A 72,089-nucleotide genomic window follows, 5' to 3' on the forward strand; every position below is an offset into this window, starting at 1 on the left:
AAGCAAATCACCCTTGACATCCACATCCCACTCCCACCCCCCAGTAAGGAAACCTCCTTAAAAACGTCTCCAAAGCCAACTTCATGCTACTCAAATCAGAAGTGACAAACTTCATGACACCCATGCAGACGGGAGCTGAAAGTTCGACTGCTGAATCCTACACTAAGGCACTGTACGAGCACATCCACTCGTGCATGAATTGTGCCATCCCAAATAGAACCAAGATGCTCTCCTCCAAAAAAAGGAAGCCAATCTGGTGGTCCCCTGCCATAAACAAACTATTCAACAGAAGGAAGAAACTGTTGCAGAAAAGAGGAAAATCCCAGGATGGAAAAAAATCCCTTACCAGCCTCAGTAAGAAGCTGACATCCCTCATAAAATCCTCCAAAGCTAGTTATGAAAATAAAATTGCCAAAGATTCCAAAGGCAACCACAAGGCATTCTATAGTTATGTCAAGAATCTAAATGGCAATGCTCAGATCTGCTCTGAGCTACAAGAGAATGGCATTAAATATACTGATCCCAAGGATATTGCCAATATCCTGGCAGATTGATTTAGTGCAAACTTCAACCCCCCTCACCCCCTAAAGGGCCCATCTCAATACCAAAAGATTTTCAAATTCCAGTAATCATGGCCACACAGTTAGAAACCACACTCTCCAAAGCTAAGAATACAGCATCCATGGGACCAGATGACATCCCAGACTGTGTACTACATGAACTACAAAATGAACTGGCACCTCACCTAAGTGTCATGTTAAATCATAGTCTCACCTCAGGCTTCTTACCCACTGAGTGGTGCACAGCTACAGTTATCCCACTCCACAAGGGGGAGATCCACCTTGGATCCTGGGAACTACCATCCCATCAGTCTGATGAGCCTGATCTGCAAGGGCATGGAACGCATTATCATGGAACTTATAAACAAAGACATTGGCAACCTTCAAACACTGGACCCCACCCAGTTTGGGTTCGTGAAGGGCTAAGCCTGTCTCCTGAACCTGGTTGACTTCTTTGAATCAGTCTCCAGAGCTGTGGATGAGGGTAATGTGGTCCACACAGCCTATCTGGACCTCGCCAAGGTCTTTGACACCATCCCCCACTCTGGAATCATAGATAAACTTACTAAGCTGCGCATAAATCCCTACATCACTCGATGGGTTGCCAACTGGCTTACTGACAGAACCCAGACTGTAAAAGTAGCCGACTCCAAATCCATCTTCAGACAAGTGACAAGTGCAGTACCTCAGGGTTTAGTCCTGGAACAGCTCTTATTTGGCATCTACTTCTCTGAAGTACAGGCCAACACTAAGGGACTATGGTTAACAAAGTTTGTAGATGACTGCAAACTGGTAGCCATTATTGAATCCCCAAATATTGTGGATATTCTACAAAAGGGCCTTACAGAAACATATGCTTGTTGCCAGAGCCATGGGCTCAAGCTTAATGCCAAGAAATGTATAGTTATCCCCTTTGGGAAAAACCATGTACCCATGAATTACCACATGGGTGGCAGTAAACACTGAAAGTGTGGTGAGAGACTTAGGGACACAGGTGGACAGTGGTCTCACCTTCAATAACCACATTGCCACAACAGTCAGGAAATACTTCTATGTGGCACACCTCATCACTAAGGGCTTTTCATCCAGAAAAAAGGAGGTCATTGTCCCACTGTACACATCCCTCATTAGACCCATTATAGAATACAATGCCCCGTTTGGTATGTACCTCTCAAGACATCTGCAACAGCTGGAAAGGCCGCAGAAATACCTCACTAAAAGAATCACAGGCCCTATGCTGACCGTCTAAAAAACTCCAGCTATCCTCTGTGGCATATTGTCTACTCAGAGGTGATCTCTGCTTAACAAACAAGGCCATGTCAAACCCTGAGCTGTTAGACATGCTCCACTTAAAGAAATACCAATCCCTCAGAGCCATATGCTCCAGGGATCTAAATCTTGTTATCACAATGAACAAAACATGCTGGAGGGATAGGTTCCTGACCCAGAGACTCCCCATACTCTGGAATAGACTGTCTATACATGTCAAGCAGAGTGCCTTCTTGGTCCTCTTCTAAAGGAACCTTGACGATTGGATGAGAGATAGGAAATTCACCCCGGGATCACGTCAGCCACCCTGTTAGACAGGGGTCCAGGGAAATAAATAATGTAGGAAGAAATATCCAGGGAATTGTTATTGCTAGGCTTATATAGGCCCTAGGGCCGATAGCCTAGTATCAACCTATGAACCTATGAACCTATAATACCACCACTAATCTCATGCCTCTGACATAACATATGTGATGTAGAGTGATAAGAGAAGAGTCTGCACACAGGCACTTGAACAACTATTATGATGCGTCCACACTCTATGAGGGTAACCATGCGCACTGTCCTGGCACTATAACGTCTGCCAGAGGTGTTAGGAGGGACACTGCTATACCTGTATGTGACAATATGGACAATACAAGCTAGTTGCCTTGTGTACATGGCATATATATATATATATATATATATATATATATATATATATATATATATAGGCTCCATTTAAGTGATCAAAATTTCAGAACTTCGTATTTCATATGGCCAAAACCATATGATTGACGTTTTAAAACTTCAAACACTTAAACGGAGATCTCTGTACAGGGTGGAACAGGAATATTCCATTTTCCTCACTGTGGTGCGATCTTGGAGTTGGTATATTTTAATAGCGGAGGGTGTGGGAGTGCAGGGGGGCTTGCCCCCTCATAAATGTGTCTTAACTTCGATCATATGGTCCCGGCCATATGAGATTCGAAGTTTTGAAATTTTGATCATTCAAAGTAGACCATATATATATATATATATATATATATATATATATATATATATACACACACACATATGGGTCCTAGTTAAGTGATCGAAGTTCAGAACTTCGAATTTCATATGGCCGAAACCATATGATCGAAGTTTTAGAACTTCGAAAACTTAAACAGAGATCACCATACAGTGTGAAACAGCAATATTCCCACTTCCTCACTGTAGTGTGATCTCGGAGTTGGTATATTTTAATAGCGGTGGGGTGGGGGTGCAGGGGGGCTTGCCCCCCCCTGCATACGTGTTTTAATTTGTTTTTTTTTTCTTTTTCTTTAATGGTCGAGATTACAAAACTTCGATTATATGGTCCCAACCATGATTTCAAAGTTTTGTAATTTCAATCATTCAACGTATACCCATATATATATATATATATATATATATATATATATATATATATATATATATAAAATATAATAATAATATAATAATGAAGTCCAACATATTAAAGTGGATGAAGCGCATTGGATTGGCTCTCTTTACTAGCATTTTGTTTAGTTTCTAGTTCAGAAGTTTTTTATTATATATATATATATATATATATATATATATGTGTGTATGTATATATGTATTTTTATATATATATATATATATATATATATATATATATATATATATATATATATATATATATATATATATATATATATATATATACATATATGGGTCCTAGTCAGAACCTCGAAAGTACAGTTCATCGAACTGCACTTTGTCGAACTGACTTTAGCGAAAGTGCATAACATCGAATATGCACTTTCACTAAAGGAGACTTAAAAGAGAGAAAACATGCTGTTTGCATGTTTTGTTAGTTGTACGTCAACATATACTGTTGTTGTGCAGCTAACAAACTTGTTGTGGAGATCACGGTGCAGTGGGGATGAGGGAATATTCCCTTTTCCCCATTGTAGTGTGATCTCAGAGTTAGAATATTAAATTAGGGGGTGTGGGGGGTGCAGGGGGGCTTGCCCCCCTGCAAAATACTGTTTAGAGGTTATTATTTTGTTTTTTGCCGGTTATGAAAACCAGCTTTTGCGAAAGTGCACTTTCGATATAGTGCACTTTCGCTTTTATGGGGTTAGATGTTGTTAGATCGATGTTGTGTGCTTTCGATCTAACAACATAGACCCATATATATATATATATATATATATATATATATATATATATATATATATATATATTGTCAAACAGCTATATATGCAGTGTGTGCATAAGCAGAACAGGTAGCATGCATGCAACTGGTGTAACAACTTGATTGGTGTTCCGCACCATCAGATAGTCTTGTATATGCCACAGAATAAGTTGTGTGACAGCTCAATGTGACAAAGGTAAAACACTTCAGCTGCACATTACTGGAAGATGTGTAGAGATGTACATGAAGAAGGGTGCATTGTCAGTTATTGGTGTGATGAAGTCTGGAAACCATAAAGTTATTATGGCCTCTGATGTGCATGTCCTTCACATACCCAGTACTTGTGTTACATTCAAGGGAATAGTCAGCATTGTCACCACATGCTGGTGGATGTACCACTTACCCTCTACCCCAGGACACAAGTCACATACCTATTGGTCTGATTATAGGGTGTGATGTCCACATTATACTTGGATGGTGTGTCTGTTTCCTGGTTCAACAAATCACTTCATGTTTCTTGTCAATGTAGGTGTTGTCATGGCTGTGGCAGCAGTTTTTGGTATGTGTTGATATTGTCTGTATTATACTAATATCACAGCTGGAGTCAATGATTGCCTACAGGCTGTGGTCCTTCAGGCAGCTGTTTGGACACAGCGTGTGTATGTCATCTGTGATGTCCATCAGTTAACTATTGGGCAGAAAAGGGTCTAGCAGACACACCTGACGTGCCACCCTGATCACTGGACATGAGATATATGTTATGCCACACATTTGAACATAGTGAGATGCCACATATGTCATAGACTGGTCTACCCATTTGGTGATATAGCTGTTTATGGTCACATATGAGTGTTGATTGAATACCTCAGTGTGGATTTGTGTCAAATGCCTTGATCTGTTCAAGTTACACAAGATGATACGGTTGTCAACATGCATGCCCTCAATGACATCTTTGAGGATGTCTTTGAGGACATCTACCAGATATAATAGATCTGATGTATCATTAAGAACTTGCACAGGTCTGTTACGCACACCTGGAATATTACTAGTGTGCAAGTAAAAGAGATTCCTGATGACATGTTGGTCTACCTCACAGTCGAGGAGATTCTGGATATCTATATACATGCATGCATCTTGTGCTATCCCCCTAACTCAGGTGGATGCATGTTGATGTACACCCTTGTATGGGAACATAGGCCATGTGGATGGTGTGTTGACCTGTGTATTCAACCGTATGAGGAAGGTATATGTGATGAGTCATGCCATAGGTGATCGGTAATGTTATCACAGCCCATTGATTCCATGTGATAGGCCTGGATGAAGGTAAGACAGTGCATACTGCCTATTCTGATCTGGCCTAGAGTTTTGACACAATCACACACACAGGTATCATTGAGAAAATCTAAGCTGGGGATTAAACCTTATTTCAGTTAATGGGTAACCAGCTAACTCACATCATGTGAAATTCAGTGAATCAACCTATACAAGTACAGCTGTCACCACTGGCAAACCCCAGGGATCTGTGCTTGGCCCTTTATTGTTTGAACTGTATTTATTGACAGTTCAGGCTAAAGTATATGTTCTTTGGGTTAACACATTTGCTGACTTTTGCATATTGTGTGTGATCATTGTGTCCACCAGTGGTGACAACATGGTACATTAGGGGCTAACACACACAACTGAATGGTGACAAAGGCACACATTATACAAATAAATGCAGAAATGTGTATTTGTAATGTGGTCCATCTGAAAAGTGGAGTTCCATGTTAACAACAGCATTAACAACAGTCCTGCTGTGTAGGAACCCAGTGATGCAGGCACTGGGAACACATATAGATATCAATCTGAATGTCGACCACCAAGAGTCCACACTGCTGCTGAAAGCCTATGTTGCGTGTGTCATAGATCACGCCAGCACATAGATATCTCAGGACTGTGTGGCAGCACTGTAGTCAAACCTCATTACAGCACTAATAGAGTATAATGCTCTTTTTTACATGTACTTCACCAGACACATGTAGCAGCAGGAGAAAACACAGGGCTTTCTCAGCAAAATAACAAAAGGCCTACTAACCATGCCATCATGTATGTGGATAGATTAAAAGTCATGTCACTGTAATCTTTATTGTATAGGATGAAGTTACTTCTGCCTGGCTTCCAGGCCAGTCATTGACTCTGCCCTGGTGGGAGTACTGCATATCCACAAATGTGATATAGTTGATGACATCAGCAGTGTCTGTTGAGAAGAATATAATAGCATCCCACATGCTGGTGTAAAATGCTCTATATAATGTTGAACAACAGTTCACATACACACCCAGTATACATTAAGTGAGAATAGAACCCCTACCTATTTAACTACACAAACTACAGAAGCCAATACTTTACACAAGTGCACAGCTGAAGTCCAACTTGGAGTGGGTCAGACAACACTTTATAGCTGACGACATCAGCAGTGTCTGTTGAGGAGAAGATAATAGTGTCCCACATGCTGGTGTAAAATGCTTTCTGTAATGTCAAGCATATGTTCACACACACACACACACACACACACGCACACACACACACACACACACACACACACACACACACACACACACACACACACACACACACACACACACACACACACACACACACACACACACAACTGCAATGAGAACAGAACCCCTACCTAAGTACACAGACTACAGAACTCAATATTTTATGCAAGTGCCACAGCACAAATCGGGTTTATAGAGGAGTAAAGGTGAACTTATCGTAGATGACATCAGCAGCCATGTGGGAGACAAGGGGATGGGAGGCCTGCATGAAATGAATATGTAGGCATGAGCAAATATCAAAATACAGGTAATCCATGTTACTGGAGAAGACACTGTAGGATACCCACTTCTACTCTGCTATCTAGACACACACACCCACACACACCAAGTTGACCTTACTGAGAATAGAACCCCTACCTATCTAAGTACATAGACTACAAAAGCAATTATTTTACACAAGTACCACAGCACAAGTCTGACTTCTGCAGGAGTGCAGGTGAACTTATTCAAGTGGTTGGGAGGCCTACATGAAATGGATGAGTAGGCACTTGCATGTACCAAAATACTGGCAATCCATATCATTGGAGAGATAACTGTAAGATACACACTTCTGCTTTGCTGTCTAGACTCACACACACACTCACACACACAAACAAGTCAACTACAGTGAGAACAGAACCCCTACCTAAGTACACAGACTACAGGACCCAGTACTTTACACAAGTGCCACGGCAAAAGTCTGATTTATACAAGGTTGCAGGTGAACTTATAGTAGGTGACATCAGCAGGCCATGTGGGAGACAACAGTTTGGGAGGTCTGCATAGGCACATAGCTTCATAAGTTCATATGAGGCCACTAGCCTAATAACACTAGGGTGTTTAGAATCCTAGCTGTGTAAAACACAAGTACCCTTCTTGAACACAGCTGGATGGTCGTGTTTAGCAGAGTGACTTTGTGAGCAGCACTAACTGGCCCTGTCCATGCGGGACATAGGTACCAGCCCAGAGGTGACTTTATAATCACTCAACCAGTACTCAAGATTGTGCATGAACAGGGTCATGTAAGAGCACTGCGTCACACACAGTGGGGAGCCTATTACAGAGGAGTGTAAATTGTTGTATGATATATCTGTCTCCCCAGCATGCTCTGTTTATGTCACAGGCTAGATTGAGAACCCTGGTGCAAATTATTCTTGTCTCACTTAAATTGAAGATGTTCATCATTTCCAGAAGGGTAGTGTCTGAGACTGCTCTGCAGGGTTGGCATAGATCACCTCTCCGCAGCCTGCTTGATGCCAATTACAGTGACAGTTATGTCAGTCTTTCCATTTATGTCATGTTTGGAGGCCTGGGATTCTCCCAGGCACAACCCTGTGTTTTCTCCAATTGCTGTAGGTGTCTGGTGAGGTACAGACAGATGTCAGCATTGTAATACATTATTGGTGTGATAAGGATACTGTACAGCAGAGGTATGACTGCCCTGGACTTGGATGTTGGGTTGCCAACTTTTCATGTCAAGAATTCTGGACATGTACGTGAAAGCAAAATCTGTGAAGAATAGATGTGTACATTTAACCTCCCCTCAAGGGGATTGCTGTAAAATATTACTGTGCACAGTCAAACATAGTCTTGCGTTCTTCAATGTCAGTGACAGTGTCCCTTAATTCCAAACTGTCCAGAAAAATGCTGGACAGTTGGCAACATTACTTGGATGTGATGTCCATATATATAATATATATATATATATATATATATATATATATATATATATATATATATATATATATATATATATATATATATATATATATATATATGAAAACTCACCAAGCTAGAACTTTCAAAGAGTGACCTCCCAAACCTCCTGTAACAGAGGCCTATGGGATATATGCAAATGACCCTTATGAACATCAGGTGTTTCAGCTATATGGCGATTCTGAATGCCCATGGGCATTCAGAATCGCCATATAGCTGAAACACCTAATGTTCATAAGTGTCACTTGCATATATCCCATAGGCCTCTGTTACAGGAGGTTTGGGAGGTCACTTTGAAAGTTCTAGCTGGAGTTCATTAGTTTTTTTTCTCATTAGTTTTTCAGTGTGACCTTTTAACTCTTTGTTTATATATATATATATATATATATATATATATATATATATATATATATATATATATATGATGTGCCGAATGCAGATTGTGTGTGTCACCATTATGGCACATAGTGATGAAAGTGTAGATTGCTATCAAGATGTGTTCTCAAGTCTCAAAACACTGTGTTTCTGCTTAGGGGGTGTGCTATGTATATCATAATTATCAGGGGTACATCATTGACAAAGGGGACAGTGAGTCATTGTATGCTTTAAGGTTACATCTGTGAGTTTGGCATTGATCATTAGTCTGTGTCAGTCCCTTCTGTAATATGTTACCATCACTGAGGGACCCTATATGAGTGCATTCAGTTAACAGTCATCAGCAAATGTGGTAAACCACAGGCCACCTACTGTTGACTGTGCTTCAGGGAAGTATTTTCCAAACAGTTGAAAGCCTAGCAGAGATGTGTGTGGTATTCCAGTGGTGAGTGGGCTAGTGGGGGAAGTGCAGTCCCAGACTTTGAGACTGTGTGTTTTGTCATTGAGCTAGTTAGCTATCCATCTAGTACTGTATGACATAATTCCCAGATGGGAGATCTTCACTATGACATGAATGGGAGATAGTGTCAAAGGCCTTGGATAACTTAGCATACAGTAGGCTTTATGTCCTGTTGTCCCTCATCCAGGTTTTTGGGGTCAGTATCCAATAAGTTCACAAGGGTCAATAAACAAGATCTACCCTTGACAAAATCAAATGGGTAGGGTCAAGTGTGTTGAAGGTCGCCTATGCCCCTGTGGATATTATCCATTGTGATTCCTGCATTAGCCTTGCAGATAGGTCTTTTTAAGTGTATAGGTCAATAGCTGTAGTTCTGCGTGTTACCAGATTGATGTGCATTGCATAGCATACAAGATTTGATATTAGATTTTGTAGTGTGGTTAATATATGTGTGAAAAATACTGAGACCCCAGTGTTGCAGTGCTTGGGGGGGTGCAAACACATGGTTGTATTGTAAATATGTGACATACAGCTAGATAGGGCACTCATTTTGTAATGTTTCCACATGTAATTTCATGCCCTACACAGGAAATGATCAATAAACAGCAGTAAAACAGCATCATATGTGCATTTCCATAGCTTATTAGTGCATATGCATATGATGTACACATGTTTGCGCATAGCTAAGCAGTGTGCAAATGTGAGCTGCATTGCTAAAGCCTGACAGTTAGTATTGAGTCTATGAAATGCACCTCCTGCTTAAATGACTCTGTGGCAGCATGTGCTAATGCACTGAACATTCCTTTTTTGGGCCAGATGGTACTGGGTTTGAATACAGGTGTATCTAATACTTTAAAATACTTTTCATTACAGAGTGATAATGCAATGGCATGAATTGTTTATATGACATGTGTTGCTGTGTGTTGGCATAGCACTGCAGGGTTAAGTGACATTGTGAGGAGATAACCACAGCATTTTGCCACCACTCATCATTGTTGCGCATTGGTGCTCAGTGCACACCTCTTTGCAAACATGGATACCAAAAGGTGAAGGGATCCATTTCTTTTTCTGCTACTTATGTGTATGTGTGATTCTATTTTTGACCAGATTAAAGGTGTTGAAATGGGGTAGATAGGAAAGTGGTGAAATGGGGAACAAGCAAGAGGAAGGATAAAGTCTGACAGTTAGTACTGAGTCTCCGGAATGCACCTGCTACTTAACTGACTGTGTTGCAGCATGTGTTAAAGCAGTGATAAATTCCTTTTTGGGACCAGATGGTACTGGGTTTGAATACAGCTGTATGTAATACTTTTAATTACTTCCCCATTACTGTTGTTGCACATTGGTGAACAATGCACACCATCACACAATAATACATTAAAGAAAAGAACTGGGGAAGATAGGACAGTGGTGAAATGGGGAGCAAGCAGGAGAAGAACAAAGGGAAAGCATGGCAGGAATGTGTAAAGTGAACACATATGCAAAATATTAACTGAATTTGGACTATCACCTCCAGAGAGAAGGGTGACCACAACACAAGCATGTTGTATAGCCAATTGGACCAAATCAAGTGTGTCAAGAAGACACATGTGTGAAATGAAGTGCTATGTATGGGTTGATTTTTTTTTGTGGGACAGTTGCTCATTCTTTTTTCTTGAGAGAGAGAGAAATGTTAGTGAAGTGATGTAGGTATGTCTGGGTCAGGTAAGTTGGTCAGGTGAGGAAGCAATTGCAGACAGAAAAGACAAACAAGACAAGAGACAGACTGGTTGGTGATGGACACAAATAGTTGGAGAGCGACATGATTGGGTGGAGGGTGGGGACAGCCAGAACCCATGATCGTCAAGCTGGGTGACAGTGAGAATCGAGTCCTCACTCACCGAACTGTCATCTCTGTCACCTCACTCAGCTGCTGGCTGGAATACTTGATGTCTCCTTCTCCTCCTACCACTGCATAAAGTGAGGGAGAGCAGCCTCTCCAGCTGGCATAGGCATGCACCAACAGTGCGACACACAACCCTACACATCATCCCTGGTCTTGTTGTAGGTGATAAAATCACCATCTCCTCTACTGCTTCCAGAAGGTACTACAGGACTGGCCTCAGGGGCAGGATTACCTGAGGGGGCAGGTAATGCAGAGGCAGCAGAGTTGGTGCTGCCAGGTTGGCTCCCAGATGTGCTGGGCAATCTTGCTGGAGCCGGTGGATAGGGCAGGCAGAATCTTTGGGGCAGGGCTACCCCACTGTCCTGTGGGACATTTAGTGATGTGCTACATGTGGAAGACATGTACACATTTTGACAACATGTAATAAAATACAAAGAAAACATAAAATAAAAATAAAATAAAAAAAAAAGAGATAAGGGCTGGGGTGAGAGAAAAAAAAAGATAAGATTAGTACTTTCATATGTGACATACAATACATTAATACAATTATTTGACTTTGTTATCTTAGCCTTTACTTTTAAGTCTACCACCTCCTAACAGAGAACTTTTACTTTTAAGACTACAAGCTCCTAACACATGCACACTATACTACAGATTGCAGCAAGTACTCCTTCACATGTGCATATATTGCACATCTGTGTGTTCCACTTATACAGATTACAGTTTACAGTTGGACATCTGTGCCACTGGTATAGAGATTTTACTTTAAACCTTTAAGTTACACATAATTGAAGAATTAACAGTATTGTATAGCTGGGTAGTATTGTATGTGAACCCACAACTTCTGACTAAAGTCTAATATTGTATTATTGGTTTGTGCTACAGATATGCACAATCAGTTTGATACAACTCTGTAAAATACCTAAAAAGTTATTTTTAACTTTTAATTCTACAATAACACTACTCTTCTCCTGCATACATACCACATGCTTCCCTCCTCACCAGTCTGGCCCCATGGGTTCTTACATTGACCTCCCGATCCATGGCAGCTGTGAAAAAAACAGAACAGAACAGAATACCATTATGAATACCAGTCTTGCCTATATTCAGCTTTAAGTCTTACAAATACTCTCCTTAGTTGATACTTACACAGTTGTGGGATGTCTGCAGTCCTAAATTCCTCATTCCAAGCATCAAGGGTATCCCTCTTCCTCTGCCATAGGTCATTATATTTATGCCTTCATTGGTCCCCCTGCAGAAGCCTGGCACTGTGGTGTTTAACTAGGATTCCAATAAAAATTTTGGACTCCTGGACACCCCATCTGTGTGCCCTAAATCTAACACCTTCTCTAGAAATGCCTGCCATGTCTACCATGTATCAAGAAAAATGGAAAGTGATGTTTTCTCATCAATTCCAGTTATCTCATTTACTGGGAGTGTGAACACTGTTTGGAAATGTTGCGCTTCTCTTACCATCATGCAAACACAGTGCTCGCCAGTGTGCACCTCTGAGCACTGTTTGTGCATGATGGTAACTGGAATGCAACAGTAGCAAGCAAAGCAAATTCAAGTTTATTAGATGTACAGACAGTTGTGTATATGTGTTAGACAAATGTGAAGGCCATGGCGGTCCACATACCCACAGTCATACACTTGAGAATAAATGTGATAATACAAAGATAAATACATAAATGACACAATACTAGTGCCTCAGCCCTCATACATATAATATCAGCTGCACCATGTCAAGTGGTATAATAGAGAATGTCTATAATGGGAAGTGGAACAACAGTAAAAGTGTATGGAATATGCTGTATTTGAACCCAGGGCCATGTGTATGGCAGTCTTACACTTACATCTGTTGCCACAAGAAGGTTGTTCATTGCTATAAACTGCAATATCACAACATTAAAACAAAGGTTTCATACCCTGTACTAGAACCTAGGGCCATCTGTTCTCCAATCATATACTTAGCTGCTGCCACAGGACTAGTTACATAATGTTCCTTATTTTACTAATCATTCTTAAGGTCTTGCTGTTAACTGCAGCAAAACATTGCTTATTGGGCTTGTGTGATGCCCAATAGTATTAATTGAATGCACCTGGTTTCTATTTTTGGCTGAGTCCTGTCTGCTTCCTGGGTTGCCCAGTTGTCCAGTTTGCACACTGCTTTGCACAAATGAGATAAGCACAGCCAAACCTGACATTCATTTTTCTCCATCTCCCATGCTTGAGCTAAGCAGTGCATTACACAAAAAACAAAAAAAAAAAAAAAAAAAAAAAAAAACTGGCCAATAAAAAAAAGAAAGAAAAGGGAGAGGTAGTTGAAATGAGGAAATGCAACATTTGACATACACACTAGAAAATGCTAATACACTTGAGATATTACTACATAGGTCTGAATTTGAACTCTTAATTCAATGCACCTTCAGAACACAGGATGGGTGCCTTACCCCTCTTTGCCACACAAACAGATTTGCAGCAAGGAACGTAACTCAATATGCACACAGCCAACTGTAGCAGCATCTAGTGATATCAAACCATACAAGTATTATTTGTACATTTAGTAGTTTTGGATGTAGTGTACCTAGTGATCACACAACCTGTCATAATAATTGCTTGCAAATATGCAGCTCTGTCTAACATTTCTGTGTTTGTTGGCCATTCTTCATTTATCTGAGCAGTAATCTGAGACATGTAGTATGCAAGCCATTCTATATCACTGGCCTTAAAATGTGTGAGGATATTAAGTGGAAATAATATCATATGTAGTCACCAAAAAATGAAGGGCAGGTTGGATGTGGAGGGTCACAACCTGTGTCTTGTGTGCTGCTTACTTACATTTCCAGCCTTACATATAACACTTTATAGATGTTACCTGACAAACCCACTGGAAGTAAGGAAGTCTGTAGTGCTGTTGTGTTTTCCTTCTCCCAAACACTAATCAGTCAAAGTTGCAATCCTTATAAACCAAACACTGAGGGAGTGGCTGCACTATGTTTATATCCTTACATGGATCCATTTTTTGGGATTCAGCAATTCTATGAATTCACACCTCATTTGCATCTTCACCATTCTGACAACCCTGAATCTACACAATATAAAATGGCAACCATGTATTTATGCAAACTGATGGTGAGGAGACTTGTTTATGTGGAGAAGACTGAAGATATGCTATTACTTTGGGATATATCTGCACAGAGGAGTATTGAACTTCAGAAGGTATGCTTCTGTTTGTTCAGCTGAATCTGGGTCTATATTAAATCAGCAAATGCTTAAAAAAGCGAATGCTGATTTATCAACCCCATGTAAGTGAATGGTTACAATCCTTAACACTCGGAACATTGATTTTTTTTCCAGGGAAAAAAAAAAAATCACTGTTCTACAAAAAAAATAAATTAATTAAAACTTCAAAACATTACATAAAGTGGGGGGCTTTGCCCCCCATACCCCCAATGTGGGGGGCTGTACCCCCCACACCCCTCCCTACTTAAATATACTAACTCAAAGATCACACTACAGTGAGGAAAATGGCAAAGTAACGGAGGTGGCCAAGCGATTTCTTTCCCAGGGAAAGAAATCGCTTATATGCCATTTCACTATTTTACTGTTTCATGCTTTCAAGTTCGATCAAGACGCATTTGAAGGATTACGTCTTTGATTATATAATAGGAACCTCTATATACTGCATATGCTGGAATGTATTTAAGAAAATTCTGAAGCAAAGGATTTTACACTTTTTATCTGTATCCATTACTTAGAAGTGTACTGATGGCATGGGCATGTTTGTGAAGCCATTTCAGAGGTATACATGATTGACAATACATGAAAATGGAAAGTGTTTTGATAAATATGTATAAATGTTTCAGGCGCAGTTCCTTTGTTAGAACTTTAAGTATTGCAGAGATGGTTTGTTAGCAAAATGTGTCATTTTCCTGTTCTTTTGTGGGTGGGGAGCAAAGGTGAGTTACTGGTATGGCACAAACAAGGATTTGTTGCTCCTGTTTTTCTCCCTGTTTTGCATCCCTGCCTATTGTTCATATTCAACATCTGTAGACTGTTGCATGTTTCTACAGGGGGAAATACTGACAGGCTACCTTTTCTGTTTTATCTCTAAACAAGTAATCCTTATGTGATAATTCTCTTTGTTACTCATACACACTCTATGACCTTTCGTGTCAGCCTAGGCCTCTTGCTCCCCCACACAACACCCCGTGAAAGTTATGATAACTATGCCATATCCCTGTTTTCTCTCCATCTTTTGGATTCAGGAATACATAGGCTTTGTGTCTAATACTCAGGGTGTGTATCTGACTTAAAGTGTTTACTATATCTGCAGTTGTGGTGTTGAACTGGTAATTTCCTCTCCCTGGTAATTTCACCTCTATACATTTCTAGTACTGCCACTTCCTCCCCTCTCTCTGCCTATTCACTGCCTTCCTGTCTCTTTAGCCCCACTTTTCTCTACTTACCCATCTATCTCATCCTTCCCTTACTCTGTACTTATTCCTTCTGCTATGAACCTTGTAGACTTATTTAATATTGTGTTACTTGAATATATGCCTATTATTTCTATTTTTTTTTACTTTATTTTCACTCAAGATAAATGTATTAATCATTATTCCTTGTTATATGTTATGCTTTTATAGATCTTTGTATGTAATTATTGTGGAGCTTTTCTCCTCGGGTCTTCACTGAAAATGGACTCATTCTAAGCCCAGTAGACTTTCCTGGTCAACAAATGCAATAAATAAATAAATAATAAATGTTACCTTTGACATATATTGGCCTTTGATAGCATCAAGATTTCCCAACTTTATTGTAAGTGATCTTGTGAGGGTTGTGAATTCAGAAACTGCAATGTGTATCATTACTTTATAACTTCTCTCTTTAATGAATTTCCATTACAAATGTATGGTACTAAACTGGGCCATGCAGTGACCATCACTACTTTTCAGGGGTATGACTGTGTGAATCTTTGATTCCTGAGGCTTACTACTTAATAATTAACACATATAAGTCAAACAAATCTCTGCTGTCACATTATAAGATAATTTCAGTACCAATCTCCCACCTCTTACTTGCTTACAGTACCAATTAGTGTGATACAAGGATATGCCGCTCAGTCATATTATTGCACAATACACTCCAGGTTAGAAACTTACCTTGTAAATTCAGCAGTTGACATGGTTGTAGTTCAGGGCTGACTCTGTCTAACACAAGCAGTACACAGCCAATACATGGGGAGATAAAGGTTATGTGAGTTGCCAAGCATCAATGTTACTATACTATATGTATGCGTGTAGGAGGATGGTTTTAGGCCCCCTAGGTGGTTAGTGAGTGTGCTATGTGCTGTCCCTTAGCCAATACAAGGGTATACAGAGCATGCCTACATCTGCCTACACTCACAACATTTGATGGTTCCCTCTCTGACTCCTCATCTGCCTGTGGCTGTGGTGACTTTGGCATTGGTGCTGGGATATATGCCCCGTTCTTCTTGCTGATCCTGCTGAAGCTGTTTAGTCATGATTATGTTGTGTAGCATACTGTGAGTATTTCTGTACATGCCCATGAATTGTACTGCAGGGCTCCACCAGATATATCTAGGCACTGGAACTGTGACTTCAGCAGCCCAAACACACATTCTATAATATTTCTGGTTCGAGCGTGTGCCTCATTCTGGCTTTCTTCCATGGATGTGTGTGTGCATTTCTGATGGGTGTCATCAGCCATGGTTCCAGTGCATAACCCAGTAGATGACCTTGAAGGATATCTTCCCTAGCATACATCTGGTACATTTGGGAGGTGTGCCAAATTTGTGAGTCATAGCAACTGCCAGGGTTGCCAGCACCCACATTCAAGATGATTCCCATGGCATTACACACAACTTGGCAGTGGATAGAGTGGTAGCCCTTCCTGTTAATGTAGAGCATACACTGCTCCCCAGGTGGTGCCTTCATTTTTATATTTGTGTAATCTATGGCACCCAGTATTTTAGGGTAGTGTGTTACATGGTAGAACTCCTGCATATTTCTGGCCTTCTCCTCAAAACTAAGGGGAAAATATATCTGGTTACTGGTATGTGCATTCATAGGTTCATAGGTTGGTACTAGGCTATCGGCCCTAGGGCCTATGCAAGCCTAGCCATAACAATTCCCTGGATATTTCTTCCCACAATATTTACTTTTCCAGGCCCCTGTCTAGCAGGGCGACTGACATGATCCCCGGAGTGAATTTCCTATCTCTCATCCAATCATCAAGGTTTTTTTTGAAGAGGGCCAATGAGGCACTCTGCTTGATATGTATGGGCAGTCTATTCCAGAGTATGGGGAGTCTCTGGGTCAGGAACCTATCCCTCCAGCATGTTTTGTTCATTGTGATGACAAGGTTTAGATCCCTGGAGTGTGTGACTCTGAGAGATTGGGATTTCTTTAAGCGGAGCATGTCCAACAGCTCAGGGTTTGACATGGCCTTGTATGTTAAGCAGAGATTGCCTCTGAGTAGACGATATGCCGCAGAGTATAGCTGGAGTTTTTTTTAGATGGTCAGTATATGGCATCTGCTTTAGGCCTGTGACTCTTTTAGTGAGGTATTTCTGTGGCCTTTCCAGCTGTTGCAGATGTCTTGTGAGATACATACCAAACGGGACATTATACTTTAAAATGGGTCTAATGAGGGATGAGTACAGTGGGGCAATAACCTCCTTTTTTCTGGATGAAAAGCCCTTAGTGATGAGGTGTGCCACATAGAAGGATTTTCTGACTGTTGTGGCAATGTGGTTATCAAAAGTGAGACCACTGTCCACCTGTGTCCCTAAGTCTCTCATCACACTTTCAATGTTTAGTGTCCTGCCACATATGTGGTAATTCATGGGTACATGTTTTTTTCCAAAGGGGTTAACTATACATTTCTTGGCATTAAGCTTGAGCCCATGGCTCTGGCACCAGGCATCTGTTTCTGTAAGGCCCTTTTGTAGAATATCCACATCATTTGGGGATTCAGTAATGGCTCCCAGTTTGCAGTCATCTGCAAACTTTGTTAGCCAGAGTCCCTTAGTGTTGGCCTGTACTTCAGAGAAGTAGATGCCAAACAAGAGTGGTCCCAGGATTGAACCCTGAGGTACTCCACTTGTCACTTGTCTGGAGCTGGATTTGGAGTCGGCTACTTTTACTGTCTGGGTTCTGTTAGTAAGCCAGTTAGCAACCCATCGAGTGACGTAGGGATTTATGCCCAGATTAGTAAGTTTATCTATGATTCCAGAGTGGGGGATGGTGTCAAAGGCCTTGGCAAGGTCCAGATAGGCTGTGTGGACTGCCTTACCCTCGTCCACAGCTCTGGAGACTGATTCAAAGAAGTCATTCAGATTCAGGAGACAAAATCGGCCCTTCACAAACCCAAACTGAGTGGGGTCCAGTGTTTGAAGGTTGCCAATGTCTTTGTTTATAAGTTCCATGATAATGCATTCCATGCTCTTACAAATCAGGCTTGTCAGACTGATGGGATGGTAGTTCCAGGATCCAAGGTGGATCCTCCCTTGTGGAGAGGGATAACTGTAGCTGTGCGCCACTCAGTGGGCATGAAGCCTGAGGTGAGGCTATGGTTAAACATGACACTTAGGTGAGGTGCCAGTTAATTTTGTAGTTCATGTTGTACACAGCCTGGGATGTCATCTGGTCCCATGGATGCTGTATTCTTACCTTTGGAGAGTGTGGTTTCTACCTGTGTGGCCGTGATTATCGGACTTTGGCAATCTTTTGATATTGAGATGGGCCCTTTAGGGGGTGAGAGTGGGGTGAAGTTGGAACTAAATTGATCTGCCAGGATATTGGCAATATCCTTGGGATCAGTATATTTAATGCCATTCTGTTGTAACTCAGAGCAGATCTGAGCATTGCCATTTAGATTCTTGACATAACTATAGAATGCCTTGTGGTTGTCTTTGGAATCTTTGGCAATTTTATTTTCATAACTAGCTTTTGAGGATTTTATGAGGGATCTCAGCTTCTTACTGAGGCTGTTGAGGGAGTTATTTGCATCCTGGGATTTTCCTCTTTTTTGCAACAGTTTCTTCCTTTGTTTATAGCAGTATAGTTTGTTTATAGCAGGGGACCACCAGATTGGCTTCCTTTTTTTGGAGAAGAGCATCTTGGTTCTATTTGGGATGGCACTATTCATGCACAAGTAGATGTGCTCGTACAGTGCCTTAGTGTAGGATTCTGCAGTTGAACTTCCAGATCCCATCTGCGTGGGTGTTGTGAAGTTTGTCACTTCTGACTTCAGTAGCTTGAAGTTGGCTTTGGAGAAGTTTTTTAAGGAGGTTTCCTTACTGGGGGTAGGGGTGGGATGTGGATGTCAAAGGTGATTTGCTTATGGTCAGACCTGACCAATGAGGGGGTGACCACTGGTGTGGAGCATCTATCTCCCATGTTGGTAATGACCAGGTCTAGGATACTGGAGCCCCTGGTGGGACAATGGATTAGTTGATCCAGGGCATTGGAATTTGTAAATTCTAAGAACTGTTGGGAAAAGGAGTTGGTACCTGAGTAGTTTTCCCAATTAATGCAGGGTAGTTGAAATCATCCAGTATTAGGGTGTTTGGTTGTATCTTAATATTTTCCAGTATGTTTAGAAAGGTGTAGTGAGAATCTTGGGGCATGGTTGGGGATCTGTAGCAAGCTACAATTTGGATTGCAGTCTTACCTAGTGTTAGTTGCACCTGGAGAATTTCAAATGCATTGTGTTGGGCAACTAGCCTGGAGGTGTGAATATCCTTGGTGAATATGGACACTCCTCCACCTTTAGTGTTTCGGTCCTGGTTTTGTGGCCGAAAAGTGTTGTAAGAATTGTAGCCTGGTATTGCAGGGGTGGTCTCTGGAGCCTTCAACCAGGTCTCAGTTACTGCACAGATATCGATGTTCTCCATTTTTAGGAGTGCCTCGAGAGAGTGCATTTTGAGGTTTAGACTTTTAGCATTGAGTAGCATTACCTTCAGATTTTGCCTGCTTCTATCTGTTACAGTGGTGGTTTTATCCTTTGAACCTTGCCTAAAAAGGCACTATAGGGGTGGCAAGAGCTTTAGCCAGTAACCTGAATCCCAGGGGTGACAGGTGCAGACCATCTCTGGCAAAGCATCGTGGTTTGTCGATCATGTCTTCCCAGGCAGACAAATACTGGATCCCCTTTGAATGACACCAGAAGCTTAGCCAATTGTTGAAGTCAGTCATTTTGTCCTTATACTGTGGTATCATTCTGGGCGAAGGCAGGATGCTACTCAGGGCTAGGGTCATACCTGCCTGGGTCACATGATCCAAGAGCTCTTCCATATCTCTTTTCATGTAGTACAGGGAGGTATGTCTCAAGTCATTCACTCCAGCATGGACAATGACAGAGTCATATTTGTACTTGTTGTGGAGTGACTTGAGTGCATGAGTTATATGGCGGATCCTGGCACCCGACAGGCAGTCGGGCAATCAGGAATTGGTGGAAGACCCTGGATACTGATGCCTGTGACACTCCCCCAACTTGTCTCCTGATGGTCTCTGAATGGTATCTGTAGCTAGGATTCTAAGGACTACACATACCTTTGCCTCCACTGGGATGGGTTCCCCTTGGTTGGTTCTGGTTCTGAGTTGAGGACAGTAGAAATCACAGTTTTTGTAGTGTGTCCCTGTCCACCCTGTAGCACTCTACAATTTCCACATCATTTGGGTTGTGAAAAGTCAAATGGGGCCTGAAAACTCTTCAACTTCTCAGCCTAGGCCTATTACCTACAGCAGCAGCATTGGCTTCAGCCTATAGCACATACAAATGAATTAAAGCAGCAACAGCTCCTAACATTCTGTCTGTGTAGACTCCTTTCTGTGGCTGAATTCCAAAAGTTTTGGAATTCGCAGGGAAAACCAGCACAGAGTCTACATGAATGCTTTATAGCTTGTTGAGTAGATCCACCATGTTTGATTGTTTGATTGGTTAATTAGCATGTAATTAGCTGCTTATGCTGTAATTAGCATGCCATGGTGCTGACCTTGTTTGCACAGGGGTGCACATCTCTACATGGTTCTTACTGAATCTAAAACTTTCTGAGTCTGTGTGTGCATCAAACAGCGACATTCACATGGTGAAAAACAATCCTTGGGTCAGTCTTTATGTTGGCATAATGGTTAAGGTGTTTATCTTACAAACAAAAGGTAAAAGGTTTGATTCTCACATGGTGTAGCTGGCTAGGCTTAAAATGGTCCACAAGGACAGTTAGCCTAGTACTAACCTATGAACCTATGAAGTACTCACTCTAGCAGGTCCTGACATTTCACATTATCTCCCTTAACCATAACCATACATTTTTGACCTATAAACCAGTTATTTATTCAGACAGTTATACATAAAAATAATTTTAAGATCAACCATAACCCTATTAATGACATCATGGGGCACAGAATCAAAAGCTTTAGCAAAATCAAGGTAAACCACATGAAATGAAAAGCCCTGATCCAATGAAGAGTTGACATCATGATGAAATCTAAAATGTTAGCTAAAGAAGAACATCTCTTGGTAAAACAATTCTATGGTGAGTCTAGGAAGGGGTCTATACTGGAACCGCGAAAGCCCTAGTCACAGAATAGATAAACACTGACACATATTCCATGAACTGCGAATACACCGAATGTCCTAAACCACAAAATTCAAAAACTCGAACCGTCATAGTTGTCCCACCCCCACCGCCCGCTACATACTACCTACCCAAACAAAATAAATAAACCACATACATACACTAACCAAAACCCTGCTTCTAACCCTAAACTAAACCTTACTTCTAGCCCTAAACTAAATCTTACATATACCACCATGTATGCACTTACCTTAACCCGCACCCTAACCCTAAGGTCCGTAACTATCGCACACTTACCTTAAGAAGCTATACCCAAACAAAATAAATAATCCACACACATACACTTAACAAAACCCTACTTCTAACCCTACACTTAATCTCATATATACATTAACATCTATGCACTTACCTTAACCCGCACCCTAACCCTAAGGTCCATAACTATCGCACATACCTTATGGAGCTATACCGCAGAAGGGCCAACCATGACGATTCGACATTTCGGATTTCACGTTTCAGGACGATCGATGTTTTTGCAGTTTGATGAAGATGTGTCGGTGTTTACGTATTCAGGTAAGTGGACCTTCGAGGTTCTAACAGTGAACCTTCTAGGAAGCAACCAGATTCCAGTAACAAGGAGGCAATTACACATTCAAAACATTTACTTAAAAGGCAAAGTTAAGTTGATTTACCTATAATCATCAGCTGTCACACACCATTGTTTTTAAAGAAAAGTGACTATAATAGCTTTCTACTACACAGCAGGTACACCTGTTTGCTGTAGGGTTTCCTGAAACAAAATGAATAAACACTCTTTAAGAAAGTCACAAGTTTTCCTTATAAGATAACCGTTCAGCCCATCTGGCCCAGCTGCCAAATTAGTCTTAACCGCAGCTTTACATTTTTTATTATGTCACACTAACAGTAGGGGAACAACTTAGGATACCGCAAAAATGAAATTACTATGGTAATCAGTATCATTAATAATAGCTACAGTACCACCAAAAAAAAGTTATTGGCAAACACATTTGCTAATTCACTAGGGTTAGTCACAACACACTCTTCAATTTTCAAATGGTAATTAGAAACTGCATCCTTCCTATAACTCCTGAATGCATATAAAGGACTATTGCAAGAAGAGTTTTTGTTAATCTCATTTCATACTGTTTTATAGTTTCCTTATAAGTCTACAAAATACTTGATTAGCCTTGATGTATTTAGTTCTATTCTTAATACTCGGTGACCTCTTAAATTGTCTCAAACAGTTCCTCATATGTCTTTTTGTGCTATCAAATTTTCCTGTCTACCATTCATGAGCATTATTCTTCTTATTACTTTGATGTGCTGAGAATAATATATTTTGTACTTAAATGATAACAAAACAATAAAAGTATTTAATTTATCAGTGACATTCTTACCATCTACAGAGGTCTGTCAATTCCATTGTCTACTTCATCATATAATTGCAGAATAATCATCACTATAAAATCTTCTGTGGGAAAATGCTTATAGGTTTGGCTTTTTAAAATCAAAATAAATAGCACAAAAAGCAGTTATGATGGGAATTTCCGATACTAAGATCAACAGAACATGTAATAACTTCATATTATTTACTTATACAGGAGACATCTGAAACATTTCCTAACTTTGTTGCTTCACAAGCAGCTTGAGTGAACTGAAATAATAAACTATTCTCAATTAATTATTTATTGACATTTAACTGTTATTAGGGCTTGACCAATCAATACCAACAGCATTAATGTCTCCAGCAATCATATCATACCCATCTTGAAAACACTGAAAAATGTTTTTACTAAACTGAGCATCTAAAGACAGGGATGTTAAAGGAGGATGATAGAACAAAGCAACATCCAAATTACCCTTATCTAAGTTCTAACTAATATATATTCACCTTCCCCTTTAAATAATATATTTCTAGAGGCATATTGTGAGACCACATAAATGGCGGCCCTCACTCCTTTTCGGTCAGTTCTATAAAAATGATGACCAATAAACCCTTTGAAAGGGAGGGGGAGATTTTTACTACTAAACCATGTTATGGACAACAAAAGTATATCATAACTTCCATTAGAAATGTTTGCATCCAAGTCCTCAAGTTTATTATTTAAGAATCTTATATTAAACAACAGAAACTGAATTTGTTTCAAGACTGAACTAAACATTGTTTATATTGTTTGACCAACATAAAAAGATTTGATCACACTAGTGATTCTATTACCTATCAACCTATTATCTTACTTACCTAGATGTAAGTTATCATGACAAAAATATTTTTGTTTCACAACAAAATCTTCCCACAATGTAAGCACCTTAACATTGTTAACAAGTGCCTTCTTCCTAATAATGTTAGTCATCTATCTAGCATTCATCAAAATAATTCAACCACCTTGGAGCTGGATGGATATCACTGAAAAAACAAGCAAAAGGCATTTCTTATACTTAAAGCTATTATTTCCATTATAACTCCTTAAAAATGTTCCTGATTAGATTTTCCAGCATTGTTACTCAATGCCATGACTATCACCATGCCATATTGTTTGCCCAAAGAATTAAGGGTCATGAGTACTTATGTGATGTCAGACATCTTAAATCCTCTTAAACATAAAACTGCAACAGTGTTTCTTTTTATCTGAGGTCATATTTCCCTAACCCTCTAAGCATGGAATCACCAAAAACAAACACTTGTAAATCGCTTTTAGAGCCTTTCATGCCCACAGATGTATTAAAGTCCTAGTTCACTTGGGACTGTCTGGCAAAAATACCATTAGAGTATTGAGACGCTATCTTTGTAGCTACATCTTTAAAAGAGTTACTCAATGCCCTTCTATGCTTCCTTTTTTGAATTTCTGTGACCTCTTCCACATCACCAACATACTCAATTTCTTCCCAGAAGCTCTTATTATAACAAACTGCAGCCCTCAAACTAACATGTTCTCTAAATCTTTAGAACTAGAGATATTTGCTTTTTCTTCAGCCACAACAGAACCATGAATATTCTTCCCACAATTTGTAGCATTATCTGGTACAGCATGAGATGTATTATCAACTTGTGAAAGCTACTGTCAGTAAAAACATTCCCAATATCTTGCTTCCATACCTGCACACTCACTTTCACTGTAGATTTAAGGCAACATTCACCAGCCGTAGGATGGCAAATACTGTCACCATCAAGCTGTGTGCCCTTGTCAACACGTTGCAGTCTGGAGCAAAGAGTTTGTTCATAAGTGTGACGATTGGGGAGAGATGGGCGAAGGCTGTCAGCCTAGTCAAATAGAATATGATACATAATTCTATTAACTGTATAAATAAATGTAAAATACAGGCTTGTGTTTTTAAATGTAAGAAAACACTGTAAAATGTGAACTCCAAGATTGTTGCAACATTGCCATTTGCTGTAAGAAAAACCAAGCCAAGTATTTCAAATGTCTTTTTAAGTTGAAAAGATCTTATGAATCTCTTTAATGTTTTACAATTCGGCTCCAGTGTGGTTGGATGAAGGTTTCATCCCCATTGTTTTAAGGCTAAAGTTTATGACCAGAAATTAGATGTGGAATGTGCGTTATTGCTCTAGTTTCTGCTAGAATGTATATGTGAAATGCCTTCTATTGTTGTAAGTTTCTGTACAGGTGTTAGATTGCTAAATTTGTTTGCCTGGGAAAATCTAAGTGTCAAAAATTATGTAATTTGAGGAGGGACCCAGCAAACATGTTTGTTAGTAATGTTTAAATACTATTTCTCACATGAGACTGAAAGCATTTTGACTTTGGACATCTAATTTATCAGCACTCTGCCTTGTGCTCACATGTACATTTTAGCACTGTGATTTCTTGTAGGAATAGTTAAAGCTAGTAAAGATTAATTAAGTATTTTTCTTTGAAATTAGACCTGTCCTACTGTATTATTTTAAGTTTCTGTGTGATCTCTTAACTCTTAGATATCTCTGTGGTGTAGTAGTTTTGTCTTGTGTTTTAATTATTTATTATTAAATATTTTTAAAACCTTCTACATGTGGCTGATTTGTGTAGAGATAAGCTCTAGAGTACATTGCATAATTATAGAGGTTATTGTAATAGGCCACTCTAAAGTAAGACTTGACTGTTAGTCATGCTACCATTGGATAATAATATTGCATAGTAATAATTGGGCACCCTTTTAAGGGCCTTTGAGTAGCTGATATTTATTAGTTGGTGGTGGCATTAATTACTACTGTATGGCCTGGGTAAAGGGGCACAGCTGAAGAACCTGTGCCAGCCTTTTTCCCAGGAGGGTCTGTGTAGTTGTATAACCTCTTCTCAAAGTGTGTGTGTGTATAGTGTGTCAGCTACCTGCCAGGGACACAAAGCACTGGTTGGACAGAGAGGGTACTGGATGTTAGCTTGCCAGCTAGGCTGAGATCTAGACCCTATAGCTGTGCTAGTGGGGAGTCTTATTGGGGACCTGGAGAGCAAGGGAGCAACCAGCCCTAGACTGGCTGTGATCTCTGTGTGCACTTAAGTGAAATTGTACTTTACTGTGTGTATTAGTTATCCTTTCCTCTTCTAGGAGACGACCTCCCTGGTGTTAGTGGTGAGGATTGAGGCTCCTTGATTGCTGGGCCAGGGCACAGTTGTCACAAGTGCTTGGCAGTGGTGGGATCTACTTCACATACTAATTGGCTTGTAGTGGTGTGGGTAGGGCGAATTCCTGGAGCTTATGTACAGTGATCTCTAAAAGTGATTTATACTCTAAAAGAGCCACTCAGTGTATACTTAGAGTTCAGATTACAATTGTTTTATTTCTTTTGTTAGCTTAGTGTTAGTCAGGGTGAGCAGGCAACATGTCAGCAGAAGAGTGTGGAAAGCTGACAAGGAGTCAGCTGGCAGAGATGTGCCAGGCTAGGGGGCTGGTGCATGGAAACTTGAGTAAGGCAGACCTGATTGCAGCCTTGGTTACAGCTGCATCAGAAAACAGCAGCCTGGAGGACAATCAGACTGACAGTGGAGGTACAATATCCTCGGAGAATGGACAGCTTAACCTTTCTGCAGTGGACTTAAAAATCCAGCTGGAGCTAAAGAGACTTGAGTTGGAGGCCAAACATATGGAACTAGAAGCAGCCGAGAAAATGAGGAGTCTACAAGCTGAGGAAAATGGACGGCAGTGGAGGCATGAGAGGGAAATGCTGACTCTTCGCCAGAGTCATGGAGGTAATGAGGAAGGGAGGAAATGGACCCCAGAAGCACAAAAGTTCAGTAAATTTCTTCCACTGTTTAAAGAGGGGGATCATTTTGATAGCTTCATTCATATGTTTGAGTGGGTATATAAACAGTATGAAGTTGACCAAGGGCTCTGGGTATGGTTCCTGACTCCCTTACTCCATGGTAAAGCTGTAACTTCTTTAACAAAAATGCATGACACTGACTGTTTTGATTATACTGCTGTAAAAAGACATTTATTAGAATGTTTTAAGCTAACACCTGAAATGTATAGGAAACAGTTTCATGATCATAGACGCAAGGCAAATGAAAATGTATGTGAATATGTTGCTGAACTGAGCACTTATTTTCATAGCTGGGTGAGTGGATGTCAGGTCACCACTTTTGAAGGGCTGGTAGACCTTTTGGTAAGGAAACAAGCCCTTAGCACTTTGCCTGAGGATATGAAGATCTGGTTAGCTGATACACAGTGTGCTACTTCAGATGAGTTGGGGAAGAAGGCAGACCTATACCTGGCCAGCAGGGTAGCCCTGCACAGGAAGGGGATCCCCAGTACTGCTCATGGGACTAAAGGAACCCATGTTGGACAGTACAGACTGCCCCAACAGAATCTGCCAGTAGCAGGGGAAGCCACTAGTTCAGGTACATGTCAAGTAGCTAGTGTGAAATGTTTTGAATGCAACCAGTGGGGCCATGTGGCATACAGGTGTCCATGGAGCACCGGTGGGGAACCAAAGTTCAGGGAGCCAGTAAGTGGGAAAGACAAAATTCCAACAGTAGTTTGTCTTGAGCAAACAGGGGTACTGAACTACCATCCTGCAGATGTCCTGAGAGGGAAGGATTTGGATGAGGCAGTACTATGTACTTATGCAGCTACATGCAGTGAGGCTAGGAGACAAGCATGTGGGTCTGGTAGCCTGGGGGAGACCCAGACAGACTGCATACTTGCAGCCAGGGCTGCTGAGGTGGTTACTTCAGGGAGTGAGCTACGCTGCAGCAGTGAGACTGAATGTGATTCATAGCTGCTTGTGGGCACTGATGTTCCCTTGGACAGGGTAACTGTAAAGGTAGAGGTGAGTAGTAGTACTCAGGCTGACAGTGAGGCAACTCTGTCAGAGGATGCCAGACTTCCTGTGGAAGGGGAGCTGGGAAGGGTTACAAGGAGAGACTTGAGACATGCTCAGCTCTCAGACCCTACATTGCAAGGCCTGAGGCAGGTAGCTAGGGAGGCACCTGATTCTCAAGGGAAGGGGGAAGCTATATGTTAGACCAAAGGGTTACTGTACAGAGAGAGGACCCCTGAGGGAGGGCTAGAAGTTGAGAGAGTACAGCAATTGGTAGTGCCTAGAGATTACCGTCTGGTGCTTCTAGCCATAGCTCATGATATTTCCTTTGCAGGTCATATGGGCATAAAACGTACAACGAGGCATATTATGCAAAACTTCTATTGGCCTGGAATTTCCAGAGATGTAACAGGGTACTGCAGGACCTGTGAGCAGTGCCAAAAGGTAGGCAAGGCAGGAGACAAGGTGGGAGCTCCTTTGATGCCTTTGCCTGTGATTGGGGAGCCATTTCAGAGGGTAGCTATGGATATTGTGAGTCCTCTGAGTACCCCAAGTTCCACAGGGAAAAAGTATATTGTAGTGGTAGTGTATTATGCTACATGATACCCTGAGGCAGTGGCTTTGTCCTCCATTTAGGCAGAGAAGGTGGCAAATGCTTTGCAAGAGATTTTCAGCAGGGTAGGTTTCCCAAAGGAAATACTGTCTGGCAGAGGCGCCAATTTTATGTCAGACCTGCTGGCTTGTCTGTGGAAGTCCTGTGGGGTGAAGCACATGAAGACCACCCCCTACCATCCCCAGACTAATGGTCTTGTTGAGAGGCTAAACTCTACAATTAAGTCCATGCTACGGGCATTTGCAGATCAGTTTAAGAGGGAGTGGGACAAATATTTGCCCCATCTGTTGTTTGCTTACAGATAGGTTCCACAGGAATCCACAGGTTTTTCACCCTTTGAGTTGCTGTATGGGCAAAGGGAGAGGGGACCTCTAGATTTAATTTGAGATGAGTGGGAAGGTGAGTGTGAGTTTCACAAGGAGTCTGTTGTGGTATATATCCAGAACCTCAGGACAAGGCTCAGGGAACTCATGGGCCTGGCCCAGGAGAACCTGGCAGAAGTCCAACAACAGAAAACGGTGTGATAGTTCAGGAATGCTCGAGCTAGAGAGTATGCTGTAGGGCAGCAGGTGATGGTTCTCATTCCTGTCCGACACAGAAAGTTGCAAGCAGCTTGGGAGGGACCCTATAAGGTGGTAAGAAAGGTAAGTGATTTTAACTACATGGTGGAAGTGCTAGGCAGATGGCAGGGGCACAAATTGTACCATGTTAACATGATGAAACCTTACCATGATAGGGAGGCCCTTGTGCTGAGCATTTGCAATGTATTGCAGGAAGAGTCTGAGAGAGATCTTGGAACTGATCTCCTCAGTGAGGCTCGGGCTGACACCTCGATGGAAGGGTAGCAATGTCTCAGCAGCTATCTCCTACCCAGTTTCGAGAAATCTGAGCAGTGTTGCAGGAGTTTGGGGGCATGTTCACTGAGAAACCAGGGAGAACCCACCTGGTGCAGCACCAGGTGGATACAGGACCCCAAAGGCCTATCAGGCAGGCCCCTTATAGGGTGCCTGAGAGAGTCAAACAGACTCTGAGGGAGGAGGTACAGGAGATGTTGGAACTAGGGGTGATTCAAGAGTCCAACAGTCCCTGGACCTCACCAGTGGTACTGGTGCCAAAGAAGGATGGCAGCACCAGGTTCTGTGTGGATTACAGGAAATTAAATAGTCACACAGAGGCAGATGCTTACCTCATGCCTAGGACGGATGAGGCCCTAGAGCAGCTGGGTGGGGCTAAGTATCCTAGAACCACTGATCTTACCAAGGGTTACTGGCAGGTGCCTTTGACTCCCAGTGCTAGAGAGAAGTCAGCCTTTGTGACTCCTTTTGGCTTGTATGAGTTCACAAAGATGCCATTTGGGATGAAGAATGCCCCAGTGACTTTCCAGAGGCTGGTAGATCATATCTTAGCAGGAGCAGGAGGGTTTGCCCTTGCTTACATGGATGATATTGCTATCTACAGCCATTCCTGGCAAGAGCACCTTCAGCAAGTTAGGGAGGTGCTGGGCAGACCACAGAGGGCAGGGTTGACCATTAAGCCGAGCAAATGACAGGTGGGTATGGCAGAGGTCTCCTACCTACGACATAGAGTGAGGAGTGGTAAGATAAGGCCAAAACCTGCCAAAGTGGAAGCTATTCAGGCATGGCCTGCACCTGTTACCAAAAAGCAGGTGAGGGCATTCTTGGGGATAGCAGGGTACTACAGAAAGTTCGTTCTCAATTATAGTACCATAGCTGCTCCTCTCACAGACCTGACAAGGAAGAACAGGCAAGATAAGGTAGTGTGGACCCCAGCATGTGAGCAGGCATTTCAGAAGCTTAAGGAAGCTTTGGGAGGACCCCCTGTGTTAACCAGTCCAGACTATAGCAAAGAATTTGCTGTGCAGGTGGATGCTTCAAACTATGGGGTGGGGGCTGTTGTTAGCTAGATTTCTTCAGAGGGAGAAGAGCACCCAGTGGTTTATCTCAGTCGTAGGCTCCAACCCAGGGAGGAATGCTATGCAGCGGTAGAAAAGGAATGTCTAACCATAGTGTGGGCACTAAAAAACTTCAGCCTTATCTGTATGGAAGAAAATTCACTGTGATGACAGATCACAACCCTCTAACATGGTTAAACAGAGCCAGTCAGCAAAATGCCAAGTTGGAGTCTGGGGTTGCAAGCATATGATATGTCAGTGCAGCACTGCAGTGGGAGCAGCAATGCCAATGCAGATGGGCTCTCAAGACAGGGAATGGGATGAGGTACACCCAGATAGGCCTGACACTCTCAAGCGATGTTTCTCAAGGGGCACTTGAAAAACTTGCTTGAGTTCCTCGGTGGGGGAGATGTCATGATTGGGGAGAGATGGGTGAAGGCTGTCAGCCTAGTTAAATAGAATTTGATACATAATTCTATCAACTGTATAAATAAAAGTAAAATACAGGCTTGTGTTTTTAAATGTAAGAAAACACAGTAAAATGTGAACTCCAAGATTGGTGCAACATTGCTATCTGCTGTAAGGAAAACCAAGCCAAGTATTTCAAATGTGTCTTTTTAAGTTGAAAAGATCTTATGAATCTCTTTAATGTTTTGCAATTCGGATCCAGTGCGGCTGGATGAAGGTTTCATGCCCATTGTTTTAAGTCTAAAGTTTATGACCAGAATTTAGATGTGGAAGGTGCTTTAATGCTCTAGTTTCTGCTAGAATGTATATGTGAAATGCCTTCTATTGTTGTAAGTTTCTGTGCAGGTGTTAGATTGCTAAATAATGCAGTTTGTTTGCCTGGGAAAACCTAAGTGTCAAAAATTATGTAATTTGGGGAGGGACCCAGCACACATGTTTGTTAGTAATGTTTAAATACTATTTCTCACAAGAGACTGGAAGCATTTTGACTTTGGACATCTAACTTAGCAGCACTCTGTCTTGTGCTCACATGTACATTTTAGCACTGTGATTTCTTGTAGGAATAGTTAAAGCTAGTAAAGACCTTTCCTACTATATTATTTTAAGTTTCTGTGTGATCTCTGAACTCTTAGATATCTCTGTGGTATAGTAGTTTTGTCTTGTGTTTTAATTATTTATTATAAAATATTTTTAAAACCTTTTACATGTGGTTGATTTGTGTAGAGATAAGCTCTAGAGTACATTGCATATTTATAGAGGTTATTGTAATAGGCCACTCTAAAGTAAGCCTTGACTGTTAGTCATACTACCATTGGATAATAATTTTGCACAGTAATAACTGGACACCCTTTTAAGGGCCTTTGAGTAGCTGATATTTATTTGTTGGTGGTGGCAGTAATTACTACCATATAGCCTGGGTAAAGGGGCACAAATAAACACTTTTGGGAAAATATTGTCATCCTTATGGTTACATCCTTATAGTTAATGTTAATTTGAGACTGAGTACCACACTTAAAACAAATTACCTACAGCTTCCAAATTTTCCCTATCTCTATTAAACATTCAACAATTACTACGCTGAACAAGAAGCCCTCTTTCAAGAAAATCAAGTAAACAATATTCATCTATTTATTCAAAGCCATTAAAGGTGTCCTTGCAATAAAAAGAAATGTCAAATGAATTTTTCAACCCAAAAGAAAAAAAACTGTCTTGCCTTTAATAGGGTTAGTTAGTGGCTATTCCCACCCCTGTAATGCCCCATGCCAAGTAAATGCAAAGATGCACAAAACCAATGTCAGGTGTCACTTAAAAAACTCAAAACCAGAAAAAACAAACACCTAATTCTGGAATGATAAGGTTGGAATGTTTAAACTTAAGCTCTTTCGTCCCAATGCACAACTTTTCAAGAATAACCAACATTTCTAAAAAACATATATATATATATATATATATATATATATATATATATATATATATATATATATATATATATATATATACATATATATATATATAAAACAAGACCATCATGACATCATTACCTAATAAATTAATTAATCAATCCAAATTTTTTTTTTAAAAGGTGAATTCCCAGAATATGTGGAGTTGTAAATGGTCTTGAGGTGTATTATAGAGCTTTTTCCTCACTACTTTTGGTCCAAAGATGGTCTGAACAAAAAAAAATCATGCCTAAGGAAGGAAACATAGTCATATAATTCATGTCTCTGCTGTCATATCAACACAGCATGCCTCATCAGCCCCAAGCCCAAAGGACAGACCCCTCTGAAACCAAACTAGGATGAAAGTGAAAGAACAAATAGGTTAAAGTATGTTGTTGCACACTATTGCTGTCAGCTGTGCATACAGAGTATGCCTTCTTTCCCCTAAGTCCAGATGATATTCACTTGTATACACATCTGATTTCAACTGAGAAAAAAAATGAAAAAAAAAATAACACATAGTAATTCTTTCTAAATTGTTGTTTCTACACAGTACACTGGATGTAGACAAGCTACAGTGACATTTTGTGCACACCTATGAGGTGTGATTTCTGGGGAAAGTTAAAGAAATAGTGAACACACTGTCCCCAGCCAAATATAAGCTATAGCAATCTCTGCACCCATCTCTGAGTATGGTCAGTTTTAAGTGGGGCTTATGGGTGAGGACGCTTCAAAGCCACTTATACAGGCAGGAAAGATGCCCCTCGGCAGCTCTGAGGTTCTAGATGTTCTGTAATGCATTTTATGTTTTAATTTTTCACTACCTAGCAGATTTATGTATGCACCTACCAATATTTTTTTCATGCACACACACGCACACACACACACACACACACACACACACACACACACACACACACACACACACACACACACACACACACACACACACAAACACACACACACACAGACACACAATCTGCTTGCAAATCTACAGGCAAATTGGAAAAACAACAATTCACCAATGCCATGTGTGATGCCTCTGCCCTGGCCCAGTAAACAATGAGCCTCTGTTCTCACCACTAACACCAGTGAGGGACGCGTACATTGGGAGGAGGAACAGTACACACACAGTAAAGTACAATTTCCCTTAAGAGCACACAGAGATCACAATCTGTCTGGGGCTGTTTTTTTCTCTGTCACTCTCCAGATCCCCAATAAGACTCCCCACTGGTAAAGCTATGCAACAAAGTCCTTAACCAGGGTTCCAAGCCAAGTCCTCCCAGCACTCTCTCTGTCCAACCAGGGCTTTGGTCCCTTCCCAAGTAACTGACACAGACAGACACTTTGAGATTTGATTTATACCCAAACAGACACCTGGGGAAGGCTGGCACATGTTTACTAGCTATGCCCCTTTCTGCCCAGACCATAAGTTAGTTAGCACTGCCACCAGAAACCCTACTTATCAGGTACTATAAGGCCCTTCCCAAAGGGTGACCATTTCTACTGTTCAGTGTTACTATTATCCAAATGGTAAGTGTGACAAAACTTTTAAGTTTATTCTAGAGTGGGCTATACAGTGTCACCAAATACATGCAAGTATCTAAGAGCTTAAATATATGTATGTAAACCAGGCACAATTAAAAGGTGTAAATATATTTAATAACAAATAATAAAAGCGCAAGACAATGCTCATTAACTCAGCACAGTGACAATAGAGTTCACAGTCACAGGAAATATTTTAAAATAACGTAGTAGGACGGTCTCACATAAATATTGAAAACATATACACTAATATTGCTATATTCCTATCTATCTCTAAGAGAAACTATGTCCTAAATAACTTACAGAGCAAGGTAAAGTGCTGGTGAGTTGTTAACAGGTCCAGAACAAAATACAAAATGCACTCTTTCTCTCTGAGATAGTTCTTAAATTAATAATACACATTACTGCTGGGTTAGCTAGATGACATCACTATTTGACACTTGCATCTAGTTCCCAGGCTAAACAGACACCAACAGAATTTAACATGTCTCTATGAAAAATACTTATCGCTTATAAGCTGACAATTATCTCTTAGAAGCTTGCCAGAAACTAGAAGTCATAAAACAATTACCTTAGAAACCTGTAATTACATCTGTGCCAAACTACAGAAAGAATTTCCAGCTGCAAAAAATGCTGACTTCTAGTTCTGTTAAACACACTCATAAATGTCTTTAGTTATTTTCTCAGAGTTTGCAAATTAACTGTATATTCCAACTTTTACTACAAAACCATACATTTGCACTGGCATATAATGTATACACATTTCTGTTCTTTTCCAGCAGGGTGCACTGTGGTTAGAATCTTGAAGCTCAGTACAGAACATATAGTTTTCTTACATTTTTAAGGCAAGCATACCAATCATATTACTATTCACAAATGACAGAATTATTTACAAAATTATGTCTAGCTGGACTGGCAGTGTCACATTTCTCCCCCCAATGAGAGCTCAAGCTAGTTTTTCAAGTGTCCCTTGAGAGGGTTGAGCCTATCTGGGAATACCTTACCTCATTCCCTGTCTTGAGAGCCCATCTGCATTGACATTGCTAATATCACTGCAGTGCTGCACTGACATATTATATGCTTGCAACCCTAGGCTCCACCTTAGAAACTTAGCATTTTGCTGGCTGGCTCGATGTAACCACATTAGGGGATTGTGCTCTGTAACTACAGTGAATTTTCTTCCATACAGATAAGGCTGAAGTTTCTGCAGTGCCCACATGATGGCTAGAGATTTCTTTTCTACAGCTTCATAGCATTCCTCCCTGGGTTGGAGCCTATGACTGAGATAAACCATTGGGTGATCTTCTCCCACTGAAGAACTCTGGCTTAGTACAGCCCCCACACCATGGTTCAAAACATCCACCTGCACAACAAATTATTTGCTGCAATCTGGACTGGCTAACACAGGGGCGTCCTCCCAAAGCTTCTTTAAGCTTCTGGAATGCCTGCTCACATGCTGGGGTCCACACTACCTTATCTGGCCTCTTTTTCCTTGTCAGGTCTGTGAGGGGAGCAGCTATGGTACTATAACTGAGGACAAACTTTCTGTAGTACCCTGCTGTCCCTAAGAATGCCCTCACCTGCTTTTTGGCAACAAGTGCAGGCCATGCCTGAATGGCTTCTACTTTGGCAGGTTCTGGCCTGATCTTACCACTCCCCACTCTACGTCCCAGGTAGGAGATCTCTGCCATGCCCACCTGACATTTGCTGGGCTTAATGGTCACCCCTGCCCTCTGTAGTTTGCCCAGCACCTCCCTGACATACTGAAGGTGCTCTTGCCAGGAATGGCTGTAGATGGCAATATCATCTAAGTAAGCAAGGGCAACATCTCCTGCTCCTAATAGGATATGATCTTCCAGCCTCTGCAAAGTCTCTGGGGCATTTTTCATTCCAAAGGGCATCTTTGTGAACTCATACAAGCCAAAATGATTCACAAAGGCTGACATCTCTCTAGCACTGGGAGACAAGTGCACCTGCCAGTAACCCTTGGTAAGATCAATGGTGGTAAGATACTTAGCCCCACCCAGCTGCTCTAGGGCTTAATCTGTCCTAGGCATGGGGTAAGCATCTTACTCTGTGTGACTAATTAATTTCCTATAGTCCACACAAAACCTGGTGTTGCCATCCTTCTTTGGTACCAGCACCACTGGGGAGGCCCAGGGATTGCTGGACTCCTGAATTACCCCTAGTTCCAATATTTCCTGTATCTCCTCCCTCAGAGTCTTTCTGACACTCTCAGGCACCCTATAAGGGGGCTGCCTAATAGGCCTTTGGGGTCCTGTATATACATGGTGCTGCACCAGGTGGGTGCACCCTGGTTTCCCAGTGAATATTTCCCCAAACTCCTGTAACACTGCTTGGATTTCTTGAACCTGGGTAGGAGATAGCTGCTGGGACATTGCTACCCTATCCACTGAGGTGTCAGTCAGAGCCTCACTGAGGAGATCAGTCACCAGATCTCCCTCAGACTCCTCCTGCAATCCACTGCAAATACTCAGCACAAGGGCCTCCCTATCATAGTAAGGTTTCATAATGTTAACATAGTACAATTTGTGCCTCTGCCTAGCAGTTCTACCATGTAGTTAACATCACTGAACTTCCTTACAACTTTGTAGGGTCTCTCCAAAACTGCCTGCAGCTTGCTGTGTCTGATAAGAATGAGAACCATTACCTGCTGCCCTACAGCATACTCTCTAGCTTGAGCATTCCTGTCATACCAGATGTTTTTCTGCTGCTGGGCTTCTGCCAGGTTTTCCTGGGCCAAGCCCATATGTTCCCTGATCCTTGTCCTGAGGTTTAGGACATATGACACAACAGACTCCTTCTGAGATTCACACTCACCTTCCCACTCATCACAAATTAAATCTAGAGGTCCCCTCTCCCTATGCCCATAAAACAACTCAAAGGGTGAAAAAAACGTGGATTTCTGGGGGACCTCTCTGTAAGCAAACAACAGATGGTGCAAATATTTGTCCTACTCCCTCTTAAAATGGTCTGCAAATGCCCATAGCACGGAACTGAGTGTAGAGTTTAACCTCTCAACAAGGCCATTAGTCTGGGAATGACAGGGGGTGATCTTTAGGTGATTCACCCCACAGTACTTCCTCAGACAAGCCAGCAGGTCTGACGTGAACTTTGCACCTCTGTCAGTCAGTATTTCTTTTGGGAAACCTACCCTGCTGAAAATCTCTAACAAAGCATTTGCCACCTTTTCTGCCTCAGTGGAGGACAGAACCACTGCCTCAGGGTATCTTGTAGCATAATCTACTACGACTAGGATATACGTTTTCCCTGTGGAACTTGGGGTACTCAAAGGCCCCACAATATCCATAGCTACCCTCTGAAATGGCTCCTCAGTCACAGGCAAAGGCATCAAAGGAGCTTTCACCTTGTCTTCTGCCTTGCCTACCTTTTGACACTGCTCACAGGTCCTGCATTACCCTGTTACATCTCTGGAAATCCCAGACCCATAAAAGTTTTGCATAATACATCGCTTGGTATGTTTTATGCCCATATGACATGCAAAGGGAATATCATGGGCTATGACTAGAAGTGCCAGATGGTAGGCTTAGGGCACTACCAACTGCTGTATCCTCTCACCTTCTAGTCCTCCCTCAGGGGTCCACTCTCTATACAGCGACCCTTTGTCCCAGTATACAGATTCCTCCTTCCCTTGAGAATCAGGTGCCTCACTAGCTACCTCTCTCAGGCCTTGCAATGTAGGGTCTGACAGCTGAGCCTGTCTCAACTCTCTCTTTGTAACCCTTCACAGCTCCCCTTCCATAGGAAGTGTGGCATCCTCTGACAGTGGTGCCTCACTGTCAGCCTGCGTACTACTACTGACCTCTGCCCTTGCAGTCACTCTGTCCAAGGGAACAGCAGTACCAACAAGCAGGTGTGACACACCTTCAATCTCACTGATACAGGGTAGCTCCCTCCCTGAAGTAACCACCTCACCAGTCCTGGCTGCAACTGTGAGGTCTCTCTGGGTCTCCCCCAGATTACCAGACCCACATGCTTGTCTCCAAGCCTGACTGCATGTAACTGCATGAGCACATGGTACTGCATTATCAAAATCATTCCCTATCAGGACATCTCCAAGGATATCCTCCAATACACTTACTTGCTGGCTTTTTTCCACCCTCCCAGTAAAGGTGAACCCTAGCCAAAGGTATTTGGAATGGAGTCCCTCCTAAAGCTCTGACTGGAGTAGACTGCCCAAGCAAGTAGTGCTCCTCTGTAACAATTGCAGGATTCACAATGGTTATGTCAGACGCTGTGTCTCTTTTAGAATGTCTCTTTGTCATTCACTAAGATAGGATATAACATCTTGTGGTAGTTTGGTACCTTTGTTGTTTCGAGACAACCTACTGTTGGCATTTTGTCATTCCCACTTACTGGCTCCCTCACCTTTTGTTCCCCACCTTGCCTCCATGGACATCTATATGCTACATGGCCCCGCTGGTTGCATTCAAAACATTTAACCCTAGGTCCTGGACATGTACCTGGACTAGTGTCTTCCCCTGCTCCTGGCAGATTTTGTTGGGGCAGTCTGGGCTGCCCACCATGAGTTCCCTTAGACCCATGAACAGTACTGGGTGTCCCTTTCCTGTGCAGGGATTCCCTGCTTGTTAGGTATAGGTCTCCCTTATTCACCAACTCATCTACAGTAAGGCATTGTCTGTCAGGTAGCCAGATCCTCATGTCCTCAGGCAAAGTGCTAAGGGCTTGTTCTCTCACCAAAAGGTCTGCCAGCCCTTCAAAAGTGGTGATCTGACATCCACTCACCCACCTATGAAAATAAGTGCTCAGTTCAGCAACATATTCGCACACACTTTCATCTGCTTTGTGTCCATGCTCGTGAAACATTTTCCTATAAGCTTCAGGTGTTAGCTTAAAAATTCTAGCAAACAATTTTTTACAGCATTATAGTTTAAAAAGTCATTATCAGACAGTTTACACAGAACAGTTACAGCTTTACCATGGAGTAAGGGTGTCAGAAACTGTTTACATACCTTCTCAAACATATGAATGAAACTATCAAAATCATCCCCCTCTGTAAACTGTGGAAGAAATTTACTGACCTTTGTTGCTTCTGGGATTCAGTTACTCCATTCCCCATTACCTCCATGACTCTGGCAAAGAGTCAGCATCTCCTTTTCGTGTTACCTCTGCCTCTCCATCTCCTCAGCTTCCAGGCTTAGCCGTTTCTCATTCTCCTCAGTCTCTAGATGCCTCAGTCTCTTTGCTGCTTCCACTTCCAAACGCTTGCCCTCCAACTCAAGTCTCTTTAACTCCAAATGGATTTTTAAGTCCTCTGTAGAAAGGTTGAGCTGTACATTCTCTGAGAGCTATATATCTCCATGGCCAGTCTGATTGTCCTCCTGGTTGCTATTTTCTGATGCAGCTGTGACCAAAGCTGCAATCATGTCTGCCTTAGTCAGATTTCCACGCACCAATCTTTTAGCCTGGCACATCTCAGCCAACTGGCTCCTTGACAGCTTGATATACTCCTCTGTTGAAATGCTTGCCTGCTCTCTCTGACTAACTAAGCTAACAAATGAAATAAAACAATTGTGATCTGAACTCTGAATGTTCACTGCATGGCTGATTTAGAGTACAAAAACACCTTCAGTGATCACTGTACACAAGCTACATGAATTCACTATCCACACCACTACAAGCCAATTACTATGTGATGTGGCTAACTCACCACTATCAATCAATTAATATTTGATGTGAATATCCCACCACTGCCAGACAATTAATATGTGGCACCCCTGCTCTGGCCCAGTAATCAAGGAGCCTCAATCCTCATCACTAACACCAGTGAGGGATGTGCACATTGGGAGGATGAACAGAACACACACAGTAAAGTACTATTTCCCTTAAGAGCACACAGAGATCACAGTCAGTCTGGAGCTGGTTTCTCTCTCTCTCTCTCCAGATCCCAAATAAGACTCCCCACTGGCACAGCTATAGAGTGGAGTCCTTAGCCAGGGTTCCAAGCCAAGTCCTCCCAGCACTCTCTCTGTCCAGCCAGTGCTTCATGTCCCTGCCCAGTGCTGACACACACACACACACACACACACACACACACACACACACACACACACTTTGGGATTTGATTTATACACAAACACACACCTGGGGAAGGCTGGCATAGATTTACTAGTTATGCCCCCTTCTGCCAAGACCGTAAGGTAGTTAGCAATGCCACCAGAACCCCTACCTATCAGCTACTATAAGGCCCTTCCCAAAGGGTGACTAATTCTACTGTGCAGTATTACTACTATCCAAAATGGTAAGTGTGACCAAACTTTTAAGACTATTCTAGATTGGCCTATACAGTGTCACCAAATATATGCAAGTACCCTAAGAGCTTAAATCTCTGTAAGCAAACCAGCCACAATTACATTGTTTAAATATATTTAATAACAAATAATAAAAGCACAAGATAATACTCATTAACTGAGCACAGTGACAACAGAGTTCAGAGTCACAGGAAATACTTTAAAATATCTGGAGCATTTCTCCCCGGGCCTCCGCTGAAAACTGGCTCTGTGGAACCTAGTCGGACATTCCCGGTCAACAAATGTTAAATAAAAAATAAATAAATAAATAATGTAGTAGGACAGTTTCACATAAATATAGAAAACATCTACACTAATCTTGCTATATTCCTATCTATCTCTAAGAGAAACTATGTTCTAAATTACTTACTTACAGAGCAAGACAAAGTGCTGGTGAGTTGTTAGGTCCAGAACAAAACAGAAAATGCACTCTTTTTCTCTGAGATAGTTCTTAAATTAATAATACACATTACTGCTGGGTTAGCTAGATGACATCACTATTTGACACTTGCATCTAGTTCCCAGGCTAAACAGATACCAACAGAATCTAACATGTCTCTATGAAAAATAATTATCTCTTAGAAGCTGACAATTCTCTCTTAGAAGCTTGCCAGAAACTGGAAGTCGTAAAACGGTTACCTTGGAAACCTGTAATTACCTCTGTTTCAAACAATAGAAAGAATTTCCAGCTGCAGACATGCTGTCTTCTAGTTCTGGTAAACACACTCATAACATTCTTTATTTATTTTCTCAGAGTTTGCAAGTTAACTCTGTATATTCCAACTTTTACCATGGAACCATACCTTCACATTGGCATATAATTTATACACATTTCTGCTCTTTTCCAGCAGGGTGCACTGCGGTTATAATCTTGAAGCTCAGTACAGAACATATAGTTTTCTTACATTTTTAAGGCAAGCATACAAATCATATTACTATTCACAAATGACATATAATTATTTGCAAAATTCTATCTAGCTGGGCTGGCAGTGTCATACCATGTCTTTGGGTTGTTGGAGGAAATAAGAGCATGTGAATAAAACCCATACAGAAATAAGGAGGACATGCAGACTCCACACAGATTGTGCTACAGCCTAGAACTCTGACAAGAGGAAAAGAGCTTTGAGATGGCAACTATGTGCCACTGTACCAATGATGTGATCCTTTCCCATGCATCTTGCCCAGACCACCAAAAATAGCCACTTATTGTGGGCAGTGCTGATGTTTGACAGTAATGGAAAGTTGAATAAATTATGGCCACCTCGTTGCTCTTATATGCAATTCAACCTCCCAAACACATGCACAGACATTAACTCACAGCAATGATTGTTGTTACACTGCATGTGAAAGCATATATGAACTCCAAGTGAAACAGTAAATATTTTAAGAAACAAACTTCAGAAATGTGTTAGCTCTTAGAATGATACAAAATACCTTTTGACTACTCATTATAACTGGATTTCCTAACAGAGAACCCAATTTCTGGATTTTCTGACAGAGACCCTGATTTCCTGACTGCCAGAAAAATGTCCTTAAAGGTGGCAACCTGCTTGGCAGTATTCAGTTGAATCCAATGCACTGTAACACTTTTCCCTGTTGTACAAAGTAGAGCATTGTGCACACGGAACCACATGCAATGGCTCTGTAGTTTCAGGGATTAGAATGGGGACATAACTCTTAACATTGTTCAGGTGGTGATTAATTTGTTCACATTTCTGTCTGTGTTGCTTGTTAGTCTAGATATTAAACACTGCATTACACTCTATGCTTAAAGTTTCTTGCTGTTGCATGAACATGATGTTTTTAGAAATATTACTTCATTTTAACATTCTGGAAAACAAAAAGTTTGTAAGTACACAATGACTGAAATATTCTCACATTATACTTATTTGTTCCATTCTGAAAACAGTGTTGCTTTTCACTTTATATTCACAAGTAGTCTCAGCTATCCTGAAGTATATATAGATTATGCCTTACCCAATTCATATTACATTGAGCTGTATGACCATGAAGACTTATGTCCTTAAGCTGAGGCAAGAGCATTTGCAAGAATATGCTGTGGAGTACGATTTATTAATTTATTTGTTCATGTTCTGATACTTTTTAATAGTGGTCAAATATAGGAAACAAAAATATTTCCTTTTTTACATGTAATTCCAAACATCATTTGTTTGAACTTGTATATATGTAGGAGAAAGGAAGCTTATAGATTGAACAAGCAACCTTAAGAAAAACAAAATAAAACTGATAGAGGGAGAGCAGTGTAACAGCACACATAACATAATGGCAATGTATATTTTAGTATTTGAAATGGGGAGCAAAGACTTAACTGTTCTTGTATTGAAAATATTTTTCATACTCCTGTTTACATGTGGTATTAGTTCTGCCACATATTGAAGCAAAGTAGTGAATGATGCATCGTATTTTGCTTGAAAGACTATTGTTAGTTTATGAAAATAGTATTCCTAGAAAAAAAAAATATTTTGGATGTTTCTGAGTACACAATGTCTGAAAGAGTCTAACATGGCAGGTTATTTGTTTCACTGTAGAAATAGTGTCTTGCTGTCTCAGTGTTCTGTCACGGATACTATGATCTGATCTGACATGTGTACTGTTTATGCATTGTCAACTGCCTTGTGTACTGCTTATGCATGTCACAGTATCACTGAATGGAGGTGCTACATCATGTGATGTAATACAAAATTGTTTTTATCATAAGACGCTTAATAGAAGCTGTTTCGTTTTGAAATGAAGCAGTTATATACACTTCCATGAAGGGGCAGAGAGCTGTATTATTCATTTTCTTATTCATTCTTTTTTCCATATCCTGTAATGCAGGAGTAAGTAACCTCCTCCACACATGCCTGTGAGTGGTAAGCAACATCATTCCCAGTAGCTTTTCTAACCATAATTCCTGAAAATCATAGGATTTGTTGTTTGTCAATGTATTACCCCCATCCTATGATTCACTAGCCCAGTCATTCTCTGTAATTTAAGAGTCCATCACAGGGTCCATCACACTTGCAGTCATTATGACTTTTCTGCCTTAACTGTCTAACCCCTCATTTCATGAACCTCCTAAACCTGAGTTCCTTTCCATTTTAATTGCTGTCAGTAATGCATATCAATATGTAAGCTCAGAATCATAGTTAACTCATCTGGAGCCCTCTGAATATCCTCAGTTTGGTGGTCACCCAGAAGTCTTAGCTTTGAAAAGCTGAAGACCGAAAAGAAAGTTCTTCTCCAGTCCTCTGTGTAGCAAGCTCTTGATAAAACAGTAACAAACAGCTTGCTGCAGTTATAATATACCATTTCACACATTGAGCACTTTGGCATTCAGCAATATCCTTACAACTTCAAAAATCGATGCCAGTAGTGCACACCTGGATTATCAGCACCTTCAATCCCAGACCCTGGCAGTTTCTATCCAGGGCAGATGCTCCTTTTGCCCCATCTTAGTCAGAGATCTATATAAGCTCTCTGAGAGACCTGTATTTCACCTATACGCACTACACAGAATGTCTGTAGTTGTTCACTGTATTTGTGATTAATAGATGTACTGCATATTGTCATATGTTTGCAGTGTAAATGAAAGAGTAGGTAGAGTTTCTGCCATTCATTTACATTGCAAAGGGATTTCACATTTTGTGTTTGTTGACATCAGGTGACAGTGAGATAAGGTAACTGAGTATTTTCTTCACTGTTGTGTGACCTCAGTTTTAGTATACAGAAAGTCACAGAGTTTGGGAGTGCAGCATCCCATATGGGGGCAAGGCAGGACGTACCCCCATCAAAATACCATACTCTTGTTTTGATCAGTTTGATGATTTTGCTAGTTTTAGTGGTTATCATTACAATGTACTGAATACTCAATGTAGTGCACACAGAGTATTAAATATAGACCCAGCTCCCACAGGTCTATATTATTCACAAATATTTTGTTTATTGTGTTTAAAAAATACTGTATGACTCAGGGTCATGCCCTCTCAGTTTTGATATTAACATCTTAGAACACATAAAGATTCATTGAATATTATTTTTTGAGTGTATAGCTAGATGATTAACAAAACTGTATACAATTATAAATGCTTTTGTTTGTGCTCATCACATTTTTGGGAGTGCTGCGGCTGGGCTGATGAAAATATATTTCTGACTTTAGAAAAGTCAAATAACTGCTAGTGATTTGGCAAGTAGCACACCCTGTTTTATATATCAGGGAAATAAGAATGCTGTGGGATCTCTCCTACACTGGATGCTTAGATTCATGTTACAGCAATGACACTGTAGGGGTGCCACACTTATGAGGTGCTTTACCTTGGATGAGGTGTTGCCTATACTATCCTTACAGGTGCTTGACAAGGAATAGAATGTTAATGTTTAGATGGTCAGAAAAAGTAATGACAAGTTGGATGAGACACTGACAGAAAAAAGAACTGTTCTTAGTTAAATGCTATGACATTTTTTGGGAACATGTTTCTTTGTGTAAGAAGCATCTTCAGTTTATTTTTTCAGGCATTAAATGTGTTATTCTGTAGAGTCTGGGTTACTTGGTACTTTGCCTATGTTGTGTAAACAGTCTGACATCAAATATCAAATTTGCTGAGTTATAAAAACATACACTTGACAGGAGCCCACTGCTACAGTATTTTGTGTATTTAAGAACAGAGCTTACAAAAAGAAAAAAGGATGTCAGAAGGTTTTGGTTTGCATGGACAGAACTTTATGGTTTTGGGCAGAACAGTAATACTGCTGGTTGTAGTCTCTGCAGCGAGTGTGGTATGTTGCAGTTGCAGTGTCCAGTGCCATTTCACCACTAAACATGAAATGTTTTCTTGAACTGATGACAAAGACAAAAACAATTCAGACAAGCTATGACTGCACATGAAAACGAGAAATACCTTTGCTATGTATGTTTGTAAAAGTGGTCTTTCTTACAAGGGCAACTTATGTTTGTGCCACACTTAATTAAACTTCATAATCTCGAATTACTGAAATCCCGAATTTCAGTAATCCGAGACCATGAAGCCGAAAACCAGAATGCCAAAAGTGCATAAAAGCGAATTTGAATATCTTGAATCAACGCTTATGCATTTCCGGTACATTGAGTGTAGTGTTATGGTGCCTGAAATTGCAGATGAGTGAGTGTTTGTGTATGTTTTTGTGCATTGTATGTGTGGGTAAAGGTAGGGAGGTGTAAGTGTGAGTGTGAGTGTTGGATTTGTTGGTGTTTGTGTGTGTGTGCTGTGTATTTGTGTGCAAGCGAGTGGAGGATGCAGTGGTGTGAGTTTTTTTTTATGTTATGTGCGATCTCGGAGTTGGTATATATAAGTAGGGGGTGCAGGAGGGCTTGCCCTCCTGCTTATATGTAGTGTAGGGTTGTGTGGTTTGTGTGCTGTGGGTGGAATGGTGAGTGTGTTATGTGGTGTCTGGTGTATGTATGTTTGTGATTATGTGATTCGGGATTGTGGGTTTTGGTATTGTGAATGGTTCGACTTTATAGTCTCGGGTTACTGAAATTCGGGATTTCAGTAATTCGAGATTATGAAGTGAAACCACCACAGTTATAACAAAAAAGCTAGTATTTTATTTATGGAGAGTACATAAAGGATAAAGTCCAGGATAGTGCCGAGTATGTCCTTCATGATTTTGCAAATCAGAGGAACGCATTGCTTATGCCATTGCCTACTTAAAGTATATAAAGGTGAAGAGATGAATTGGCTATTGATACCAGGGAGAAAATTACTCAAGACCTCCGCGTGTGTGATGTATAGATCCTTGCACTTGATAAATGCGTAGACATAAATGAAGTAAACCTACTGTTTGTCAGTGGCAAGTTGATTATTGTTCAAGATAGCAGAACATTGCCACTAGAAGGATGGTTGCATGTTGTAATGGTGATTAGACTTTGAGAAACCTGGGAAGGTGATTGCTGCATTTGTATCACTTTCTCCCTCTTCTTCAAGTTTGTGCAGTCTTGGAGTTGGTATTTGAATAAAAATATAGCAATACAGAGTTTTGGAGTGTGGTGGCTTGCCTCTTACAAGGAGCCTACAAAAAATGTTTTGCAACCTTGGAATTGTCACCACTGTTGTGAGTGGCAACCTCTCAAAGTAATCACTTATTGTCCACCTGGTATAGTAATTAAGCCATCTGGATTTGTAAAACTTCTGGAAAGTGAAACTGGATATTCCATTTTGAGTTTTCATTGCATATCTCACCAACAGAACTTGTCTGAAAAGATCTTTTTTAAATCAAGTCATGTCTACTGTTGTGAAAATCTGAATTCCTTTTGATTTCAAGGTCATCTCTGATACTACTGAGATTCTGTGAACTTTTGCAGGAGATGGATTCCACACATCTCTGTAGCTCATTCATGTGGCTCCCTCTCCAGATCCCACAACTGGTGCCCCTTCAACTCAAAGTTGAGGAGCAAAAAAAAAAGTGATATTCTCAGAAATTATGAGCAGAAAAAAGGTAGCTCCCTCTTGCAGCTGTAGCAAGATGCTTGCTAAAACTGTAACAAGCAGCTTGCTTCAGTTACTGTTAGACAAACATCTTTTACTAAGCACTTCAGTGCTTCATCTACAAGACTGACATTCATCTGTGAAGCTGCAGTTGGTGCCTGATGATCGTGTACCTAATAGCCTGCATCCAAGAGGGCTGCCCCATTTGTCCCACCCTACTTACTCCTCTGATTCTGCATACTAAGATTTAGTGCTGCATACTAACATATTCTAGTTGAATCAAGGTAATATGCTCAAGCGATTTATTGCTTGAGCCCCTTAAAGTATTCCTTAAAGAAGGTGATTAACAATATACAGAGCTTAGATGATAAATAGCCAACAAAACTAATGCTTTTGACAGATATCATGTCATGCTTAAACGATCTAAGCACTAAATTACAAGGGAAGCACAGAGCCACACTGCACCTGTAAGGGGACTGGAAAGGTTTCCATGCTAAACCTTTCTGTTTTCATATAAGATATTAAAAGTATGCTTTTTGTCACTTTCCAAGTCTGAAAGGCATTTCTCAACAGCATAAGCTTAACACTGGGGACACATGCAGTTAGATGGAATTGGTGGACAATGAGTTACATAGAAGGTTTTGGGACTTTCTTTACAAAGGATTGTTATTTTTTCTGTTAAACTCTGACAATACTACAGAAAATTACATAGCTCTGCAATACCTTCAGTACATGAATATTGAGAAATTTGAATTGGAACTGATCAACTTTCAAAGTTCAGCCTTCTGGGTATCAAAGTTCAAATCTTTATAAGCTAAACTAGAAAATAAAGTCTGCTAACTTAAGATCATGGCATACTGGTCTTTTCTTCCTAATAGGTATACCTTTTATGAAGCAAATAGCTTTTGCCTTGCTCTCTGCCTTTAGATCTATTTATCACTGTGAGAAAACATGTTCACTAACAAGGTTATGTAGTGCCCTGTAAGAAGATGGCTGAATACTGACCATTTACATTCTTGTTTGCATTTAGTGACATCCAGCTACCAGCCTTTTATTGCAAAACTAAGCAGTCTGAAACAGGACCATTGAAACAAATGACTAATTATAATTTTAAATGTTTTATTACCAAAATAATTGCTTACTTGTTTAATTATTTTATGTCCACCATCCAACTGCCATTTATTTTATTTACTCTTCTTTTCTTAACTGCTCTATGGGGGTCTATATTAGAACATCGAAGTTTCAAAACTTCGAATGTTCTAATATTGACCCCTATTCAGTGAAAGCTGAAAACATTGAACATCCAGAACAGCAAATTTTTTCCTAGGGAAATAATTTGCTGTTCCAAAACATATACACATAACACAAGCACACCAAACAAACAGCAATCCACACACATACACCTAAAATCTTACACCTAACCCTACACTAAACTATACACACACCACTAACTATCCACTTACCTTAACCCAAACCCTAACCCTAAGGTCCATCACTATCGCACACTCACCTCACCCGCGTCCTAACCCTAACTCACCTATCTCACCCTAACCCTCATGTCCACACAATCGCACACTTACCTGACCCGCGCCCAAACCCTAACTCACCTAACCCACCCTAACCCTCATGTCCACACAATCGCACACATACCCTAACTCACCTAACCCACCCTAACTCTCATGTCCACACAATCGCACACATACCTAACCCGCACCCTAACCCTAACTAACCTAACCCACACTCAATCGCACACTTACCTGAACATGACCCGTAACTTTCTACCACAGCGCTGAAAATACAAAAGCAACCGAAATGGGCAACCAAATTCTTTCCCTAGGAGAAAATTCGGTTTTCTGTTTCTTTGATATTTTCAGCTTTCGCTGACCAAGGGTCGATATTAGAACATTCGAAGTTTTGAAACTTTGATGTTCTAATATAGTCCCGTCTATGGCCAACTGATATGCTTGCAGACATGTTGCATACAAGAAAGATAAGCACCTTTAAAAAAATAGAAATCATGGGCTAGGATTCAGAATGGGCTACTGCCAGTAATAAGCCCTAATACAGGCTGCTACCACTGGCTGTGGACCAATCTGATTCACTGAGAAATCCAACACAGTGATTATAAGCAGTCTGTAGGATCAATGTGGTGGATCATCTGCATGGCCATGCTATATGCTAATAAGGCTTCTGGGGGAGTGGCCTATGGTAAATAACCATGTGCTCAGCCAAGAAATGCAAGTGGTAAGAGATTTAGGTAGCTGAGCAATTTGGCCATGTAAATTAGCATGGCTGGCTGTGTTAATTAACATAGACAAAATGCTATATTCAAACTCCAACGGCTTCAGGTACACTGAGGTGCCCAAAAGCACACAACAGCAAAAGTAAAATTAAGGCACCAGTACTTTATTGCAAAAAACAAATGGTGAGCGCTTTCACAACTTAATGTTGCTTCATCAGACCACATCACTGCAAATGATGCTTGATTAAATACTAAAGCAATCAGTATGACATCACAGTTTAAAGTAATATTCCTCCACAACCATAAAACATATACAAATGTCTGTAATAAGAAAATGCATAAAAAATGTAGAAATTATATGTATATATACAGTAAAAAGAAAAAAATATATATAGTAAAAGAAAGGAGGTATCCTCCCTGACGGTTATTAGTAATAATCATTAAAATATATGTATACACATATATATATATATATATATATATATATATATATATATATATATATATATATATACACACATTACACACATATAAACCTTAATAGCACAATAAAAGACTCATAGTTAATGTTTAAGGTGCCTTGCCTTAAGGTAAGGAACTAATGAAGTACAACCATTCAAATCAGGATATTTATCCGTTTGTAACTTGGTAATCCATTTTTGTTCTAATTCTTCAGTCTGGTTCTCTATATCACCACCTCTATTTGTCCTTACTATCTGTTGTAAAATTAAAAATTTAAAACAATGACTGCTATCCGTACTCAGGACATGGTTAGCTAAAGCATTTGATTGCTTCTGGTTCCATATATCCCTTACATGTTCTAACATTCTTTCTTTAAAACTCCTATTTGTTTTGCCTACATAATAGGCATGACATACTTGGCAAAAACAAAAATAAACAACGTCGGCACTTTTACAATCATAATAGTTCTTCGTATAAAGTTTAAAACATTTCACAGGATGAATGTACTTATTTTTAGTGTAAATATGCTGACAAGCTGCACAATTCCTGCAGGGAAAAGTACCCTGTCTGCTAGAAAAATTCTTTCTAAAGGGCTGATGTTCTCTATTACAAAGATGCTGTTTTAAAGACACATTATTTCTAAAACTGAAATTTGGGGTGTCACCAACTGTGGAAACCAGACCTGGTATTTCATGTAATAAGTGTCAATTCTTTTTAATGATTTCCGTATACTTATTGATGTCACTTGCAAATCTAAAAACTACTCTAAACTTATTTCTATCAATATTGTATCATGAGATATACTTGTATCAGTACCATAAGAGCTCATGTATGGTTTACATCTTGTAGATCTCAATTTCCATGCATCTGCTATCACATTAGTAATTTCTGAGCTGGAATAACCTCTTGTATGAAACTCGTCTTGCAATTTATTCAAAGCAACTGCTGCCTCTTCATCATTATTGTGTATACATAGGGTTCTATAAACTTGTCCTTTAAGGACATTTCTAGGTATGTGTCTCAGATGCATGCTTGACCTGTGAAGACAGACATTGGTTCATGTAGGTTTGTGGTAAATACTAGTTCTTATCTGCTTCAAGTCAGTTTTAGTAACACTCACGTCCAGAAAATCAACACATGTATCAGAAAAAGTAAAAGTAAACTTCAAAAAGTCTGTGGTACTATGCAAATAATCAATAAAATTACTAATATTCTCACCATGCCCTCTCCACAAGACAAAAACATCATCCACGAAACGTACATACCAAAGGATATAGCCAAAAAATGGATTTACATCTGACAAAACATATTGTTCTTCCCATCGTACTAATGACAGATTGGCATAGCTATTAGCACATGAAGTGCCCACAGCCACGCCAATCTGCTGTAGAAAAAATTGATCCTGAAAGGTTACAATATTATTTTCAGGTATAATCTCCAATAGTGCACAAACTAACATAATCTTATTAGTAGTAAGCTTCTTATTTATATCAAGAAATTCTCTTATTTTTTCAATTCCCCAAACATTTGGAATACTAGTAAAAAGAGATTCAATGTCCATGGTAAGGAATATGAATTCTTCATCATTATCAATAGTTTCCATTCTGTTCTGCAGCCGCTGTAAGAACATTTTTGTATCTCTAAGGACTGTATAACAACTATCTAAAAACTCATGTAAAATACCTTCTACATAAATAGATAAGGGCTCAGTGCACCATCCTGCTCCTGATACGATAGGGCGCAAAGGAGGGACCGTGGGATGTTTATGGATTTTAGGAAGTCCATAAATCCTAGGAACTAGAGGTTTTTGTACTGAAAAATAATTAAATAGAGATTCATCAATTAATCCTGTAATTAATAAATCAAACACTAAAAAGGACACTTTATCAGTAATAGCAATTACAGCTGTTTTTGTCAGCATTTGATAAGTACAAGTATCTAATAGCAAAGCCTTCATCTGATTAATATATAAATCTTTATCCATTAATACAATTTTTCCTCCTTTATCTGCTTGTTTGATAATAAGAGAATGTAAATCCTGTAGTTCATTTAGAGCCCTATATTCTTCTGCATTTAAATTGTAAAAAGTGCAGCCATTCATACCAGGAGTATAAGCTTCATTAAAAGCATGTTCACAGATATCTAAAAATCTTTGTATGCCTAGAGGAGTAGGAGGTACAAAAGTGCTAGGTTTCCTATATATATTAACATTTACATCTTCATTGTTTGGAAATATACATTTTAACGATAAGTACCTGCCAAGCAATTTCAAATGTGTTAGCATTTCAGTCAAGTCTGCCTTCCTGGCAGGTATAAAAGACAAACCCTTGTTATGCAAACTATTCTGTTCATTAGTTAAAGTAAAGGAAGAGACATTAACAATAAGATCAGTCCTTACATCCTCCTTTTCTTTGAAAAGTGTGCAGTTCTGTCCATTTGATGTTCCCTTGCTGTCTTCCCCATATTCGGGTTGCTTTTGGCTCGAGCTCTGAATGGGAGAGCTGCTTTTAAAGTAAATTCTCCCACTTTCAAATTCTCTAAAACAACGCTAGTGTCTGTAACGTTTGCTTGTGAAGTGTCTATTGGAGTCCTACCTGTAATATTTGCATTCCTTCGTTCTTCTGACTTCGAGTTTTTATCCACATTCGAAGTAGATGTATTCCCATTCACTACTGAAGCAAAAGATGCAAATTGAGGAGTAGGAGCACTAGATTTAGTATGTTCTTGATCAATTTGTTGTGCTGCCATGCTTTCGCTCAGATCGTTAGCGCGAAAACCGGAAGTGGAAGCCTGTGTCTCAGTAATAAGCGTCCTGCTAGTCTCTCTGTTCACAGTAACAGGATTATGAGAAGAGGTACTATTTATAGGGTCTCTCGGCCATGAGAAGACATTATTGTTTTTAAAGTCAGATTTGTCTCTATTTAGTTTATTTAATTTAATATTTTGAAGCTTTTTCTCATAGGCACTAATGCTTTCATGCAACTGGCCCATTTTATTAAGGGTAATAGTAGCAGGAAAGGTTACAGATATCTGGTTTTCTAATGTCACAATTTCAGTTTTCAGCTCGGTTTTAAGAGGTATAAAAAACTCTATAAGAAGCTACATATACTTGGAGCTAAAAGATAAATTCAGTTCTTGCCACTTACGTAGGAGGTCAGGGTATGTGTTCCCATAAGTAGGCATATTTAATATACATAGACCACAAGGTATTACTTTAGCTTCCAATGAAGCTTGCAGGTGTAGTCTTTGCAATTGTAGTCATTTATACTTATATAGAAGGTTTTCCAGCCCTCTATATTGTACTTGGAACTCAAGCATCTTTTCCATATCCGAACCAATATCCACTGCACTTGCCTGTACATCGGTGTTTAATAATGGATTCGCTGGAACTTCGAGTAGTTTTAAAAATCAACGATGTTCATTAGATGATTCTTGGTTGGTATCCATGTCCATATTATATCCACGTACAGTGTGTCCTTAGCCAAATAAAAATAGGAAATGAAGATACAAACTCAAACAGCTTCAGGTACACTGAGGTGCCCAAAAGCACACAACAGCAAAAGTAAAATGAAGGCACCAAAGTTACACACTGGAAATCAGTCACAGTACTTTACTGCAAAAAACAAATGGTGAGCGCTTTCACAACTTAATGTTGATTCATCAGACCACATCACTGCAAATGATGCTTGATTAAATACTAAAGCAATCAGTATGACATCACAATTTAAAGTAATATTCCTCCACAACCATAAAACATATACCAATGTCTGTCTTCGTGTGCTAATAGCTACGCTAATCTGTCATTAGTACGATGGGAAGAACAATAGGTTTTGTCAGATGTGAATCCATTTTTTGGCTATATCCTTTGGTATGTATGTTTCGTGGATGATGTTTTTGTCTTGTGGAGAGGGCATGGTGAGAATATTAGTAATTTTATTGATTATTTGCATAGTACCACAGACTTTTTGAAGTTTACTTTTACTTTTTCTGATACATGTGTTGATTTTCTGGACATGAGTGTTACTAAAACTGACTTGAAGCAGATAAGAACTAGTATTTACCACAAACCTACAAGAACCAATACCTGTCTTCACAGGTCAAGCATGCACCCGAGACACATATCTAAAATGTCCTTAAAGGACAAGTTTATAGAACCCTACGTCTACACAATAATGATGAAGAGGCAGCAGTTGCTTTGAATAAATTGCAAGACGAGTTTCAAACAAGAGGTTATTCCAGCTCAGAAATTACTAATGTGATAGCAGATGCATGGAAATTGAGATCTACAAGATGTAAACCATACATGAGCTCTTATGGTACTGATACAAGTATATATCTCATGATACAAGTATTGATAGAAATAAGTTTAGAGTAGTTTTTAGATTTGCAAGTGACATCAATAAGTATACGGAAATCATTAAAAAGAATTGGCACTTATTACATGAAATACCAGGGCTGGTTTCCACAGTTGGTGACACCCCAAATTTCAGTTTTAGAAATAATGTGTCTTTAAAACAGCATCTTTGTAATAGAAAACATCAGCCCTTTAGAAATAATTTTTCTAGCAGACAGTATGATGAACACGTCACAGGCATTGTGCAGCTTGTCAGCATATTTGCACTAAAAATAAGTATATTCATCCTGTGAAATGTTTTAAACTTTATACGAAGAACTATTATGATTGTAAAAGTGCCAACGTTGTTTATTTTTGTTTTTGCCAAGTATGTCATGCCTATTATGTAGGCAAAACAAATAGGAGTTTTAAAGAAAGAATGTTAGAACATGTAAGGGATATACGGAACTAGAAGCAATCAAATGCTTTAGCTAACCATGTCCTGAGTACGGATAGCAGTCATTGTTTTAAATTTTTAATTTTACAACAGATAGTAAGGACAAATAGAGGTGGTGATATAGAGAACCAGACTGAAGAATTAGAACAAAAATGGATTACCAAGTTACAAGCGGATAAATATCCTGGTTTGAATGGTTGTACTTCATTAGTTCCTTACCTTAAGGCAAGGCACCTTAAACATTAACTATGAGTCTTTTATTGTGCTATTAAGGTTTATATGTGTATAATGTGTATATATGTATATATATATATATATATATATATATATATATATATATATATATATATATATATATATATATATGTATACATATATTTTAATGATTATTACTAATAACCGTCAGGGAGGGTACCTCCTTTCTTTTACTATATATATTTTTTCTTTTTACTGTATATATACATATAATTTCTATATTTTTTATGCATTTTCTTATTACAGACATTGGTATATGTTTTATGGTTGTGGAGGAATATTACTTTAAATTGTGATGTCATACTGATTGCTTTAGTATTTAATCAAGCATCATTTGCAGTGATGTGGTCTGATGAAGCAACATTAAGTTGTGAAAGCGCTCACCATTTGTTTTTTTCAATAAAGTACTGCGACTGATTTCCAGTGTGTAACTTTGGTGCCTTAATTTTACTTTTGCTGTAAAATGCTATATTCCCCTATTGTGGCCAATGGGGGAGACTGTAAAAGGTAAGAATAAGTATGTCTCTGCAGAGAGGTAGTGGCAAGGGCATGTGAATGTTCATATGTGTGTGGCAGTATTTGTGCATGTCTACAGTGATATGAGTGGTCTTAAGTTTGTGTGCGTGTGTGTGTTTGCCAGGTGGTTACATAGGAGGGTTAATTAGAGGATAGGTAGAATAGGTGTGTGTGTGTGTGTGTGTGTGTGTGTGTGTGTGTGTGTGTGTGTGTGTGTGTGTGTGTGCGTGTGTGTGTGTGTGTGTGTGTGTGTGTGTGTGTGTGTGTGTGTGTGTGTGTGTATGTGTGTGTATGAGAGGTGTCTGATACATTTCTAAAATCCCCTAGATAAATGAACAAAACCTGTAATATTCAAGGGGCACACTAGACAACAGGCACTTTGAAATAGTTTTTGAACAAAAGAAACTAGACAAAAATGTCCAGAAACAAATCTTGGGGAAATATTACCAAAAATCAATCCTCTCTCTGACAAAAGAACTATTATATATCATCTTAGTAAATTGATACTGCCAACACTTTCAACTCTTTCTTCATTAATAATGATAAATTCTGGCCTAACTATAGACCCATAGCTCTATTGTCACCTCTAGCTAAAATAATGGAAAAATGTGTCCACCATCAGTAATGATGAATCCTTCTAAATAAAAATAATACAAAAAACTGTCACATGGTTTTATTATGGCCTTATCACAACTACTGCTCTGCTCTCCTTCAAAAATTCTCGAATCTCTTTCCTTAGCACCTGAGACTATCCACTGGTTCAGCTTCATATCTCATAAACAGAAACAAGCTGTCCTCTATTCTTGGACCACTTCTTTTCTCCCTCTTTATAAATGACATGATGACTCCACACTTATTTTTGCTCTGCTCCATTTTTTCTGAACTTCAAACTAACACTCAAGCTGTATTTTTAAAGTTGAATAATGGAACCATTATATCACCTGATTCTACTACCAAATTAGCTGGTGTCTATCCCAACTTATGTTTGTCCAAAGAGCCTTTTACCACCTCTTAAATACACTGCCTCTATCTAAACCTCTTTAAGCCCCACTCAAACCTGAACTCTCCGCTTTCTAGCAACTTCTAGTTACTGCAACTAAACTAAATCTAATAACCTTGTGATTCCTTCCCTTTGATTCCCTTCGAAACACTTATCTTTCTATTCTGTACTTTGTGTTGCAAAATGTTCTCTCTTTTTCCTCTTGCTTTCTCTAGTTCAAATTCCAATGATGAAATTATGCTAACTCATGGCTATATTCTTTACTTAGGTCTGAGTAAAAGTAAAACCTATTTTTATTTTCCGCTTGATAACTTAGACCAGCCCGGTTAACAAATGTAAAATAAATAAATAAATAAATAAAATAAATAATCCTCTAAGTCACATCAGTTAACAGAACAACAGATTTTACAGCATGAAGCATTTTTTTAACAATGTGAAATATGGGAAGAACACTACACACTAGGGATTGTCTGTAGATATTACTCTAAGTCACCTAAAAAGTTAATAGAACAACATTTTACATCTTGAAGCATATCCTGAATGATAGGAAAATGTCTGACATTATTGACCGACTGTGACAGTTGGTGAGTTACAAGGAACAGAGCAGTTATAAGAGACAAAATCAGGGATGTTGCATAAAATTAGGGACAGTTGAGAGGTATGGAGGTATAGCCTGTGTGGGTGGGGCTGCTATACCTCTCAACTGCCTATCTCATGACTTCTGTACAAAGCTGGGGGAACACTAGATAACACGACAGAGATTTTTTTAAATATTATTCCAAGTCAACTAAAAAATTAATAGAGCAACAGGTTTTGCACTACAATGCATTTTATGAACAGTAAGAATATCGAAACTCTAATACCTGGCATTATTGACTAAGTGTAATTATCTGTGATTTATGACCAGGGATAGGTGAAAAATAACAGGCAACATCAGGGATGTTCTGGAAATTCTGGGACAGTTGAGAGGTATGGTTGTGTGTCCATGTGTTTGTGTGCGTGTGTTTTTATGTGTGTGTATGTGTTTGCATATATATATTTATATATATATATATATATATATATATATATATATATATATATATATATATATATATATATATATCAGTGTATGAGACAGTGAATGAGGGGGCTGCTGATGCCAGTGCAGTGCATGGCCTGCCAGTGATGATTACGCTAAGAAGGTGCTGATAAGTATTAGCGGTGCCACCATACAATTCAGAGATATGCAAATAAGTGGATAATGAGTTTTTTCTTTATGTTGCTAATCAGGTCCCTGACTCACACTTTCCCAGATCTTGGAAATTGCTGTTTTTGGCCACAACATTTTGTAATTATGGTAAGGTTCTCTCAGAATCACAGCAACAATTAATTTGCCATATCTGATACTCATTGCTGAAAACTAAGAAAGATAGCTATGAATGCAAGCACTCACAAATTACACATTAAAGAAGATGGCTTAAGTCTAGTTTTATGACTGTCAGCAAAATTTTATCTGCATTCCAAGCTGTTTGTACCAAATATTTTAATGGCTGTGAGAACAGCAAAACCTTAATTTGTGTTTAGTATTTTACTAGCCACCCTGGGCCTACGTACCTGCCTAGTTAACCAACGTGACATTTTTTCTGCTGTTCTAGATGGTTTACTATCTGACAAGAGTTTTGTTTTCTACTGTTTCCTGTGTCTTTCATTTTTGACAATCATAGACAGTCTAATAAAATTCTTAATTGAATCTAAGCTGGTGATGACCAAAATCTGGCACATTTGTAACAGTAGGTAGGACTATCTAATCTGCTAACTACTCTCAGAAATATACTTTCCACAAATAAGTTGAGCAATCAAGAAGACCTAGAGTAATATTTGATGGCTTCTGAAAGATATGCCACCCCCAAAATATGGCAAATTAAAATGAGCTAAAACACTTTACTGTTATAGGTTCATAGGTGATTACGAGACTGACAACCTCAGGGTATCTTTTTTAAGCCTAGCTATGCAGGGAGAGTATTAAAGGCCTACATGGACATGGAAGAGTATGATTACACTAACTATAAAAATCTTAAAAGAAGAGCTGTTGGCTAGGGCTGGGAAAAGGTCTGCAGTATAAACTATAACATTTTAGAATTGGAGTTTTAATGTTGATAAACTATTATGAACTCAGATTCATAACTTAAAGCATATCTTAAAGTTTTGGTTAGAACCTGACAGTAACAGTAAAAGGAAAATACTAGAAATTAGGGCAGTTTACAAATCTGAAAGATCATTATCTAGTGACACGAGAAAGTGCATGTTGCAAAGTGATCTCAAGAATGCGGATACATTTGTAACTTTACAATGCTTGCTAGTTAATAATACATCATGTAAAATTGAATTGTCTGTTTTAAGTGTAATGTTGCAAAGAGAATTGTTCAAATGTATGTGAAACTAAGAGTAGCAAGTAATGGGTTAATTTGCTTCAATGTGGAGAGAGGGGTCCCATAGTCAAATTGTGTTCAACTAGTACTGAATAAATTGCTAACAGTAGAAATGTGAAAAATGATATGCATATTTAGGTTATACTGTTCTTATGGAATGTGGTAAGACTGTAGCTTGAATAAAAGAGTCAGCATTTTGTCATTGTGAAACAAAAAAACAGTAAAGTGTACTATATTTTTGGAAAGGACAGAAGTTCAAGCTCTGCTAGAATGGACTTGTGATTACCCTTTTAAAATGTCTTCAGGCATTAGTAAAAAACAAACCTTGGGATTCATTAAACTCCGTATAGGCTCTGAGCGAAGCTTACATGGAGTTTACATGTTTGTGCGGCGGTGAGTGCTGAACAGTAGCGCAAAATTCATATTAATTGTGCATGGCACATCTAAGCTAGGTTTTGTGGCTGGCAACAGTCCTGCTAGCTAGGAAACCATGTAAGCAAGTGCAGATATCAATTCTGTGTAAAGCAGAGCACTTACAGTCCACGGATTTGTGCGGAATGCCACAGTGATCACCAGGGCTTCACAGATAGCTGTCAATCTGTTGGTGCAACACATTTGCACAAAGGCCAACATAATGAAGGGGCAAATAACCAGAAACAGAGACATATTTGACATAGATGTTGCATAGAAATGTGGTAGAATGAAACTCAAACATACCTCTCAACCTCTTTGAGCATGAAATCTGGGCAAAGCCGTACATAATAGTGGGAAAAGGCCCCAAAATAGGGACAGATTTGTAATACTGCTCTTACAAACTTAGAAAGTTGATAGAATAATAGGTTGTACAGTAGCATGAACTTTCTGAAGAGCATACAGTTTGAAACTCAAATGTCTGTTGTCAGTTTCTGACTTCAGTCTGCAATGACATGCCAATGATTTGCCAGAAAACCAAAATGTTATGAGGAAAAGATCACAAATGTGAGACAAAAAGTGAACATTCTGCACAAATCAGGACAGATGAGAGGTATGCACTCAAATGTATGTAATATTGAGTCACATCAGTCCAGAGATCATCCCAGTGATATGACAGAAAGTCACAAATTTGATAAGGAAAACATCTGGACATCCTGGGAATATCTGGACAGTTGAGAGGTGTGAATATGAAGTATATTGTCCAAACACAGAACAGGACAGTGTAGCTATAATGCAGAGAATTGTGATATCCCATTCCTGACATTCTGTACTGAAGCTGTATTAACAGGACATGCACTGTCATGTAAAATGGTCACTCATGGGAAGTGTGTGTATTGAATAGGGACACACAGATGAATTATAAGAATAAACACAGGGAAAGTGGACAGGTGAAAATCCCTCATGTACGCAGAGGAGGGCATGTCAATGGAAGATGGTTGTAGTAGCAAACACCAAGCACATATCTATATTGTGCAGTAGGGACTGTACAGTGAAAATGTGTTTTATGTGACTGTCACGCAAGGTGACATAACAGTGGGGAGGATATCTGTGTGAGATAAGTAACCTTACATGCATAATGCAGAGGACTTCCACCAGGGATCTGACATACAAATGGGGTAGGATGCATATTGGGAAGTTGTGCAAACTGATATTCCTGAATGTGAGTGTAATCTCAGCAGAGGTCTCCAGCAAGGTGGACATATGTAACTGATCATGGAAAACATTACAAGAACCAACCACAATCATGGAAAATATTAGAATAATACCACCAGTAATCCTATGGCTTTGACATAACATATGTGATGTAGACTGATAAGAGATGAGTCTGCACACACACACTTGAACAACTATTATGATACATCCATACTCTATGAGGGTAACCATGCACACTGTCCTGGCACTGTAACATCTGCTGGAGGTGACAGGTAGGACACTGCTATACCTGTGTGTGACAGTATGGACAATACAGTCTATGGCACAATGCACGCTGTCACACATGATATACATGCCATTAATGTTGTCAAACATCTATGTATGTAGTGTGTGCATAAGCAGAACAGGTAGCACACATACGTCTGGTGTAACAACTTGATTTGTGTTCCACACCATCAGATAGTCATGTATATTCCACAGAAAGAGTACCTAGGTATGGTCAATAAGCTGTGTGACAGTGCAATGTGACAAAGGTGGTACACTTCAGTTACACATCACTGGAAGATGTGTAGGGAGGTACATGAAGATGGGTGCATTGTACACAGGTATTGGTGTGATGAAGGCTGGGAACCATGAAGGCATTGTGGCCTCTGATGTGCATGTCCTTCACATACCCAGTACTTGTGTTACTTTCAAGGGAGTAGTCAGCACTGTGACCATATGCTGGTGGATGTCACTTACCCTCTACCCCAGGACATGGGTTACATACCTATTGGTCTGATTATAGGGTGTGATGTCCACATTACACTTGGGTGTTATGCTTGCTTCCTGAATCAACAAATCCTCCCATTTTTCTTGTAAATGCAGGTGGGGTCATGGCTGTGGTAGCAGTTTTTGGTATGTGTTGATACTGTCTGCATTATACTAATATCACAGTTGGCGTCAATTATTGACCACTATCTGTAGTCCTTCAGGCAGCTGTTTGGACACAGCATGAGTATGTCATCTTTGATGTTCGTCACTTAACTACTGTGCAGGAAGGGGCCTTGCAGACAGGCCTGATGTATGGGCCCAATCACTGAACCTAAGATATAGGTCACATCATATATTTCAATATAGTGAGATGCCACATATGTAATATACGTGCCTACCCATTTGGTGATATAACTATTTATGGCCACATATGACAGTGTTGATTGAATACCTCAGTGTAGATTTGTGTCAAATGCCTTCACTTGATCAAGTTCCACAAGATGATACTGTTGTCATTATGCATGCCCTTGATGATCTCCTTGAAGACATCTATCAGATGTAACAGACCTGATGTAACATTAACTACTCACACAGATCTGCTGCACACAGTCAGAATATTACTATTGTACATGTACAAAAATTCCATGATGAGATGTTGGTCTACCTCACAGATGAAGAGAGTCAGGATGTCTCTATGCTTGCATGCATCAGGTGCTTTCCCCCAACTCAGATGGATACATGCTGATGGTCACCCTTGTTTGGGAACATAGCCCATGTGGAGAGTGTGTTGAAGTATGTGTTCAACAGTGTCAGGATGGTTTATGTGCTGAGTCAAGTCATGGGCAATATGTGATGTTGTCACAGCCCAGTGATTCTGTGTGATAGGCCTGGATGAAGGTAAGACAGGGAATACTGGCTATTGTGAGCTGGTCTATGGTTTTGACACAATCTCCCATGCAGGTGTCACTGAGAAACTCTCTTAGGTGGGGATTAACCCTTATGTCAGTTGATGGGTAACCAATTGGCTCACTGACAGAACACATACTGTAAAAGTTGGTGAATCAACCTGTACCAGAAGAGCTGTTACCACTGGCAAAACCCAGGGATCCGTGCTTGGCCCTTCACTGTTTGGACACTATTTGACAGTTCAGACTAAAGTATATTGCCTTTGGCTTACCAGGTTTGCTGATTCTTGCATATTGTGTGAAGTCATTGAGTCAACCAATAATGATAACATAGTAAAGCAGGAGCTAACACAGACAAATGAATAGGGACAAAAGCACACAATCTACAAAAAAATGCAGAAATGTGTGTTTGTTATGTTGTCTGTCTGAAAAGTTGAATTCCATGTTAATCACAGCACTGACAACAGTCCTGCTATGCCGAAACCCAGTGATGCAATCACTGGAAGCACATGTAGATAACAATCTGAACTTTGATCACCATGTGTCCACACTGTTATTGAAAGCCTGTGACGTGTTCATCATACGTCACACCATCATATTGACATTTTAGGATTGTATGACAGCACTGTAGTCAAACCTCATCAGAAAACTAATAAAGTATACTGCTCTCTTTTGCATATACCTTACCAGACACATGCATCAGTTGGAGAGACGATAAGACTTTCTCAGAAAGATAGCACAGGGCTTACAAACCATGCCATGATGTATGTGATAGATTAAAAGTCATGTCACTGTACAAGGTGACATCTGCTCTGACCCTGCCCTGGTGGGAGTACTGCATATCCAGAAATCTGATATAGCTGATGACATCAGCAGTGTCTGCTGGGCCGAATATGGTAATAACAGTGTTCCATGTGGTGCTGTAAAATACACAGACACAGTTAACTGCAGTGAGAATAAAGCCCTTACCTATCTAACTATACAGACTAAAGACCACAGTACTTTATGCAAGCATCATGGCACAAGCCTGACTTTTACATGAGTGCAGGTGAATTTATAGTAGATAATGTCAGCAGGCCATGTAGGAGACAAGATGTTGTGTGGGCTGCATGAAATGAATGTGTAGGCATCTGCAAAAATCAAAATACTGTCAGTCCATGATACTGGAGCAGTAACTATGGGATACACACTACTGCTCTTCTGTCTAGACACACACAGCCCCAGTTGACTGCAGTGAGAACAGAACCTATACCTATCTAGTAGACATAGTACAGAACACAGTACTTTATGCAAGCACCGTGGTACAAGTGTGACTTTTATAAGAGTGCAGGTAAAGTTATAGTGGATGAGATCAGCAGGTCATGTGGGAGACAAGATGTTGGGAGGCCTGCACAGGCTCATAGCTTCATAGGTTCATAGGAGGCTACTAGGCTAATGGTCCAAGTGTGTTTCAAAGCCTAGCTGTGTAAAAACACAGATACTCTTATTGAGCATTGTTGGATGGTTGTTTTTAGCACAGCAATTTTGTGAACAGCACCAACTGGCCCTGTTCATGAGGGACATAGGTGCCACACTGAGGTGACCTTAGAAGCATCCTACCAGTAGTTAAAGTTGCTCTTGAACAGGGTCATTCAGGAGCACTGATTCTCATGAGTGGGAGCTTATTACAGAGAAGTGTGAATCACTGATGGATACATCTGTTTCCCCAGCATGTTCTGTTTATGTCACAGGCTAGGTTGAGAACCCTTGGACAAATTATTCTTGTCTCATTTGATTTGCAGATGTCCAGCATTTCCAGAAGGGCAGGGTCTGAGACTGCTCTGTAGGCCAGGCATAACTCACCTCTCAGCAGCCTGCATGATACTGAGTACAGTGACAGTTCTTTTAGTGTGTCCATGTATGTCATGTTTGGAAGCCCAGGAGTCTCCCAGTCACAAACCTGTGTTGTCTTCAATTGCTGCAGGTACCTATTGAGGTACATACAGATGGGTGCATTGTACTCAATTACTGGTCTAATAAGAGAAGAGTAGAGCAGAGGTATGACCACCTTGGTCTTGAATGTGTTGTCCATATGTATAATGTGTGCAATGCAGATTGTGTGTGTCACCACTATAGGCACAAAGTGATTAAAGTGTAGATTGCTATCAACATGTGTTCCCAAGTCTCACAACATTGTTTTTGAGCTTAGAGGGGTGCTATGTATATAATAATTAGCAGGGGTATTTCATTGCCAAAAGGGGCAATGAGGCATTGTATGCTTTAAGGTTCAGTACGTGAGTTTGGCATCAATAATTAGTCTGTGTCAACCCCTTCTGTAATATGCTACCATCATTGGGGGACTCTATATTACTACATCCAGTTGCCACTCATCTGCAATAGAGGTAAATCACAGGCCATCTACCATTGCCTGCACTTCAGGGAAGTAATTTGCAAACAATTGAGGGTCTATCACCAATCCCCATGGTATTCTAATGGTAAGTGGCTAGTGGTGGAGATGCAGTCTCCAACTTTGACAGTGTGTGTGTTCTGTTGCTGATCAACTTGCCTATCCCTCTACTACTGTATGGCTTAATTCCCACAAGGGAGATCTTCACTGTTAGACATGAATGGGGGATAGTATCAAAGGCATTGGATAACTTAACATAGGTGGTACATCTGTTTATCCCTCACCCAAGTCTTTGGTGTATCCAAGAAGTTTCAATAAGCAAGATCTACCCTTTGACAAAAACAAAATGGGTAGGGTCAAGAGTGTTGAATGTCACCTATGTCTTTGTGGATATGGTCCATGCTGATTCCTTCCCTAGTCTTGCAGATAGTTTTTTTAGGCTTATGGGTCAATAGGTGCAGTTCTGCATACTATTGGATTGATGTGCATTGCATAGAGAGCAACGTTTGATATTACATTTTGTAGTGTGGTTGATATATGTATGCAAGAAGTACTGAGACATCAGGGTTGCAGTGCTTGGGGGGGGGGTGCCAACACATGGATGTATTGTAAATATGTGACATATTGTTAGATAGAGCCCTCAGTTTGTAATGTTTCCACATGTAATTTCATGTCATGCCCAGGAAATGGACAGTAAACAGCAGTAATACAGCATAATATGGACATTTCATAGAGTGGCAAGCAGCTGGTTTATGTGACAGCAAAGTGCATAAGCATGTGAGATACACATTTGTACATAGCTAAGAAGTGTGCAAATGTGAGCTGCGTTGCTAAAGTCTGACAGTTAGTACTGAGTCTATGAAATACACCTGCTGCTTAACTGACTCTATGGCACCACGTGTTAATACATTGATACATTTCTTTTTTGGGCCAGATGGTACTGGATTGGATTACAGGTGTATGTAATACTTTAAAATACTTTTTATTACAATCTGACAATGTAATGATATCAATTGTTTATATGAGGTGTGTTGCTGTTTGTTGGCATGGTGCCATGGTGTTAAGTGGCACTGCTTGGGAGTAATCACACATGTTTGCTGCCACTCACTATCGGTGTACAATGTACACCTCTGTGCAAACATGGAGCCCAAAAAGTTAAAGGATCCATTGTTTTTTTTCCAGCAAGTTATGTGTGTTGTGTGTGATACTATTTTTGACCTGATTAAAGGTGTTAAAATGGGGTAGATAGGAAACTGGTGAAATAGGGAACAAGCAGGGTTAAAGAACAAAGGGAAAGCAACAAGAATGTGCAAGAGGGAAGTAGGAAAGAATCATAACTATCTATTTCTTTAACTGTGTAAACTGAAACTATGTGCAAAATATTAACTGAATTTGGACTGTCCCCTCCAGAGAGAGGGATGACTTATAGTCAATTGGACAGAATCAAGTGTGTCAAGAAGACGTGTGTGAAATGGAGAGCTATGTATGGGATTTTTTTTTGTGGGACTGGTGCCCATTTATTTATTTTTAGAGATAGAGAGGAATGTTGGGGAAGGGATGTAGGTATGTCTGGGTCAGGTAAGTTAGGTAGGTGAGGAAGCAAGTGCAGATAGACAAGACAAACAAGACAAGAGACAGGGATGGTGATGGACTCAAAAGGTTGGGGGACACTATGATTGGAGTGAGGGTGGAGCATCCAGAGCCTACAGCCGTCAAGCTGGGTGACAGTGAGAATTGAGTCCTCACCCACTAGAATGTAATCACTGTCACCTCACTCCGCTGGTGACTGGATTGCTTGATGTCTCCTTCTCCTCCTCCTATTACTACTCAAAATGAGGGAGAGCAGCCTGTCCAGCAGGCATAGGTGTGCACCAATGGTGCGGCACACAGCTTTACACACTATCCCTGGCAAATCGATGTGGGTGATGAAATTATCACCTCTGCCACTGTTCCCGGAGGTTACAGCTGGACCTGCCTCCAGGGTAGGATACCTGAGGGTGCAGGAAGTGCAGGGGCAGCAAAGACAGTGTTGCCAAGTTGGCTGCCAGATGTGCTGAGCATCGTTGCTGGAGTCGGTGGAGGTGGGGCAGGCAGATCCTGTGGGTCTGGCCTACCCTGCTGTGCTGTGGAGCATTTAGTGATGTGGTGTACATGGATGACATGGACACATTTTGTCAACAGATAAAATTTAAAAAAGAAAATATCACAATAAAATAAAATAAAATAAAAGTAAAATAAAATAAAATTAAAATTATTACAATAAAATAAAATAACATAAAAATAAAACAAAAATATTAATAAAATAAAATAAAAAATGACACACAATATTTTTATAAATATTTTTTATAAATAATATGAACTAAAATAAGAATAAAATAAAAAAGTTAGATAAGGGTTAGGTGAGAGAAAAAAGAGATAAGATTAGTATTGTTATATGTGACATAAAATTTATTAATACAATTATTTAACTCTATTATCTTGTATTTTACACTTAAGACTTCCACCTCACATGCACACTATACTACAGACTGCAGCAAGTAATCCTTGAAATGTGCATATATTGCATATATGCATGTTCCATTTGCACAAATTACAGTCTACAGCAGGGCATTTGTGCCACTGGTATAGATGTTTTAATGTAATGTAAATATTATTGAAGAAGTACCTGTATTGTATAGTTGTGAAGTATGATATTTGAATCCACAACCTCTGACTAAAGTCTAATCTTGTACTCTTGGTTTGTGCTACAGGCTAATGCATGCATACTTGCATCTACAGTTGGGATATATATGTTCAATATAATACAGCTGTATAAAATACCAAAAAAGCTATCTTTAACCTTTAATGCTACAATAATACTATACCACAATAACACTACTCTGCTGCTGCATACATACCACATGCTTCCCTCATTCTCACCAGTCTAGTCCTGTGGATTCTGATATTGAACTGATCACTGGCGGCTGTGGAAAAAACAGAAAAGAACAGAATGCCATTATGCATATCAGTCCTTGCCTGTAGTCAGCTTTGTAAGTCTTACAAATACTCTCTGTAGTTAATACTTACATAGGTGTGGGATGTCCTGTGTCCTTAATTCCTTGATCTAACAGTCGAGTGTATCCCTTTCCCTCCTTGGTAGGTCATTCAAATGATGCCTACATTGCTCTCCGGTGCGCTGAATACCTGTGGCACTTGATGCAGCTTGGGCTAAACTAACCCAAGCCTCAGACTTGTACAGGGAGCCTTTAGAAGACTTTGGCTGTGGTTCTTAACTAGGAGTCCAACGAATATCCTGGACCCCTGGGCACCCCACCTCTGTGCCCTAAACCAGGCACCTTCCCCACAAAAGTCTGCCATGTCTACCACAGATCAAGAGCATTGGAGACTGATGCTTTCCCACCAGTTCCAGTTTTCACATTTACTGGAGTATGCACACTGTTTCAAACTGCTGTGCACCCCCCGAGCAATGCATTTGCATGATGATAAGTGGAGAACAGCAGTAACAAGCACTGAGGCATTACAGAATAGCAATTAAAATTTGAAGGTTATTGGATGTACAGAGAGTTGTGTGCCTGTGCTAGGCAAATGTGAAGGCCATGCCAGTCCAGACAGCAGAATTATACTTGCAGGAATATAGTACACAATATACCCACAGACATACATATGATAATAAGTGATAATACATAGATCAATAAATAAATTACTGACACAATACTAGTGTCTCAGCCATTATACATATAATTAATATCAGCTCCATTATGTCAAGTGTTATAAGTAAGGGTGACTATAATGGGAAGTGGAACAACAGTAAAAATGTATAGAATATCTGGTATTCAAAGACAGGGCCATGTGTAAGGAAGTCCTACACTTAAACCTGTTGCCACAAAAAGGTTGAAATAACACTTGTCTATTTTTCAGTTCATTGCTATAAACTACAATGTCACAACAGTGAAAAAAGGTTACACATCCTGTATTAGAACCCAGAACCATCTGTACTCTAGCCTTACACTTACACCTGCTGCCACAGGACTACTTATATAACATTCCCTATTTTACTAATAATTGTTAAGATCTCACTGTTAAACACAGTGCAACTCCACTTTGTGGGTTTGCACGATACCCAACAGCATTAATTGAATGTATCTGGTATCTATTTTTGGCTGTCTGGGTCCTGTCTGCTTCCTAGGGGGTCCAGTTGTCCAGTTTGCGCACTGCCTTGGTTTATACAAATGAGATAAGCACAGCCAAACCTGGCATTCATTTTTTCCATTTCTGTGACTGCACTACGTGTCACATCAGGCAAATACTGGCACCCCCCCCCCAAAAAAAAAAAAAAAAAAAATAGACAAACACAGACAGAAGAGGAGAAAGATAAAAAAGGGGCAGATAGTTGAAATGAGGAAAATCAATGTATGACATACACACAAGAAAATGGTGCATATCAAATATGTCTACATAGATCGGGATTTGAACTCTTACTCCAATGCACCTTCAGAATGCAGGATGGGTGCCTTATCCCTCTTTACCACACAGACAGCTTTGTGGCAAAGAACTGAACTCAATCTGCACACAACCATCTGCAACAGCATCTACAGTGATATTAAACCATGCAAGTGTTATTTGTACATTTATTATATTTAGATGTAGTGCACCTAGTGATCACACAACCTGTCATGATTATTGCTTGCAAATATACAGCTCTGTATTATATTTCTGTGTTTGTTAGCTATCTTTCATTTCTCTGACCAGCAATCTGAGACATTCACTGTGTAAGCCATTCTATATCATTGGCATTAAAATGTGTGAGGATATTAAGTGGAAATAATATCATATGCAATTGCCAAAAAAAGAAGGGTAGGCTGGATGTTAAGGAACACAACCTCTGAATTGTCTGCTGCTTACTTACATTTCCAACCATGCATCTAACAATTTCTATATCTAACCTGACACACCCAATGGAAGGAAGGCAGCCTGAAGTGCTGTTGTGTTTTCCTTTTCCCAACCAGTAATCATCCACAGTTGCAATCCAATACAACCAAACACTGAAGGAGTGCCTACACTATATTTACATCTCCTACACAGATCCAAGTATTCGACATTCAGCAATTTTAATGAGTTCACACCTCATCTGCATTTTCACCATGCTAACAGCTCTAAACCTACACCATATAAAAAAAGCAATGATGTAACTAGGCAAACTGATGGTGAGGAGACTTTTATGTTAGGAAGACTGCACATATGCTATTTCTTCAGGATATATCTGTACAGAAGAGTATTGAACTTCAGTAGGTATGCTTCTATTTTGTCATCTGCATATGATGGAATGTATCTAAGAAAATCTAAAGCAAAGGCTTTTACACTTTTATCTGTATACATTAGTTAGAAGTGTACTGATAGCATGGGCATGTTTGTCAAGCCATTTCAGAGGAATACATGATTACCAATACTTGCTGTGTGATAAATATTTACAAATGTTTCAGGGACAGTTCCTTTGATAGCACTTGTAGCATTTTAAAGATGGTTTATTAGCAAAATGTGTCATTTTACTGTTCTTTTTGGGGAAGCAAAGGTGAGTTACTATTATGGTGCAAACAAGGATAGACTGTTCTTTAGAGAGGGGGGGGTGTGAGTTACTCTTATGGCACAAACAAGGATATGTTTCTCTTGTTACACTCTTGTTTTGCATCCAGCCTATTGTTCATATTTCACATCTGTAGACTGTTGTATGTTTCTCCAGGGAGTAATACCGACTGGCTACCTGTTCTGTTTTATCTGGAAACAATTATTTAGTAGTTATGTGATACTTATGTGTATTATCCTTCTGTTGTCTTTTTAGGACACCTAGGACTATGCCACCCAGGCATGTCAATCTTGGAGACCCCCTTCACCAATGCTGAGAACAAGTTTATAGTGGATGCCTTTAGGCGACATGGTGCTTTTCTGCTGGAAAGGGGACTGGGAGATATGGCATGTAGGATGCAAATTTGGCAACAGATAGCTGATGATCTGAACGCTTTATCTCAACAGTTGAATACTGTTGTATAGTAAAACAATCAAAATCAATAAGTTACTTCTGTGTCACATGTATTTTTTGGGGAAATTAAAGATTGCTACAGTTATTAGCTTAGGCTGGAGTTGACAGGCACGTTCTTGTTGGAAGTATAGTTAATGGACATATAAAGGGGGGAGACCCCCTTCACCAATGCTGAGAACAAGTTTACAGTGGATGCCTTTAGGCGACATGGTGCTTTTCTGCTGGAAAGGGGACTGGGAGATATGGCATGTAGGATGCAAATTTGGCAACACATAGCTGATGATCTGAACGCTTTATCTCAACAGTTGAATACTGTTGTATAGTAAAACAATTGAAATCAATAAGTTACTTCTGTGTCACATGTATTTTTTGGGGAAATTAAAGATTGCTACAGTTATTAGCTTAGGCTGGAGTTGACAGGCACATTCTTGTTGGAAGTATAGTTAATGGACATATAAAGGGGTAAAAATAATACCCCCTGTGTTACTGTTAATTGTGATGATTTTGCCCTTACCTCTTGCTTAACTTCTTCCAGGACTATCTGGATTGCAGAGGAGAATTGTGTCTAGAGATGGTAAGCCAAACATTTTATGTCAGTACTGCTGAGCAATTTAAAGCGATACAGTGTATCAGTAGACATTGATGATGATGGTGGCCAAACTGAGGCACAGTCAGGGGGTGCAGAGGTTGAATCTGACACTGAGGTTGACATACAGCCATCCTCTGCAATTCCATTGGACACAGCCAGTAGGGCTATGCCTATCCATTCCAGTGAGCCCTCAGATATTGGACAGGTGGAGGGCAAGGCCTTTGATCAGGGAAGTGTGGCTACTGTAGCTTCAGTACCTGTTGACTCTGGCCATAGCCAAAGTGTGGGCAAGGTGCCATGCAGGAGGGCTGATAAGGGTGCTCAGAGGGGGCCTGCTGTTCCTCCTGCACTTGGTGCAGGTGTCTCTTCCTGTGCTACTCAACATATGTTTAGTGCCATCATGGTGGCCCAGGCACATTCCTATAGGTGCTCCAAACAAATACTCAGGATTGTAGATGTGGCACAGGTTGACATGCATGACTGCTTCCACTGTGTTGCTGATTCTATGGATCAGGTGCATAACACATTTGAATGAGGAGTGTTTGTCATGGCTCTAGGGGTATCTATCATGGAACAAGGGGTGTCTGTCATGGAATGAGCATTGTCTATGATGGAATGTCTGCAAAGGAGGGGAATGGCATCCTTGTGGGTGTAAGTCAGCCACATAATCTGCTGGCAGCCAACATGGCCATCCCTGATCATGCACACATAGTGGCAGTACTTCCACTGCTCCATCAGTGAGTGTGCTGTCCACACCCAGACATGGCAGGCCATGGGTTCATGGTCTTGGGCATCCCTGTGAAGAGAGCTCATCCAGCAGACATCATCCACATTCAGGTAGCAGCAGTGCATCTGACAGTGGGAGAGGATGTGCCAGTGCAACTCCGGGCAGAGACAGGTCTCATGGACGGGAATGATAACAATGAACTGCCGCATCTGCCATGCATGGCTCACACCTTTCCAACATACCAAGACATAGAGCCAGCACAGAGCTTAGCTGTGTTCATGCAGACACGTGCACACTAGTTTGGATGACCCCTACAGACACACACACAACAGTTATTCATTTTGTCTCACTGGCTATTTGTTGATTTATGTGAATGTCTGCTTGCTTCTCTTTCTTATTCACACAGACTCACTGACCTTTTGTGTCTGCTTATGGTTCTTGGCTCCCCACACAACACCCTGTGCAAGTGATGATAACTGTGCCATATCCCTGTTTTCTATCTTTTGGATTCAGGGATACATAAGCTTTTTGTCTGATGCTCAGGGTGCATAGCTAACTTAGTGCTTAGTATATCTGCATTTGTGGTGTTGAACTGGTAATTGTACCTTTGACTTGTATTGGCCTTGGAAAATTAGACAGTTGATAACATCAAAATTTCCCTACTTTATAGTGAGTGATCTTGTGAGGGCTGTAAAGTCAGAAACT

The sequence above is a fragment of the Protopterus annectens genome, chromosome 1.part0 (assembly GCF_019279795.1).
Source record: "Protopterus annectens isolate FY-2018-M chromosome 1.part0, PAN1.0, whole genome shotgun sequence".
Classification (NCBI taxonomy): Eukaryota; Metazoa; Chordata; order Ceratodontiformes; family Protopteridae; genus Protopterus; species Protopterus annectens.